This window comes from Salmo trutta, chromosome 35 (assembly GCF_901001165.1).
Source record: "Salmo trutta chromosome 35, fSalTru1.1, whole genome shotgun sequence".
In the NCBI taxonomy this organism is placed as follows: Eukaryota; Metazoa; Chordata; class Actinopteri; order Salmoniformes; family Salmonidae; genus Salmo; species Salmo trutta.
In genome coordinates this window covers 30,555,006-30,627,094 of record NC_042991.1, presented here as the reverse complement: position 1 = coordinate 30,627,094, position 72,089 = coordinate 30,555,006, and the positions used below count along the sequence as shown (strand labels likewise).

At 43.2% G+C, this 72,089-nt stretch overlaps 1 protein-coding gene across 2 annotated transcripts; it reads left to right on the top strand.

Annotated features, from left to right (window-relative positions):
- The first annotated feature begins 48,560 nt into the window (after nucleotides 1-48,560).
- Nucleotides 48,561-67,135, top strand: LOC115175058 (single-minded homolog 1-A-like). 2 transcript variants are annotated; one of them, XM_029734216.1, is made up of 12 exons: nucleotides 48,561-48,852; nucleotides 50,423-50,956; nucleotides 55,103-55,185; nucleotides 55,555-55,644; nucleotides 55,860-55,968; nucleotides 56,086-56,171; nucleotides 56,693-56,892; nucleotides 58,666-58,772; nucleotides 59,321-59,468; nucleotides 63,709-63,874; nucleotides 64,120-64,519; nucleotides 65,156-67,135. In XM_029734216.1, exons 2-12 carry the CDS (start codon nucleotides 50,782-50,784, stop codon nucleotides 65,950-65,952), a joined length of 2,361 nt encoding a protein of 786 aa, XP_029590076.1. In that variant the 5' UTR covers nucleotides 48,561-48,852; nucleotides 50,423-50,781; the 3' UTR covers nucleotides 65,953-67,135. The 2 variants fall into 2 exon arrangements, with proteins under 2 accessions (XP_029590076.1, XP_029590075.1); XM_029734215.1 differs by lacking the exon at nucleotides 48,561-48,852 and having other exon boundaries at nucleotides 50,379-50,956; nucleotides 55,860-56,171.
- Nucleotides 67,136-72,089: the final 4,954 nt, after the last annotated feature.

The following is a 72,089-nucleotide window of genomic DNA, read 5'->3' as shown; positions in this document are numbered from 1 at the left end:
AGAGTAGCACATGAATGCAGTATTTGACATTAGGGAACATAATGTTCCCTTATAGCAAAACACAGGGGTAAGCACTGAGAGGGAAAGATTTGTTCTGTTTGTTTTAAGTGAAAATGACACACAAATTTGTAAACAGACATGTGCACGCACGCACACACACACACATACACTCTCTCTCTCTCTCTCTCTCTCTCTCTCTCTCTCTCTCTCTCTCTAACCCCTGTAACAGGAGATCTCTATCTTCTCCTCTAACCCCTGTAACAGATCTCTCTCTCTCCCCCACTGTAACAGATCTCTCTCTCTCCCCCACTGTAACAGATCTCTCTCTCTCCCCCACTGTAACAGATCTCTCTCTCTCCTCTAACCCCTGTAACAGGAGATCTCTATCGCTCTCCTCTAACCCCTGTAACAGGAGATCTCTATCGCTCTCCTCTAACCCCTGTAACAGATCTCTCTCTCTCCTCTAACCCCTGTAACAGATCTCTCTCTCTCCTCTAACCCCTGTAACAGGAGATCTCTATCGCTCTCCTCTAACCCCTGTAACAGGAGATCTCTATCGCTCCTCTAACCCCTGTAACAGATCTCTCTCTCTCTCCCCCACTGTAACAGATCTCTCTCTCTCTCTTCTTTCCTCTAACCCTTGTAAAAGGAGATCTCTCTCTCTCTCTCTCTCTTTCCTCTAACCCCTGTAACAGGAGATCTCTCTTTCCTCTAACCCCTGTAACAGATCTCTCTCTCTCTCTCTCTCTCTCTCTTCCTCTAACCCCTGTAACAGGAGATCTCTTTCCTCTAACCCCTGTAACAGATCTCTCTCCCTCTCTCTGTCTCTCAATTCAATTCAATTCAATTCAATTCGCTTTATTGGCATGACGTAACAATGTACATATTGCCAAGCTTACTTTGGATATTTACAATATAAAAAATAAATAAAAATGAGAATCAAAAATTGTCAACCGGGACAACAGTAACAACACTAACCAACGGTCAATATAACCATACATTCAACAATAACAATGATCATACAGTTGAGGACATGTGCAGGTTTATTGGTCTGTCAGACACTGTCCCTCAACTTATGGCAGGCAGCAATGTAGTGCGCTGCCAACCCACAGTCTCTGCGTCCTCCCCCACAGGATGGGTAGCCTATCCTCATCAGATGAGGTCTTTGAAACCTTGAATAAGGGTTTCAAAATTTTGGGGGGAAAATTACACTCTCCTAATGTTTTTATATTTTGACATTTTGTCAGGAAATGCAGCTCCGTCTCAGGTCTGCTGTTGTGCAGTGTTGCACAGCCTTTCCTCTACAGGGAGCAGGTGTTACTGTGTTCTACCCTTCTCAATGCAAGGCTGTGCTAACGAGCCTGTTACTTTGTCAAGGTTTTTCTAAGGTTTTTGATCATGTAACCATGGTCAAATATTTAGCCATAGTGTACTGTCGATTTAGGGCCAGATAGCACTGCATTTTGCTTTGTGTTTGTGCTTGTGTTTCCCAATAAGCAATGTAGTTTTGTTTTGACTGTGTTGTAATTTGGTTATTCTGATTGATTGGATGTTCTGGTCCTGAGGCTTCAGTGTGTTAGTAGAACAGGTTTGTGAACTCAGCCCAGGACCAGCTGGATGAGGGGACTCTTTTCTTTGCTCAGCTCTTGGCATTGCAGGGCTTGGTAATGATATGAGAGGGGGTCACTGTATTTTAGATGTTTCCAAAACTTAATTGCTCTTTTTTGAGTTTTTTTATTAGTGGATATTGGCCTAATTCTGCCCTGCATTCATTGTTTGTAGTTTTACTCTGGACACAGGAGAATCTTACATAACTCTGCATGTAGGGTTTCAATGGGTGTTTGTCCCATTTGATGAAATCTTGTTTTGCAAGTGGACCCCACACCTCGCTGCCATAAAGTGCAATTGGTTCAATGACATATTCAATTAGTTTTAGCCAAATTTTAATAGGTATTTCAATTTGAATTTGCTTTTTAATGGCGTAGAATGCCCTGCGTGCTTTCTCTCTCAGTTCATTCACTGCCTCATTAAGGTGTCCAGTTGAGCTTATTTTAAACCTAAGTAATTGTAGTGTGTACAGTACTCTATATATTTTGTACCAATTGAGAACTTTGGTCTAATTCCCTGAGATCTGGATCTTCTCTGGAAAATCATTATTTTAGTATTTTTGTGGTTTACTGCCAGGGCCCAGGTCTGGCAGTACTGCTCTAGCAGGTCCAGGCTCTGTGTAGGCCAGGTGCTGTGGGTGACAGCAGGCATAGGTCATCTGCGAAGAGTAGGCATTTAACTTCTGAATTGTGGAGACTAACACCAGGGGCTGAGGATTTTTCTAGAATAGTGGCCAATTCGTTAATGTAAATATTGAAGAGTGCAGGGCTCAGATTGCAACCCTGACGAAGGCCCCGCCCCTGGTTAAAGAATTCTGTTCTTTTCTTACCAATTTTAATGCTGCACGTATTGCCAGTATACATTGATTTAATTATGTCATATGTTTTACCCCCTACACCACTTTCAATAACTTTGTAGAACAGTCCTCTATGCCAAATAGAATCAAATGCTTTTGGAAGTCGATAAAGCAAGTGTATATTTTGGTATTATTTTGGTGGACATGTTTATCTATCAGGGTGTGTAAGGTGTAAATATGATCAGTTGTGCGATGTTTGGTATAAATCCAATTTGGCTTTTACTCAAGACATTGTGCTTATTAAGGAAGTTTAGAACTTACATTGATGATACTACAGAAAACCTTCCCCAGGTTACTGTTCACACAAATGCCTCTGTAATTGTTAGGGTCAAATTTGTCTCCATTCTTAAAGATTGGGGTTATGAGTCCTTGATTCCAGATGTCAGGGAAATAACCTACTCAGGATCAAATGAAACAGTTTTAATATAGCCAATTGAAATTTTGCACTACTGAGTTTGAGCATCTCATTTAGGATGCCATCAGGTCCGCAGGCTTTTTTAAATTTGAGAGCCTGAAGTTTCTTATAGAGCTCCTGGTCAGTAATTGGGGAGTCCAATGGGTTTGATTGTCCTTTATAGCTTTTTCTAATCCATTCAACTTCTCATGGATTTGGCGTTGTTCTGCGTTTGTGTCAATTTGAACGGTGTTGTAGAGTGTTTTGAAATGGGTTGTCCATATGTCACCATTTTGTATCGCTAATTCCTCTTGTTTAGATTTTTTCGTTTTTTTTCCAATTTTGCCAAAAGTTGTTTGTGTTTATGGACTCCTCAATTCGTGTCAGCTGCTTGCTGTTGTACTGTGCTTTTTTGGTTCTGAGTGTACGTTTATAGAGTTTTAAAGTCTCACAGTAATGAAGGCGTAATTCACCATTATTTGGGTCTCTGTACTTTTGGTTGGATAGTGTTCTAAGTTTTTTCCTTATAATTTTACAATCTGCATCAAACCAGTTGTCATCTGTGATTTTTTTAGTTTTGTTTTTTATCAATTTCAATTGTGCTTCTTTTGCCGTTTGCCTGAATATATTGATGTTCGTACTGCTAGATTGATGCCTTCTTTACTGTGAGTGAATGTGGTATCCAGAAAGTTATCTAAGAGTGTTTGGATATTTGGTTCCAGGTTGCTTTCTGGTATTCTCTGTGCTTTTGGGCCCATCTGTATGAATTTCTGATGTTGTACAGCTTACTGGGCTGTGAATGTGTGGTTGTTTCCAGGTCTGTTCTTTGAGAAAAACGTAATTTGGCTGTGATCAGACAGAGGTGTTAGTGGCTTGACAGTGAATGAGCTGAGAGAGAAAGGGTCCATGTCTGTGATCATATAGTCTACTGTACTGTGGCCGAGAGGTGAGCAGTAGGTGAATCTCCCCAAAGAGTCCCCCGTAACCTACCATTGACAAAGTACAGACCCAGGCTTCTACAGAGCTGTAAAAGATCCCTTCTGTTTTTGTTGACGGTGCTGTCACTGTTGTTTCTATGGGGGAGATTAAGACAGTTAGAAACAGTATGGCCTGTAATAAAGCTGTCCCCTCATGTGCTCGTTAGATCAGGTAGTGTTCCTGTGCGCGCATTTGTGTCCCCACAGATGAGCACATTTCCCTGGGCCTGGAAATGGCAGTCTCTTCCTCGAGGGTGGGGAAGATCTCCTCTGAGTAATATGGGGATTCTGAGGGGGGGATATATACTGCGCAAAGGAACACATCTTTTTCTGTCAGTACAAGTTCTTTTTTTAGTTTTAACCAAATGTGGTATTTGCCAATTTTGAGGGGATCAATTAGATTTTGTAGTTCGGATTTGTACCAAATGATCAATCCTCCAGAGTCTCAGCCTCTATTGACAGAGCTGTGTTTCTGTGATGGCACAATGACCTCTCTGTAGCCTGTGGGACAGTGAGTGACAACGTCAGCCTTACACCATGTCTCCTGCAGAATGATGACGTCAACATCTTTCAGATTTTTGTTGAACTCCAGTGCTAAACTCTTCAGACCAAAGGTTGATGAGTTTAGACCCTGAATGTTCCACATGCTAACTGATAGTGATTTCATGTTGCAAAAAGAAAGAATAGCAGTCAGAATACAGTAACGATTAACTAATAAGTTGTTAAGAGTGAGATAAACAGGATATCAGCTAACATTTATTCTGTTAAATATTCCTATTCATTGAACAAGTAAATTCTAGTACAATAGGTGTGTGTGTGTGTGTGTGGTGTGTGTGTATGCGTCCGTGTGTGTTTAGTGCAGTTTAGTGCAGATGTATTGGAGGAGCTGTTTAATCTCACTTAATCCTACAGGGTTCTCCTGTCCTCTGACGACCTCCGCGTAGCTGCGCTGGTCCTGCTGTTGGGCCCTGTGAGGTGGAGGGGGGCCAGGTCTGGGCCGTGGGACTTCCTCTCTGGTCTGGTAGGGGTGGTGGTCTGGTGCGGGATAATAGGCTGGGCCGGTCTGGTCTGGCTAAGCCGATGGAAGTGGTGATGCTCTGGGGGTGGGTGGGGCCTGTGGGGTGCACTGGGTCTGGTGTGGCGTTGAAGGGGCCTGGGGCTCCTTGGTGGTGCAGTTGTCTGGCAGGGGTCTCTGGGTGCTCCTCTGTCCAGTACAGCATGGGGTGTTTGTCTACCAAGTGCTACATCCTTTAGGGACTTGGCAAACAACTTCTCTCTCTCTCTCTTTCCTCTAACCCCTGTAACAGATCTCTCTCTCTCTCTCTCTCTCTCTCTCTCTCTCTCTCTCTCTCTCTCTCTCCTCTAACCCCTGTAACAGGAGATCTCTCTCTTTCTCTCTCTCTTTCCTCTAACCCTTGTAAAAGGAGATCTCTCACTCTCTGCTTGGCCGCAATATTGCATTGTCAGAGGTGTTCTATTATATATCCTAATGTCACTGTGGCGACCATGATGGATGGAATTCCTTAATGATGCCGCTGTGTTCTATCTCTGACTCCGGCTCGACCGGAGAACTTGGCACACGGCAGACAGCCCATTTAATGAGTTCTGGAAGCAACCTGTAACCCTGGACAACCAAGCGTTCCTCAATGACCTCTTTGGCTAAACCGATCGGATGAATATGCAAACTGCCAAGGAGGGCTGTCGACGTATCTATGTGGACGTCCCAAATGGCACCCTTCCCTATACAGTGCACTGCGTTTTGACCAGAGCCCATAGGGGTCTGTAAGGAATAGGGTGCCATTCGGGACTCAACCCAGCTCTTGCTCATTAACCCAATGAGACGAGGTTGGATATGAAGAAGTACCAGTAATTAAAATGTGGGGGATTTCTTGAATGAACATGTTAATTTAAAAAATCATGGACGTTAATGTGGAGTTGGTCCCCCCTTTGCTGCTATAACAGACTTCACTCTTCTGGGAGTTCGATGGGGTTGAGGTCAGGGATTTGTGCAGGTTAATCAAGTTCTTCCACACTGATCTTGACAGATAATTTCTGTATGGACCTCGCTTTGTGCATGGAGGCATTGTCATGCTGAAACAGGAAAGGGCCTTCCCCAAACTGTTGCCACAAAGTTGGAAGCACTGTCATGACGTTGGCCTGTGGGTAAGGTTTATGACCCCCCATAAATACCTTTCTCCCTTCCCTCTCTCTCTGACCCTACTGAAGGACTCTTGAATAGCCTTTGTTAAACATAGAGAGTCTGGGAACATCAAACAAGTTGGGGGAAAGGAACCATATTTCGGTAATAGAACCAGTTGGAAATATGCGTTGGAACTTAATGAGTATGGATGCCAGTTCGGTTGTCATCTGAGACATTATGACTGATGACAGGACGACATAAACTGTACCTGGGAAAGTATACACATTCTAGTTATCAAATTCACATGGAATTGTTGTGCAATTTAAATGTTTGATATTGAAACTGTTTGTTAGCAGATTAAATGTAATTTTAGCACCCAAATGAGAGAATTGGGTTTTCATAAGGAAAGTGCCCTGCTTGATCAGTGGCCCGCCCCTGTGAAGAGACAGGGGTTATAAACGATGAAACACACCCTTCTCCCCTCGCCACTATATAAGACAATGACACAATGTAACCAGCAGTTCCGGGTACGTGAGGTCTGTAGCCTCTGCGTTAAAAGGACACACATGTCAAGTACAGAACTAAGCCAACCTCAGCGTGAGCTTTGGTTGTGAATGGTATGAACTTTGAACTTATTCACTACAGAAGTGATACTTCCTAGCCGTTGAGTTAGCAGCGGCCGCCGTAGACGTGGGCTAGGAAAGGACGGACGGCGTAGCCAGGCTAACACACGACGAGATACTACAACGTATCCCGTTTACCACCAGAGACATTCTTCCGAGGACAGGAAGATCTCTGTTGGCCAACCCGGCCAGCATCTACGACCAACCTACCGAAGCGCAGCTCAGAGAAATATATATTGCATTTTCCTTTTCCAAATGGCCGGTGATTTAGAATGCATACGATAATGTATTTACGATGGCAGAGCTGCAGTTTCTGTGTTCCTCAGTCTTCCCGCTCTTTCATTCAAGCCCAACACCCTTTTCTTTGTGTAAGAAGCCTCCATGCCGGTTTAGCCCACCAGGGCACATTCTTCTATCATTTCCTTGTAACCATATCTGTTTGTTTTGCATTTCTGTGAATTATTTAGTTAGTAAATAAATAAACCCAATTTTGTATTGCGGATTCAACTTGTTAGCCAGGGTTCGTGCAGATAACCAGCAATTTACGACGTTTGGAATGAGACTGACGTGAGGTAAACTAACATATCATTAATCAGAGGACTCATGGATCAGATATTATAATATCTGAAAGTTATATTAGGAAAATTATAACTTTGTAATCTGAATATTTTCCTTGGTGCCCCGACCTCCTAGTTAATTACAGTTACACGATTAATCAGTTTAATCACGTAATAATAATTACAGAAAGTTATTTGATAAACATGTCTTCAGTTTAATGATGCCAAAGACACAACACACAGAATCATCATTGTATGCTGTGGCATTGAGTTCCCTTCATTGGAACTAAGGGGCCTAACAACCCCAGACCATTATTCCTCCACCAAATGTTATAGTTGGCACTATGCAATGGGGCAGGTAGCATTCTCCTGGCCTCCACCAAACCCAGATTCATCTGCCAGATGGTTCAGTGTGATTCATCACTCCAGTGAACACATTTCCACTGCTCCAGAGTCCAATGGCAGCGAGCTTTACAGCACTCCAGCCTACACTTGGCAGGATGCTCAGCCATGAAACCCAATTCATGAAGCTCCAGACAAACAGTTATTGTGCAGATGTTGCTTCCAGAGGCAGTTTGGAATTTGGTTGTAAGTGTTGCAACCAAGGACAGGCAATTATTACACACTTCAGCAGTCCCATTCTGTGAACTTACATTTTAGTCATTTAGCAGACACTCTTATCCAGAGCAACTTACAGTATTGAATGCATACATTTCATTTCATGCATTTTTTTGTTCTGGCCCCCCCACGGGAACTGAACCCACAACCCTATCATTGCACCCACCATGCTGGCATTGCAAACACCATGCTCTACCAACTGAGCCACAGGGAAGACCTTGTGTGGCCTACCACTTTGCGGCTGAGCCGTTGTTGCTCCTAGATTTTTCCACACAATAACAGCACTTACAGTGGACCGGGGCAGCTCTCGCAAGGCAGAAATTTTACGAACTGACTGTTCAGAACTGTCCGTCCTATGATGGTGCCACGTTGAAAGTCACTGAGCTCTTCAGTAAGGCCATTATACTGACAATGTTTGTCTATGGAGATTGAATGGCTGTGTGCTCGATTTTATACATCTGTCAGCAACGAGTGTGGCTGAAATAGCCGAATCAACTCATTTGAAGGGGTGTCCAAATACTTTTGTATATATACTGTATAGTGAATGTGAAGTACAGTGTGTATATAATGCATGTATTCAATGATAGTTTACACCCTCTTGCACATGCACACATGTGCTGATACACACTCATGCACATGCTCCCACGCACACGCCCACTCACGCACACACGCACTCACTCACGCATGCTCTCACTCCCTCACTCAGTGTGAATGTGCCAGGGTTTATCACTGGCTCTATGGGATGAAAGGAGCACATGAAAGAGTGATGATTAAAAACTGTAATTATATGACACTCTTTCTGGGTCCAGAGTGAGTCTGACTGGACTATCATCTTATCAAGACACTTATTCACTAATTCACCCCTACAGTACCTCTCTCTCTTCCTCTCTCTCTCTTCCTCGCTCTCTCTCTCTCCGCTCTGTCTTACCCCACCCTCCCCATATACACACACACACATACACATACACACACACACACATACACACACGTATTTGCATGCACGCACACTGATAAGAAACTGATGTTATTTTAGACCCTAACCTCTCAGTAAATACTTTATAGATGTCAAAGTGTTTGCAAAAAAAATAAGATGCTTTCATTCAAAGCAGCTACCTTTTTGTATGTATGTGTAATCCCTAAAAGGGAATTGAACCCACGACTTAGCCACAACTGAGCCACACAGCACCACACCACCTTGTTAAAAGTGTTATCTTTCCTAGCATCTTGGCATGTTGCCTTTCTGTGATCAGCAACACTAGCATGAATCTGAAGAGACATCTAGTGGTTAAAATATATGTGCAAGTTGCATCAAAGCACCACCGGGTGGCGTTAGAGCACTACTGGTGATCTAGCCATAATGACAGCTCTCTGCTTTAGCCATAATGACAGCTCTCTGCTTTAGCCATAATGACAGCTCTCTGCTTGACCAAGTATCTCTTACTGGATCAGAATACATTTTTGGTTTATGTCATCTAACAGTTGTATTGCCTAAAAAACAAATATTGCTTGGGAGCATTAGGGACAGCTTAATCAACAGTACATTATTTTACCTTTATTTAACTAGGCAAGTCAGTTAAGAACAAATTCTTATTTTCAATGACAGCAGAGTTTTACCTTGTCAGCTCAGGGATTTGAACTTGCAACCTTTTCAGTTACTAGTTCAATGCTCTAACCACTAGGCTACGCTGCCGCCCCAATAGACCTATCATATTATAAAATGGGAGTGGTAGACTTAAAATGTATGCACGCTTGGCTGTAAGTCACTCGGGATTTAAACATCTGCTAAATGGCATATTATACCATATTATTATATGTCTTGATTGTTGCTATTTAGTTTAATGAACACCTCATATTTACAACTTCGGCTGAAATAGTGCGACGGGTATAGATGGCTTATTTCAATTCCAGGGACGTCTGTAGCTCAATAGACAGCCTTTCGTAGTCACTGTATTCCTCATTTCTGGTCTATAACAATAAAGGAAGAACAAGAGAACCAAGGCTGCCATGAGGCACAGGAAGGATGGACTACTCTCCAGTTCACATCATATAACCTTTCCACTCCATTGTGTCTTGTCCTTTTCAGCACGGGTACAGCAACTACGGTGGATGAGTAACCAAAGCCAGCCCAGTACGGCTCGGCTCCGTAGTGTGGAAAGATAGAATATATCTCCATGGGGAACATGACTCTATGTACACACACACGTCCTGTCCAACCGGTCATCTCTGCTTCTTTATTGTTCATCTCCGATGTGCGGCAGCATGCGTCGGAGAATGTCTCCACGCTGACGCATGATTGGCTGAGGCCCCCTGCTGCATCGCCTCGCTCCAGGAAGTGAATATATCTCCACCCGGGCTCCCATCTTCCTATGTGACCTCTCAGTCAAACATGTGCATATTTATGGGAGGGGAGAGCAGGCGAGATACACTTTAAATTCAGACTCAGTTTTAGTCCCTAATGACTACATTGGAGGGACGGGTATGTCCGCTGATTTCTGCTCAATCGCATTAGCGAAACATGGAGGCTTTGTGGCTTTGTGGGAGCAGGCAGGATATAGAAGGGAAATAAAGTTGCGAGAAGAAGCAACACTAGTATTCCAAATGATATCAAGTTATTTTTTCTTTTACTTCGAATGTGACAGTCAGCCTTCCTAGCCCAATGGGTCACCTGATTGGTTGGGTCACGTTCAATAGGCACAAAACAGAAGAAAAAGGGGAGGTACTATCTGAACTCATCCAATAAGAAGCACTTGTTTTCTTCTTCCTAATGAACACGACCCTGCTGTACGTTGGTGACTGAGCATTCTTTTGATTGATTGGTCAAAGTGAGGAATGGCGAGGATAGACACACCGGCTGATTATAGTAGTGTAAATCAATGGCTTTTCCTCATTGACGGGGAGTGGTGATACCCAACAGGCCTCCTCTGCCCTCTGGAGAGAACATATGATCCCACCACCACTGTGAACAGTTGTCCTACAGCAGGCTATACCATCTTAGCAAGTCAAGAGAATGGTGACATTCCAGGTTGTCATTTTGTAATCGTGCTGCACAAATTATCTGAGGCCCTATATGTATCAAGTGTCTCAGAGTACGAAAGGAAATGGAAAGGGGGATACCTAGTCAGTTGTACAATTAAATGCATTCATCTGAAATGTGTCTTCCACATTTAACCCAAGCCCTCTGAATGCTGATCTACACTCAACATAGAGTTTTACAACATAGTGTTTCAATTGGATGTCACTTTTTACTAACACCGTAACTACTTGAATATTGTTTGATTTAGTTTGCCCGGTACAATGGAACCAATGGAATAGTCCCAAAGGTGCAAACGTCAAGATTCATTTCGTTCTTGCTTTATTGAGAATGCACCATCATTTTCGTTTGAGCCAAATTGTATTCGTTTGACAAATGTATTTAACTCTGACCTGTTATGATGTAAAAAGGCCTTTATAAATACATTTGATTGATTTGATTGATTAGGCCTAATTTCTTCAGTACTGTATCAGTGCCTATACTAAGAGTTGTACCTCATATTCCTTTCCCATGACAACGTGATGCTCTGGGAAAACCCCACCAGGTCCACAGACAGACCACCCTCCCATCTCTCCCTCTTCCTCCTTTCCATCCCTCCCTCCCTCCGTCTTCCTCTTTTTTCCATCCCCATCCCTCACTTGGGGGTAAAGAGGAGGAATGGAAAAGGGGCCTGAGTCGCTGGAGAAAGGAGGATAAATATTGGTTTTGTGGGCTCTCCTCGGAGGCCCAGACCTCTTTTTGCCTCTTAAGAAAACGTTCCTCCCACTCGAGAGCAACCAAAGCAAATAGCCCTGTGTCGGTGCTGTCTGACTCACCGCCGCCACTCGTGTGTTTGTTTACACAGAAGCCGGAGGATGGCCGCTATGACAGACGGAGAACAGCGGAGAGCGAGAGAGAGAGGGGAGGGGGAGATGGGCAAGAGAGAGAGAGAGAGAGAGAGAGGAGGGGGAGATGGGCAAGAGAGAGAGAGAGAGAGAGGAGAGGGGGAGATGGGCAAGAGAGAGAGAGAGAGGAGAGGGGGAGATGGGCAAGAGAGGAGAGAGAGGAGAGGGGAGATGGGCAAGAGAGAGAGAGAGGAGAGAGAGAGGGGGAGATGGGCAAGAGAGAGAGAGAGAGGAGAGGGGGAGATGGGCAAGAGAGAGAGAGAGAGGAGAGGGGGAGATGGGCAAGAGAGAGAGAGAGATACATTTATTTTCCCTTTTGTACTTTAACTATTTGCACATCGTTATACACTGTATATAGACATAATATGACATTTGAAATGTCTTTATTCTTTTGGAACTTTTGTGATCGTAATGTTTACTGTTAATTTTTTACTGTTTATTTCACTTTTGTTTATTATCTATTTCACTTGCTTTGACATGTTTCCCATGCCAATAAAGCCCCCTTAAATTGAAAATTGAAATTCAATTGAAATTGAATTGAGAGAGAGGGGGGGAGAAAGAGGGAGAGAGAGAGAGAGAGAGAGATAGAGAGAAGATAGAAAGATAGGAAACAGGGGGATGATGGTGGAGGAGAGCGGTCTGTTCCATGACATAGATGCTCTCCACACACACACAACAACACACACACACACACACACACCCACACACACACACACACACAATACACAAACATGTCTTTAAGCATCTTGGGATGTCTGGGAGGATGATTTCTGAAATGACCAGTGCTCACAAGTGACCACAGAAAATGTTTCCGAAAAATGTACACAATCCCTACGTTGTTAGGGTACATGTCCATTCTGCTTGTGTCTGTGTAGTTCAGGGTGCTACACAAAAAGATACTGGGGACATATTTCTGATGCATCCTGCTTCTGTCCTTCTAACCACTAGGCTGCGTTGCCGCTAGGGCGGCAGGGTAGCCTAGTGGTTAGAGCATTGGACTAGTAGCTGAAAGGTTGCAAGTTTGAATCCCCGAGCTGACAAGGTACAAATCTGTCGTTCTGCCCTGAACAAGGCAGTTAACCCACTGTTCCTAGGCTGTCATTGTAAATAAGAATTTGTTCTTAACTGACTTGCCTAGTTAAATAAAGGTAAAATAAAATAAAATATCCATGTGTCTCTCCACCTCTCTCTGTCCCAATCTGTCTCTCCAATTCTCCACCTCTCTCTGTCCCAATCTGTCTATCCATGTGTCTCTCCATTTCTCCACCTCTCTCTGTCCCAATCTGTCTCACCATTTCTCCACCTCTCTCTGTCTCAATCTGTCTATCCATGTGTCTCTCCATTTTCCACCTCTCTCTGTCTCAATCTGTCTATCCATGTGTCTCTCCATTTCTCCACCTCTCTCTGTCTCAATCTGTCTATCCATGTGTCTCTCCATTTCTCCACCTCTCTCTGTCTCAGTCTGTCTATCCATTTCTCCACCTCTCTCTGTCCCAATCTGTCTATCCATGTGTCTCTCCATTTCTCCACCTCTCTCTGACCCAATCTGTCTATCCATGTCTCTCCATTTCTCCACCTCTCTCTGTCTCAATCTGTCTATCCATGTGTCTCTCCATTTCTCCACCTCTCTCTGTCTCAATCTGTCTATCCATGTGTCTCTCCATTTCTCCACCTCTCTCTGTCCCAATCTGTCTATCCATGTGTCTCTCCATTCTCCACCTCTCTCTGTCTCAGTCTGTCTATCCACGTGTCTCTCCATTCTCCACCTCTCTCTGTCCCAATCTGTCTCACCATTTCTCCACCTCTCTCTGTCTCAATCTGTCTATCCATGTGTCTCTCCATTTCTCCACCTCTCTCTGTCTCAATCTGTCTATCCATGTGTCTCTCCATTTCTCCACCTCTCTGTCTCAATCTGTCTATCCATGTGTCTCTCCATTTCTCCACCTCTCTGTCTCAGTCTGTCTCTCCATTTCTCCATCTCTCTGTCCCAATCTGTCTATCCATGTGTCTCTCCATTTCTCCACCTCTCTCTGACCCAATCTGTCTATCCATGTCTCTCCATTTCTCCACCTCTCTCTGTCTCAATCTGTCTATCCATGTGTCTCTCCATTTCTCCACCTCTCTCTCTCAATCTGTCTATCCATGTGTCTCTCCATTTCTCCACCTCTCTGTCTCAATCTGTCTATCCATGTGTCTCTCCATTCTCCACCTCTCTCTGTCTCAGTCTGTCTATCCACGTGTCTCTCCATTCTCCACCTCTCTCTGTCTCAATCTGTCTATCCATGTGTCTCTCCATTCTCCACCTCTCTCTGTCTCAGTCTGTCTATCCATGTGTCTCTCCATTTCTCCACCTCTCTCTGTCTCAATCTGTCTATCCACGTGTCTCTCCATTTCTCCACCTCTCTCTGACCCAATCTGTCTATCCATGTTGTCCTCTCCATTTCTCCACCTCTGTCTCAGTCCTGTCTATCCATGTGTCTCTCCATTTCTTCCACCTCTGTCTCAGTCTGGTCTATCCATGTGTCTCTCCATTCTCCACCTCTCCTCTGTCTCAATCTGTCTATCCATGTGTCTCTTCCATTTCTCCACCTCTCTCTGACCCAATCTGTCCAATCTGTCTGTCAGTGATTGCCCCCCCCCCCCCCAGCTCTGGTGTTTGTTTGTGCAGGGGGGGATAAGTGTCTTGAAGGAGCGAATCAGAGGATGCTGGATCACAGGGTCTGTGTCCAAATGGCCACCCATTTTCCCTGTGTACTACACTACCACCACAGGCCCTGGTCAAAAAGTAGTGCACTGCTTAGAGAATAGGGTACCATGGGCCCTGGTCCAAAAGTAGTGCACTGCTTAGAGAATAGGGTACCATGGGCCATGGTCAAAAGTAAATGCACTGCTTTGGGAATAGGGTACCAAGGGCCCTGGTCAAAAGTAGTGCACTACTTAGGGAATAGGGTACCATTTAGGGCACATGACAGGGTATTGGGAGTGAGATTAAGTTTCACACACAGGAGAAGAACCGACCAAGCAACCAACCAAGGAACCGACCAAGCAACCGACCAAGCAACCGACCAAGCAACCGACCTGGGAGACTGGGAGTAATACCATAGGAGGGACAGATGGGGAGAGCCATTGGCCTGCTGACCTGTATCACAATCTGATAGCTCATGCTAACGCACACACACACAAGCAACAAGGTATGCACGTCCGCACACATGTGCTCAACACACACACACACACACAAGAAGGCATGCATGCGCTTGCGTATACATTCAAAGGGCAGACGCGTATACGTCCACAAACACAGACACAGAAATACACACATACCAGGCTGCATATACACCCGCTCAAATACTCAATCTCACCCACACACACACACACACACATATACACATACACACACATACACACACACACATACACATACACATTCACACAGACACAAACACACAGAAACACTACACCCACACCACCCTCCTTTGTAGCCTGCCCTCATGGTGGTCGGTTGCACTTCTAAAGGCTCAATCTGTTCTGTCCCTCCTCTCTGGTTAGAGCACAAAGGCCCCTCTCGCCTGTCTCAAGACACAAAGCTGCTCACACACCTCTATACACATGTCCCATTCCAGCCCAGACAGACAGAGAACCGCACGTATCCCCTGGAGACCAGCCCCTCAGTACGTCGCTGGGGAGGGAAGTGCTAAGGGAGTGACAGGATACAATCCCAAATTGCAACCTCGCTTCCCTAGTGCACTACTTTTGACTAGGGCCCATAGGAGCGAAGGGATTAAACAGTGACAGAGGGTGTCTCAGAATGCACCCTATTCTATGTAGTGTGCTACTTTTAACCCAGGGCCCATAGCATTAGCACTATTAGCATAATGTTAGTATTTTCCCTTGCACTGTTAGCATTAGCATCCCAGCTAATCCAGTTGTTTGAAGACACTGGCTGTGTTTGAGCGAAGCTTTTCCTACTCGTGTACTACACAGTCCCTGCCAAGCTGCCTCCCACATCCCCGTAATCCACAAACAATTATCATATTTGCCTCTCTGGACAACTCACGCTTTGTTTACCTACGGCAAATGAACAATTTACACAGATGGGTATTTAGCAAGGATTCGCAAGCACCTTGCACAGGTCCATGCAGAATCAAAGCATAATTTTTATTTGGTACTATTAAAGTAGCCATGCACAAATAAATAATTGGGTTTGATGGACACAATTGTTGTTGCTGTTGGTTTGGAACAAATGTAGAGTGGCTAATGGAGAGAAAACCAGTGACTCAGACTTTCTATGTTCACATTTCTATGTCTAAACAATTACCAATGCATACTGTACAAACTATGACAGCAGTAAAGGGTGGGGTGGTAGCAACAAAACATTCCCACAACATCGAAACTGTGAAGTCCAAGAATGGAAACCTTGTGTGATGGAATGGGCCTACTTTTACTGTTTGGTATTCATGGGTAGTTGACCTTTTCCTCTTTCAGCTATTGAGCAATAATCACTTCCTTGTGTAAACTGCTTTACTGTGTTAAGTGAGGCATGGGGACACCCGTGATAAAACTGTCAGACCCCAGAGAGCTGCAGGCTGAAAGTTCGGGTAAATTTTAGACGGGCTGGTCCATCTTTAGCCCAGTTGGCCTGGCAATTATTACTTTTTTTTATTCAGTGTGATCATTATTTGGCTAAGAACGGGTGGCCTCAAGGGAAAAAAATTGTGGATGCTATTTTGTGAATTATCAGTGAAATAACTATGACAGATCATTGGGTAACACTTTATTTTACTGTTAACCTGGTCATCTAAACTGTGTGGTAAAACATTGCTGTTACCAAAATGTGTTGTTTAAATTAATCAAAAAGAAACAAGTAAGTCATTTCACCATTTATCATTTAATGTGTAAATACCTCGTAATTTATTTTACATACAATAAAGAGCTACCACTCATTCATGTGATGTAATTGAATGCCATTTGGTCATAATGGTAACACAAAATATGCCAAAGGCTAACCAGTTTCACTGCACCCCCCGACAAGACCTTTCAACTTGACAAATTACCGTAGAAAGGTACTAATACAAATAAAAGCTGATTGAGAGTTGGAATAACACTCTTCCTAACCAGCTGAGATTAATACAAATTTTAAAAACTATCTGGAAGTTAGCTCTATGTTGTTTATTTTCTAAAGAGACAAGCTTGCTGAGATAAAATGGGTGCTATAAATTATAGTTGGGAGAGGTGGATATAGGGGAAGGGAGGGCAGTAGATATTATGGCCGTAAGATGTAGACACGCTGATTGGCCTAGCTCATAAATCTAGAGTAGAGCTGTTTGGTCTGGGCCCCAGTGCTAACCAGCCAATCATTACCCTTCCTTTTAGATATGTACAAACACGCACTGCCCCTGCCTGCGCCCAGCCAGAGAGGGAGAAGGAGAGTGAGAGAAGGAGGAGGGGTGGAAAGAGAAGGGACATAGCAACAGGGAGTAATAATTACTCCCAGATGAGCCTCCTCATCCTTCTTTCCTCTTTCCCTCCATCCATACCTAAGATGATCACCTCCTCCAACAAACACATGCTACCACCCATGAGCATGGCAATACACGTGTTCCTACTTCCCAACCATATCTATATCTGTCTGCAGGCCTGCAGGCTAAAGTGAGCTACGACGGCTTTAGCCAGTTCTGCTTAGTAATGTTCCCCGAAGCTCCCACGTTCTCCTCATGTTGTTCTTGGCCAGTCTTAACGATCATCCACTTCTTTTTATCCTCCAAACCTTCCTTCATTTCTCCTCTCCTTTTCACTGACCACCCTCCTGATGAGTTGTCAGTTGAGTGCATGGGCTCTGTGTCCTCTCTACATTCACTCTGTCCATTTCATAAGTTGTGTAGTATTGTATTGTGTAATATAGCATAGTATAGTGCAACATAGTGTGGCATATGTAGCATAGTAGTATAGTGTAGTATATTTTGCACTGTATAATGTAGCATAGTGTGGTATAGTGTAGTATATGTAGCATAGTATAGGATATGTCATGTAGTACAGTAAAACAATGTTAACTTTATTTAACTAGGCAAGTCAGTTAAGAACAAATTCTTATTTTCAATGATGGCCTAGGGACAATGGGTTAACTACCTTGTTCAGGGGCAGAATTACAGATTTCTACCTTGTCAGCTGGGGATTTGATTTAGCAACCTTTCGGTTACTAGTCTAACACTCTAACACTCTAAGCACTAGGCTACCTGGCGCCGTATAGTGTAGCATATGTAGTATAGTTTAGAGCAGTATAGTATAGTGCAGTATAGTGTAGTAGTAATACAGTATTGTGTAGTATATCAAACGTAGTATAGTGTAGTATATGTAGTGCAGTATAGTGTAGTATAGTATAGTGTAGCAGTACAGTATAGTGTAGTGCATATAGTATAGTATAGCATAGTATACTGTAGTAGTATATAGTGTAGTAGTATACTATAGTGCAGTGTAGTATATGTAGTGTAGTTTAGTATAGCCTAGTATATTATAGTGAAGTATATGCAGTGTAGTATAGTATAGGATAGCGTAGTATATGTATTGAAGTATAGAGTATTATAGTATAGTGTAGTGGTATAGTGTAGTAGTATAGTGTAGTAGTATGGTATAGTGTAGTAGTATAGGATGGTGTAGTATATGTGGTGTAGTATGGTATAGTATAGCATAGTATAGTGTAGTATATTATAGTGTAGTAGCAGCATAGAATAGTGTAGTGTATGTAGTGTAGTATAGTATAGTACAGTATAGTATAGTGTAGTAGTGTAGTATAGTGTAGTAGTATAGGATAGGGTAGTATATGTAGCGTAATATAGTATAGGACAGTATGGTAGTATAGTATAGTGTAGTAGCGTAGGATAGAGTAGTATATGTAGTGTAGTATAGTGTGGTATAGTATAGTGTAGTATATGTAGTATAGTACAGTGTAGTATATGTAGTATAGTACAGTGTAGTATATGTAGCGTAGTATAGTATAGGATAGTGTAGTGGTATAATATAGGATAGTGTAGTATATGTAGCGTAGTATAGTGTAGAATATGTAGTATAGTATAGTGTAGTATATGTAGCGTAGTATAGTATAGGATAGTGTAGTGGTATATATAGGATAGTGTAGTATATGTAGTATAGTACAGTGTAGAATATGTAGCGTAGTATAGTATAGGATAGTGTAGTGGTAATATAGGATAGTGTAGTATATGTAGTATAGTACAGTGTAGAATATGTAGTAGTATAGTGTAGTATATGTAGCATAGTATAGGATAGTGTAGTGGTATAATATGGATAGTGTAGTATAGTATTCATAGGTTGCACTTGCCTCAATTCGTTGGGGCATTCCAGATGCTGGCCCGTGTTGACTCCAATGCTTCCCACAGTTGTGTTAAGTTGGCTGGATGTCCTTTGGGTGGTGGATCATTCTTGATACACACGGGAAACTGTTGTGTGTGAAAAACCCAGCAGCGTTGCAGATCTTGATACAACCGGTGCGCCTGGCACCTACTACCATACCTTATTCAAAGGCACTTAAATATTTTGTCATGCCCATTCACCCTCTAAACGGCACACAAACACAATCCACGTCTCAGTTGTCTCAAGGCTTAAAAATCCTTCTTTAACCTGTCTACCTCTTCATCTACACTGATTTAACAGGTGTCTTCAATAAGAGGTCATAGCTTTCACCTGGATTCACCTGGCTCTGTCTATGTCATGGAAAGAGCAGGTGTTCCTAATGTTTTACGGCAAATGTGTTTCTATTTGTTTCATACACTTTCTCTGATGCTAAGGTTTGTCCATCTGGCATGACACAGTCAGACCTGGTTTGCTCCAGTCTGTCTGGAGTGCCAGGTTTACGGGGTTTACACTTTTTAGTCCTTTTTTATTGGTTCCATTGCAACAGTCAAGCTGAAGATCTCAAATACTATTTGAAACCAGGTCTGGAGACAGTATGGTCCCTCGTCATCATACTGTGTCAACCTTCATTTTTTTCAGATGCCTACTAAAGTTGCAGAGAAACAACCTGGGCTTGAGATCAAGGAGGGGGTTGTTTTTCTGTTATGTCTTCCAGCATGCCTTTGGATTATTTCAAGATGTCAGCAAATCTGTCCAAGGAGCAAATATTTTTACAGCAAAATATCACTACACGCATTCAACAAGCTGGCTGCCAAAAAGGAAGCAAACTGTCTGCTTTAGGCATAGAGACGCCGAAGAAGATGTTTTACTCCTCTGTAGATAAAATCCAACCCCTATTGGTGCGGTGTCATGCGGCTAGTAGATGGGGATGTAGGACCATCTTCAGTGTACTGACATGAAGTGGTTGTTTTTACCAAGGAATGACTCAGTGCAGTGGTGACTTGGTCCAAATGGAGCATGGTCAGTAACCATAACAACCCTTACCCTCCCCTGGGGACCTTTGGCCCCATAGGCAAGCCTCCAGACCCTGTGTGTTCACAGTGAGAGAGACTCACTGCATCATCCTATTCCATGAGTTCCATCCAACTCTGACATGGGCTTTTGTGCTTTTGGCAGAGGTTGCACAGTCAAGACTGGAAGATTGATTATGGAAGGCTGTTGGGTTGTTTTGTGTAAATATATCGTCTTCTTTGCTGCCAGTTTCAACCCCAAACTGAAGAATCGCTTGTTCCAAGAGGACAGTCTGTCATTTGTGTCCCAATTGAAGGGTTACGTGCTTTTTACCCATTGCATTGTGGGATGAAAGGAGGTGAAACTGACATACACATGTCCCTTGCTGTCTATCACTTTCTCTTCATTTGGAGCATGTAACCAGGGACCAGACTGTCTATTTTTTCCCAGTCAACCCAAGAACTTTATATTTTTATACAAGTTCTTGCATGTAATTGTCCAAAAATGTATATCCCGTTACCCACAAAGGATAACGGGATAGGGCCAGCTTCAAGTTACTCAGCGTATACATCACTGACAATCTGAAATGGTCCACCCACACAGACAGTATGGTGAAGAAGGCGCAACAGCACATCTTAAACCTCAGGAGGCTGAAGAAATTTGGCTTGCACCTAAAACACTCACAAACTTTAACAGATGCCAATTGAGAGCATCCTGTAGCTGTATCACCTCCTGGTACAATAACTGCACCACCCGCAACTACAGGGCTCCCAGAGTGTGGTGATCTGCTCAACGCATCACCGGGGGCAACTACCTGCCCTCCAGGACCTACAGCACACGATGTCACAGGAAGGCTAAAAGATCATCAAGGACAACAACCTCCCGAGCCACGCTTGTTCACCCCGCTATCATCCAGAAGGCGAGGTCAGTACAGGTGCATCAAAGCTGGGACCGAGAGACTAAAAACCCGCTTCTATCTCAGGCCAACAGACTCTTAAATATCCATCACTAGGTGGCTTCCACCCGGTTACGCAACCCTGCACCTTAGAGGCTGCTGCCCCTTATACATACAGTGCCTTGCAAAAGTTTTCATCCTCCTTGGCATTTTTCCTATTTTGTTGCAATACAACCTGTAATTTAAATAGATTTTTATTTGGATTTCATGTAATGGACATACACAAAATAGTCCAAATTGAAGTGAAAAATAAATTATGTTTCCAAAAATAAAAAAATCTCAAACTTAAGTGGTGCGTGCATATGTATTCACCCCTTTTGCTATGAAGCCCCTAAATAAGATCTGATGCAACCAATTACCTTCAGAAGTCACATAATTAGTTAAATAACGTCCACCTGTGTGCAACCTGTGTGCAAGCTAAGTGTCACATGATCTGTCACATGATCTCAGATCTCAGATCTCACATGATCTCTGTTCTGAAAGGCCCCAGAGTCTGCAACACCACTAAGCAAGGGGCACCACCAAGCAAGCGGCACCATGAAGACCAAGGAGCTCTCCAAACAGGTCAGGGACAAAGTTGTGGAGAAGTACAGATCAGGGTTGGGTTCTAAAAAATATCTGAAACTTTGAACATCCCACGGAGCACAATTTAAATCCATTATTAAAACATGGAAAGAATATGGCACCACAACAAACCTGCCAAGAGAGGGCCGCCCACCAAAACTCACAGACCGGCCAAGGAGAGGCAAAAAAAGACCAAAGATAACCCTGAAGGACCTGCAAAGCTCCACAGCGGAGATTGGAGTTTCTGTCCATAGGACACTTAAAGCCATACACTCCACAGAGCTGGGCTTTACGGAAGAATGGCCAGAAAAAACCATTGCTTAAAGAAAAAAATAAGCAAACACATTTGGTGTTTGCCAAAAGGCATGTGGGAGACTCCCCAAACATATGGAAGAAGGTACTTTGGTCAGATGAGACTAAAATTGAGCTTTTTGTCCATCGCTATGTCTGGCGCAAACCCAACACCGCTCATCACCCCGAGAATACCATCCTGTGGGGATGTTTTTCATCGGCAGGGACTGGGAAATTGGTCAGAATTTAAGGAATGATGGATGGCCCTAAATACAGGGAAATTCTTGAGGGAAACCTGTTTCAGTCTTCCAGATATTTGAGACTGGGACGACATCGACGGGGCGATTGTGTGATAAATCTCCTGGTAGACGCTGCACTTCCCAGGAGTCACGTGTATCCCCTCTCACCGGAGACTGAGGCTATGGAAACATATGTCTCCGAATCCCTGCGTCAGGGGTACATTTGGTCCTCCACTTCACCTGCCTCCTCGAGTTTCTTTTTTTGTGAAGAAGAAGGAGGGGGTCTGCGCCCGTGTATTTACTATCGGGGTCTGAACCAGATCACTGTGAGGTATAGTTACCCGCTACCACTCATAGCCACAGTGATTGAGTCAATGCACGGGGCGCGCTTCTTCACCAAACTAGATCTCAGGAGCGCTTACAACCTGGTGGGTACCCGAGAGGGAGACGAGTGGAAGACGGCTTTCAGTACCACCCCAGGGCACTATGAGTACCTCGTCATGCCGTACGGGTTGGTGAATGCGCCATCAGTCTTCCAAACCTTTGTAGACGAGATTTCCAGGGACCTGCACGGCAGGGTGTGGTGGTGTATATTGATGACGTTCTGATATACTCCGCTACACGCGCTGAGCATGTGTCCCTGGTGCGCAGGGTGCTTGGTCGCCTGTTGGAGCATGACCTGTATGTCAAGGCTGAGAAATGTCTGTTCTTCCAGCAGTCCGTCTCCTTCCTAGGGTATCGCATTTCCACCTCAGGGGTGGAGATGGAGAGTGACCAGTTGGTCCCTCTCCTTGTTTCGGCGGCATTTGGCGGTCGACATCGCCGACCTTCTAGCCACCGCTTTTCATTTTTCATTGGTTTTGTCTTGTCTTCCATCACACCTGGTTCCAATTCCATCAATTACATGTTGTGTATTTAACCCTCTGTTCCCCCCCATGTCCTTGTCCGTAATTGTTTCTTGTAGTGCTTGTGCACGGTATGCTGGTATTTACCGGGTTTTGTTTGACCCATTTCATGTATTGTTCTGTTGACGGTGGTTTTATGTTTATTAAAACGACACCAATGTAAATCAGTTTTCGCTCTCCTGCGCCTGACTTCTCTGCCGCCAGTACGCACCTCATTACAACACCAGCGGAACCCATCCTACTTGAAATGGCTGGAGCAGTTTTGCCTTGAAGAATGGGAAAAAATCCAAGTGGCTAGATGTACCAAGCTTATAGAGAGATACCCCAAGAGACTTGCAGCTGTAATTGCTGCAAAAGGTGGCTCTACAAAGTATTGACTTTGGAGGGGTGAATAGTTATGCACACTCAAGTTTTCAGTTTTTTTGTCTTATTTCTTGTTTGTTTCACAATAAAAAAACATTTTGCATCTTCAAAGTGGTAGGCATGTTGTGTAAATGAAATGATACAAACCCCCCCAAAAATCTATTTTAATTCCAGGTTGTAAGGCAACAAAATAGGAAAAATGCCAAAGGATGTGAATACTTTCGCAAGCCACTGTAGACTTCAGATGCTTTACTCATCTCATGTATTTCATGTATTATATTCTACTGTGTTTTAATCTATGCCACTCCGACATTGCTTGCCTAGATAAATAAAGGTTAAATAAAATAAAAATAAATAAAATAAATTGCTCACCCTAATATTTATATATTCCTTAATTCCATTATTTTACTTTTGTTGTGTGTATTGTGTGTATTGGTGTAAATTGTTAGATATTACTGCACCGTTGGAGCTAGAAACACAAGCATTTCGCTACACCCGCAATAACATCTGCTAAACATGTGTGTGACAAATAAAATGTGATTTGATTTGGATAGGATTGAGTGATTAATTTCAGTATGCTCCTCAGTAGTTTATGACCCGGACAACAAGCCCTTACCATCACAACACTACCACTGCTAGATTGAGAAACATTGTATAAAAATAGAACATTGCTGTTGTTGAACCTTGTTAGAGTCAATCTCAGGAGCATTGAGTTGTCTTCCTGTCTTGGTGTCAGCAACCTATTTATCCCTCATGCCACAGAGCGGCTTGGAGGAGATGAGATACTGTATATATGGGATGGGTCATTCTTTACAAGCCTGAGACAAACAACTTCATTTACACCCAAGGCAGACACCATTTAAAAAGGGATTCCTGGCAGAATGTTGTCTTTCTAATGTGTGTGGTTTAGCTAGCTACAACACATGTAATCCTACAAGACATTCTAATGCTACTATTAGAGACCTCCAGCAGCAAACTCATTCCATGGAGGTCATAGTGTTTGCTGAGTTAGAATTTTAAATTTTTAATTGAGACCTTGAAAACCAGGTGAAGGGAATTCATTACTAATCAGTGACCTTAATACATCAATCAAGTACAAGGGAGAAGCGAAAACTCGGTTGGCACGTGTCTCGGTTGGCACGTGTCTTACAATACTATGTGTTGGGTAGAACTTTGCTGAGGCTCACTTTCTTGTAAATCCCTTTCAGTCACTGTTGATGTAATAAATTAAAAAAAAACACTCACAAATAATGTACACAATCTTCAAAATGCTGGTATAGCCTACTACGTTACTGTCACGACTTCCACAGAAGGTAGCTCCTCTCCCTGTTCGGGCGGCGCTCGGCGGTCGTCGTCGCCGGCCTACTAGCTGCCACCGATCAATTTTTCCTTTTCGTTTGTGCCTGTCTGTTTTGTTTTACACCTGTATCCTATTAGTTAATTTCGGTGGGTTTATTAACCCCCACTGCCTGCTATTCTTTGTGGGGGATTATTTGCTGATGTTGCTACGATAGGGCTGCGGGTTTACGCCACAGGGTTTTTTTCTCACGGTCGTGTTGTACCGTTGTAGTTGATTTAGGAGTAGAGGTTTCTCCTCCGTGTGTTACGTTTATTTCCCTGTGTGTGGCGACTTCGTTGGGTGTGTTTCCCCACCTGTGGTTGTCGTGTTTGGGACGTTCTAATAAACGTTTGTGCTTCTGGAAATCCTTGCTCTCCTGCTCCTGACTCTTGCACCTACCTCTCTTGGGAGGCACGTAACAGTTACCAGTAGAATAAACAGTACGTCAGACACTGTATAAGTGATATAACTGCTGTAGCAAGCCACCTTAGATTTTTGTCACAGTGTTCGCTACAAATTCGAGGCAAGATTGGATGGGTGTAGCCTGTTATGCAAGCTAGCTAGGTGAGAAAGACTTAATTGTGTTTATTAGCGGTAGTGAGCAAGTGTGTTAACTATAACTATGTTGGCAAACAGGCTTGGATTAATGTGTTTTCTGTAGCAGGAAGCTATAGTTTTTAAGGTCTTTCATGCTTTGCTTGGCAAACTAACATCTAGCATGCAGGCTAAGTTAAAATCCAAGAGTAAAACAATCTACTAAATTGTGTTGTAGTGGGCAGACAAAGCTAAGATGAGTGTGAGTAATATGGTGTGGTAGAGGCTAAACTTGGTCTGTTAGCGAGTGTTAGCCATAGCCTGTATTGTTAGCCACAGCCTGTATTGTAAGCCATAACCTGTACGTGTTATCCATAGCCTGTGTGTGTTAGCCATAGCCTGTATGTGCTACCATAGCCTGTCCATATACTACCGTTGCACCATCAGATCATTTCTGAATGGATGCATCTCACAGCCTGGTACGGGAATGCTCTGTCCAAGACTGCAAGGCCCTCCAGCGGGTGGTTGAAGACGGCCCAGTACACCACTGGGACCGTGTTCCCACCCACCCAGGACACCTCATCTAAATGGTGCCTGAGGCAGGCCCGCAGCATCATCAAGGACCTCACACACCCCAGCCACTAGTTCACTCCCTTACCATCAGGCAGACGATATTGGAGCATGAAGTCTGACACCAACAGGCTCAGAGACAGTTTCTATCTACAACCCATCAGACTGCTGAACACTTGAACTAGACTGACCACCTGATCTGATTCTCCACACCTTAGCACACATGTACACACATACACACATACACATACACATACACACACACACATACCACACACACATATATATATATATATATATAAAATACCAGTCAAATGTTTGGGCACACCTACTCATTCAAGGGTTTTTCTTTATTTTTACTATATTTTACTATATTACTTTGTGACATTGGCTGATGTAAAAAGGGCTTTATAAATACATTTGATTGATTGATTGATGGTGTCGTTCCCACATGAAGCATGGAGGAGGAGGTGTGATGGTGTGGGGGTGCTTTGCTGGTGACCACTGTCAGTGATTTATTTAGAATTCAAGGCATACCTTAACCAGCATGGCTACCACAGCATTCTGCAGCGATACGCCATCCCATCTGATTTGCGCTTAGTGGGACTATCATTTGTTTTTCAACAGGACAATGACACGAAACACACCTCCAGGCTGTGTAAGGGCTATTTGACAAGGGGAGTTATAGAGTGCTGCATCAGATGACTGGCCTCCACAATCACCTGACCTCAACCAAATTGAGATGGTTTGGCATGAGATGGACCACAAAGTGAAGGAAAAGTAGCCAACAAGGTGCTCAGCATATGTGGTAACTCCTTCAAGACTGTTGGAAAAGCATTCCTCATGAAACTGGTTGAGAGAATGCCAATCTGGAAAGCTGTCATCAAGGCAAAGTGTGGGCTACTTTGAGAATCTCAAATGTAAAATATATTTTGCTTGTTTAAGACTTTCTTGGTTATTAAATGATTTCCATATTTGTTTTTTCATTGTGTTGATGTCTTTACTATTATTCTATAATGTAGAAAATAGTAAAAATAAAGGAAACTCTTGAATGAGTAGGTGTGTCCAAACTTTTGATGGGTACTGTATTCATGCTACACACACATCACAACTGCTGCTACCAGTCCCTTATTAGGATTGCTAAATTACTGCACAATTTAAACACTTGTATCCCAATCCCATCTTACCCAAACATGTGTAAATATTGTACTATAAATTGTGCCGTCCTTTATATACTGATGCTTAAATGTTTATTCTATTCTACTGAGCCATTTACTCTATGTTGGTAATCTTATCTTCTATTATTTGCTATTGTTGTTGCATTTTTGAGAGGGAACCTGCAAGTAAGCATTTCGTTGGACGGTGTATACCATGTGTATCCTGTACATACAACTAATAAAACTTGGGAACTTGTATATGTTAGCCATAGCCTGTGTGTGTTAGCCATATCAGGTGCGCTAAGCTGGCCTGTGTGTTTAAGTCGTAGCCTTGCAGACATGCTCATGCCAAGATGCACTGTGTGTGTTAGCCGTAGCAGGCTTGAGAAGTTGAGCTGTGTTAGCTGTAGCAGGTATATGCTAAGCTGAGCTTTGCAGTATGTGTTAGCCGAAAAAGGCATGCTATGCCCATCCTTAGCCAAGCAGACCGTGGCCAAGGTTAGCCGTGGCCATAGCCCAAGCGGGTGTGCTAAGCTAGACCGTCTGTGTTAGCCGTAGCATAACGGCCAAGCTAAGCTGGGCTGTGTGTGTTCCAGTGATTTACTTTGTCTCCCCTGCCGTGTCTCTGCTGAATGCCGTGTAGTGGCTGGAGTCCCTGCTGCTGGAATGACAGGTCTCCAATGTGAGCTGCCAGAAACACAGCGGGAGCGCACCACCTCCCCTGCCACAACCCCCTCTCATTCTGTCGGTCTATATTACTGTGTCTCTATCTCTCTCTTTTTCTCAAATGTAGTCTTCTTCACTGTCAGTTTCATGGTGCTCTGTCTGTCTGTCTTACACAGGGATACACATGTGCGAACATATGTACTATGCACAATCACACACACCGACACACTTTAAATACAACACTTTCAATTAACCAATCAAATTTCCAATTAAAATGATCAAAATATTTCATACGGTCCCTGTATGCATGCACTCAAAAGCACAGAAAGCACCTCCTTCTCCATAACACACACCACACACACACACCCACCCCACCCCACACACATCCAAACCCACTACACACACACCACACACCACACACCCACACACACACAATGAAACACACCACATCCACACCACACCCACACCACAACCACACCACCCACCCCACACACACCAAGCACCGCACATCACATACACCACACCACACACACACACCATTACACACACAACCAAAACACACCACACACATAACACACACCAAACCTCCACACACCCACACACACACCACACCACACAAACGACACACACAACACTCCAAACCACACACCACTCCAAACAGAGCACACCAAACACACCACACCACACACACACACCATACACCCCACCAGACACACCACACCAACCACACACACCACATACACACACACCCACACACACCACACCAAACCACACATACCACTCCAAACAGAGCACACCAAACACATCACACCACACACACACACCATACACTCCACCAGACACACCACACCACACACCCCACACCACACCACACAAACCACATATACCACACACCCCACACCACACCACACACACCAAACCACAACACACCACACACATACATCATACTACACTAAACACCACACTAAACACCACATATTCATAGGTCCTGTATGCATTGCACTCAAAAGCACAGAAAGCACCTACCTCCAAACCACACACCACAACCACACACACCATACACACATTCACACCAACACCACCACCCCACACAATCAAACCACACCACACACACCACACCACACACTACACACACAATCAAACACACCACATCACACATCACACCACACACCACCACAACACACCACACACACCACAACACACCACACAACACACCACACACACCACACCACACACACCACAACACACCACACACACACCACACACACACAACCACAGCACCCCACACCACATACACCACACACCACCACACCAAACCACACCACCACAACACCAACCAACCAAACACACACCACACACACACCATACACACAACACACACCACACACACCACACCACACCACACGACACCACACACCACACATACCACACCACACACACCACAGACACCCCACCACACACACGACACACACCACACCACACACACACACCACACACCACACCACACACACCCATACACATCACCACACACCACACCACACAAACGACACATACCACACACACACACACCACACAACACACACCACACCACACTAACACACCACACCACACACACAACACACACTACACACACCACACACACCACAAACACACACACACACCACACACACCACTCCACACACACACACACCACAAACACACCACACACACACACACCACACACACCACACACACAAAAGAGACAAAAAACAACATGTTTCAAGCAGACCACCATAGTCCCTGTGCCCAAGAAAGCGAAGGTAACCTGCCTAAATGACTACCGCCCTGTAGCACTCACGTCGGTAGCCATGAAGTTCTTTGAAAGGCTAGTAAAGGCTCACATCATCATCCTGGAAAGCCTAGACCCAGTCCAATTCACATAGCGCCCCAACAGATCCACAGAGGACGCAATGTCAATTGCACTCCACACCACCCTTTCTCACCTAGACGAAGGAATACCTATGTGAGAATGCTGTTCATTGACTACAGCTCAGCGTTCAACACCATAGGCGGTAGGCCTGATCACCAACAATGAGACAGCCTATAGGGAGGAGGTCAGAGACATGTCAGTGTGGTACCAGGACAACAACCTCTCCCTCAATGTGAGCAAGACAAAGGAGATGATTGCTGACTACAGGAAAGGAGGGCCGAAAATGCCCCCAATCACATCGACAGGGCTGTAGTGGAACGGGACGAGAGTTTCAAGTTCCTTGGTGTCCACATCACCAACAAACTATCATGGTCCAAACACACCAAGAAAGTTGTGATGAGGGCATGACAATGCCTTTTCCCCGTCAGGAGACTGAAAAGATTTGGCATGGGTCCCCAGATCCTCAGGTATGGCAATTGCTCGGCATCCGACCGTAAGGAGCTACAGAGGGTAGTGCGTACAGCCCAGTACATCACTGCCATCCAGGACCTACAGCTGAAGTCGGATGTTTACATACACCTTAGCCAAATACATTTAAACTCAGTTTTTTACAATTCCTGACATTTAAACCTAGTAAAAATGCATTGTCTTAGATCAGTTAGGATCACCACTTTATTTAAAGAATGTGAAATGTCAGAATAATAGTAGAGTGAATGATTTATTTCAGCTTTTATTTCTTTCATCACATTCCCAGTGATGTGATGAAATTTGGTAGCATTGCCTTTAAATTGTTTAACTTGGGTCAAACATGTTGGGTAGCTTCCCACAGTAAGTTGGGTGAATTTTGGCCCATTCCTCCTGACAGAGCTGGTGTAACTGAGTCAGGTTTGTAGGCCTCCTTGCTCGCACACGCTTTTTCAGTTCTGCCCACAAATGTTCTATACAAATGTTCTATACCTCATCATGTCATCTATTTTGTGAAGTTCACCAGTCCCTTTTTGTTTCATCAGACCAGAGGGCATTTCTCCAAAAAGTACGATCTTTGTCCCCATGTGCAGTAGCAAACCGTAGTCTGGCTTTTTTATGGCGATTTTGGAGCAGTGGCTTCTTCCTTGCTGAGCAGCCTTTCAGGTTATGTCGATATAGGACTCGTTTTACTGTGGATATAGATACTTTTGTACCTGTTTCCTCCAGCATCTTCACAAGGTCCTTTGCTGTTGTTCTGGGATTGATTTGCACTTTTTGCACCAAAGTACATTTATCTCTAGGAGACAGAACGTGTCTCCTTCCTGAGCGGTATGATGGCTGCGTGGTTCCATGGTGTTTATACTTGCGTACTATTGTTTGTACAGATGAACGTGGTACCTTCAGGTGTTTGGAAATTGCTCCCAAGGATGAACCAGACTTGTGGAGGTCTACAATTTGTTTTCCGAGGGCTTGGCTGAGTTCTTTTGATTTTCCCATGATGTCAAGCAAAGAGGCACTGAGTTTGAAGGTAGGCCTTGAAATATATCCACAGGTACACCTCCAATTGACTCAAATGATGTCAATTAGCCTATCAGAAGCTTCTAAAGCCATGATATCATTTTCTGGAATTTTCCAAGCTGTTTAAAGGCACAGTGGAATTGTGATACAGTGAATTATAAGTGAAATAATCTGTCTGTAAACAATTGTTGAAAAAAATTACTTGTGTTTTGCACAAAGTAGATGTCCTAACCGACTTGCCAAGACTATAGTTTGTTAACAAGAAATTTGTGGAGTGGTTGAAAAACGAGTTTTAATGACTTCAACCTAAGTGTATGTAAACTTCCGACTTCAACTGTATATGCAAGGTAGTGTCAGAGGAAGGACCAAAAAATTGTCAAAGACTCCAGCCACAGACTGTTCTCTCTGCTACCGCACGACATGCGGTACCGGAGCACCAAGTCTAGGTCCAAAAGGCTCCTTAATTAACAGCTTCTATCCTCAAGCCATAAGACTGCTGAACAATTTATCAAATGGCCACCAAGACAATTTGCATTGACACCCCCCCACCCCCTCCCCGCCTACTCGCTGTTTATTACCTATGCACAGTCACTTTACAACTTACCTCAAATAACCTGTACCCCCCCACATTGACTCGGTACCGGTACACCCTGTACTTGGCCTCGTTATTGTTATTTTATTGTGTTACTTTTTGTAACTTTAGTTTATTTAGTATTTTCTTAAAACTGGTTGTTGGTTGGTAAGCATTTCACGGTAAGATATTGTTGTATTTGGTGCATGTGACTAATACAGTTTGATTTGATTTGAAGACACAAGACACAAGACACCACACACACACGCACCACACACACACACACACACACACACACACACACAAACACACACGCACACGCACACACACGACACATACACATGTTGGCTTGATAAAACATTCAAGATGAGTGTCCCCACTGGCCATCAAATAAACTCAGCAAAAAAAGAAATGTCATCTCTCTGTCAACTGCGTTTATTTTCAGCAAACTTAACGTGTAAATATTTGTATGAACATAACAAGATTGAACAACTAAGACATAAACTGAACAAGTTCCACAGACATGTGACTAACAGAAATTGAATAATGTGTCCCTAAACAAAGGGGGTTCAAAATCAAAAGTAACAGTTAGTATCTGGTGTGGCCAGATCTCCTCCTCATGGACTGCACCAGATTTCCCAGTTCTTGCTGTGAGATGTTACCACCACTCTTCCACCAAGGCACCTTCAAGTTCCCAGACATTTCTGGGGGGAATGGCCCTAGCCCTCACCCTCCGATCCAACAGGTCTCAGACGTGCTCAATGGGATTGAGATCCGGGCTCTTCGCTGGCCATGGCAGAACACTGACATTCCTGTCTTGCAGGAAATCACGCACAGAACGAGCAGTATGGCTGGTGGCATTGTCATGCTGGAGGGTCATGTCAGGATGAGCCTGCAGTAAGGGTACCACATGAGGGAGGAGGATGTCTTCCCTGTAATGCACAGCGTTGAGATTGCCTGCAATGACAACAAGCTCAGTCCGATGATGCTGTGACACATCACCCCAGACCATGACAGACCCTCCACCTCCAAATCGAGTGGAGGCATCGGTGTAATTCCATCGGTGTCATTCCTTCGACGATAAACGCGAATTCGACCATCAGCCCTGGTGAGACAAGCCGCGACTCGTCAGTGAAGAGCACTTTTTGCCAGCCCTGTCTGGTCCAGCGACGATGGGTTTGTGCCCATAGGCGACGTTGTTGCCGGTGATGTCTGGTGAGGACCTGCCTTACAACAAGCCTACAAGCCCTCAGTCCAGCCTCTCTCAGCCTATTGTGGACAGTCTGAGCACTGATGGAGGGATTGTGCGTTCCTGGTGTAACTCGTTGTTGTTGTTGCCATCCTGTACCTGTCCTGCAGGTGTGATGTTAGGATGTACCGATCCTTTGCAGGTGTTGTTACATGTTGTCTGCCACTGCGAGGACGATCAGCTGTCCATCCTGTCTCCCTGTAGCTCTGTCTTAGGCGTCTTACAGTACGGACATTGCAATTTATTGCCCTGGCCACATCTGCAGTCATCATGCCTCCTTGCAGCATGCCTAAGGCATGTTCACGCAGATGAGCAGGGACCCTGAGCATCTTTATTTTGGTGTTTTTCAGAGTTAGTAGAAAGGCCTCTTCAGTGTCCTAAGTTTTCATAACTGTGACCTTAATTGCCCACTGTCTGTAAGCTGTTAGTGTCTTAATGACCGTTCCACAGGTGCATGTTCATTAATTGTTCATGGTTCATTGAACAAGTATAGGAAACAGTGTTTAAACCCTTTACAATGAAGATCTGTGAAGTTATTTGGATTTTTACGAATTATCTTTGAAAGACAGGGTCCTGAAAAATGGACGTTTCTTTTTTTGCTGAGTTTCTAAACACTCTTCAATGTATAAATCCAATCATCTTGTTTTTACCATGAAAAGGTTCACTCTAGTGCTTGCCTGTTCATATCTTTAGTCTGAACATTCTATTCTCATTTGACTGATAGCCCCATGCCCCTCCTCTTTCTGTCCTCCCAACCAACCATCACTCTGAAAATATATAAATCAAACGTGGCCATATGTGGTGATGTCATGCCCTCGGGGAGAAGGGAAGGGTCCTGATAGGCCCATCTGTTTTGGCTAGTGGAACATTCCAAAACTCTTCCATTTGCATGGCTGTCAGGCGGACATTTAAGAGTTCATCTCCGTCTGTCCTGGAGGAGCGGACACCAACACCTTTATTCAAGAGCCATACATTTAGAGCTACACAGCTCTGTTCTATTCCATTCAATAATGGAATAGAATTCAATATAAGAGAGAGGGCAAATTTTATAGACCCACTATCGAATCATAGGCTGCAGAGATGTCTCAGAGGGCCTGAGATTGGACAACACTTTTAATTGGACTCCTACTGATATAAAGACTGTATGACCCCAAATACTATGAACGTGAAACTTAAATACTACGCCTATAAAGTTAGAAAATAAAAAGGAAATGTTTGAAAACACTTACAAACCGTTAATTTGATGAACGGTCATTTAGTCGTGGTGCAAATCCTGACCAGTGATTTTCTCTCTCCCAGACTGTGAAGATTTTAAAGGAGTGTTGATGACCATTTCCTTAGGGCTACAGAGGGCACAGACTGACCTTTCACACTGACTCCAGTAACACATATGCCTGCACACACACACACACACACACGCAGGCACGCATGCACGCACGCACACACACACACACACACACACACATACACATGCCACAGACACACACACACACAGAGAGACACACACACACACGCAACCTCTCTCACACACACATGCCACACAAACACACACACACACACACACACACACACACACACACACACACACACACACACACACACACACACACCACACACACACACACACACACACACACACAGGCCTCCAGGGATGCTTCATGCGACTCTCAGAGCTCAGAGCAACAGCAGTCAAACGCCTCCCCTCCTGCTACACGTGCCATGAAGCAATTACCACCATTAAACTACTCGCCACCTGTTAACTGCTATGTACATTTTCATTCCTAGCAGGCACAGGGTTTTTAACTACCACACTGCATGGAAAGCACTGGCCCAATAAATCAAGGCTGTGACAAGTCAATGGTGAACGACACAAAAGGTTAGTGAGCTCATGAAATGTAAATAGCTATGATACAGCAGGAAAACATGCAAAGGAGGAGGGAGGAGGGTGGGTTTGGAGGGTGGAATTATTCCAGCAGAAACATTAGCATAAAATATGCTTACTCTTCGTGAAATTGGCTATTGCATATGGTTTGGAGTTGAACCTCCCTTTGGGTGGCAGTTCAGTAAGGATACAAAACCAACCAAGTTTATGACTCTGGGAGGGAGTACAGCTTTTCTGCAGTTGTATGCCGTTCATGTGGAAGTGGTTAGACAATGCGTATGGAAGCCATCTTTGCTGCAGCAGTGTCTTGCCTCTGTAAGTACATGAGACGGCGGTCTGGGAGCCATTTTGTGATAACATTTAGCGAGCCTGGCTACAAGAGGTTTTAAAGCATTACCATAATGAAGGACCCCCAGTGACTCAGCAGTTTGCCAACAGTTTGGAACAATAGCATTGATAAGCTACTTCCTATCCCATATGGCCCAGTCATTTCATTTCTTGAACTTTGGAGTCTTCATTGATGAAGTCTGCTTAGATACATCTCAGCTTGTTCATAGCTTGTGTCTTATAAAGAGTTTATGAAGGCTTCGGTAAGCCTTAAAATTAGTTTTGTTCAAAGTGGGAATGGTTATTTGTAATAATCAATTAGTATTTCTGACTTTTGGTAGTAAAAATCTTCAACGTTCACTGGTTCACTTCAACATTCAATAGTCGCTGGACACCTCAAGAACCACCTTAATGCATGTTTTTTTTCAGCTTTTCTGAATGTGTTGGACACAGATATAAAATGGTTCCCTCACCATCATTCCTTCCTCTGCAATAGAGAGAAATGTAAAACAATCTTCTTGCCACCTCTTATCAAGACATTGATGCTGTATTGCGTTGTGGTAATCTATCCCTTTGTTATAAAAGCAGTCCTCCGTACTCTGGGTGCTACTGTATAGCTGGCTGTCTAGACACCAGGACACCCTACACTTGTTGCATGTGTCTATGTCTACCCCTACTGACACCCCCAGTCCACTGATCTCAGTTTAAATGATACCCTATTTCCTTTATAGTGCACTACTTTTGACCACGGCCCATGCGGCTCTGATCAAAAGTAGGGCACTATCAAGGAAATAGGGTTTCATTTGGTACGCACTCCCAGTTCAGCCAAGTGCGATTCGATGAGGGCCGGAATTAACGATCCGTAACCAAACAGTGTTCAGCATGTTGTTTGTAAATCAATATTACATTTAAAGGTGCCTGTTTTATGTCCCACAACTTCCCGGCTCCTATTTTACGGCCAATGTGCTAGCCTGGAATACAAACTGATATGCTCCGTTTCACCATCGATCAGTGGTTGGGTACCAGTATAGGTTAGAGTTAGGCTGCCACTGCTCCAAAGCTGATGTCCTCATAAATTAAAAGTAGGGGATCTTATCGTGGCTACAGCTGCTCCTGCCATCTACCCTACACCACCACAGTGGAATTTTCCAGACTTTATTCAGTATCGAGAAATGTGATATTGCCGATTAGTGATGACATCAGCTCAGACAGCTCAGACATACAGTGACTGTGTAAAGCCTAATTCACATGCAATGCAAGAACACAATTAGCTACTCTAAAAAGCAGAACCTGCGTGTTTGCGTCGAGTTATGAATTGTGAGGCTGTACACAATTGTGCATTTTTGCTTAGCTAACGGTAGCTCTTACATTGCGTACTATTGCATACGTTATACATTAAGCTTACGTCTACTGACTCTGTTCACTTCTTTCCCAAACAACACACTCGTCAAGGCCCTATCCTTTGTTTGCACCCTGTTGCTTAAGAAAATGGCAACTGTGAACGTGAATGAGACTGGAATCGTCAATTGCGTATAAATGGAGCTTATAGTTTAGATCTCTTTATCCGTCATAAAGTATGTTTTCCATGACATGCTATCAAGATTGTTCCACATTTCTCCCGGTCTGTCTGGATAATGATGACATAAGAACCCTCTCCATCCTCTGCCTGTTCAGGGAAGAGAACACATATGTGTCCCAAATGGCACCCTATTCCCTATGTAGTGCACACTATTCCCTATATAGTGCACCCTATTCCCTATATAGTGCACCCTATTCCCTATATAGTGCACCCTATTCCCTATATAGTGCACCCTATTCCCTATATAGTGCACCCTATTCCCTATATAGTGCACCCTATTCCCTATATAGTGCACCCTATTCCCTATATAGTGCACCCCATTCCCTATATAGGCAGTGGTGTAAAGTACTACTTAAGTCGTTTTTTTTTGTGTATCTGTAGTGTACTAAAATACTATATGTATTTTTGACAACTTTTACTTTTACTTCACTACAGTACATTCCTAAAGAAAATAATGTACTTTTTACTCCGTACATTTTCCCTGACACCCAAAAGTACTGGTTACATATTGAATGCAGGACAGGAAAATGGTCCAATTCACACACTTATCAAGAAAACATCTCTGGTCATCCATACTGCCTTTGATCTGGCAGACTCACTAAACACAAATGCTTAGTTTGTAAACGATTTCATAAGTGTTGGAGTTTGCCCCTGGCTATCCGTAAAAAAAAATTAAAAAAAATGCCATCTGGTTTGCTTAATATGAGGAATTTGAAAGGATTTAAACTTTTACTTTTACTTTTGATACGTAAGTATATTTAAAAACAAATACATTAAATGTTTATTGAGTGACTTTCACTTGAGTCATTTTCTATTAAGATATCTTTACTTTTACTCAAGTACGACAATTGGGTACTTTTTCCCACCACTCTCATAGGGCTCTGGTCAAAAGTAGTGCACTTTTATTAGTGCACTATTTAGGGAATAGGATGCCAGTTGGGACGTAACCCACATCTGTCTCAGGTCGTTATTTACACATGCTCTTCATAAGCTACAGTATACAACTATGACAAATCACACACACACACACACACACATGACACATGCACCACCAACCCCGCCAACCTACACCCCCTACCCACACACTCTGCTGTCTTATCCCACGCCTTATTCAGACCTGCCTCCTTCATGAGTCCCCTGACAGATCCCTGCCGAGTCGGCTCAACACATGCACACAGGCATTCAATCACTGGTTAGAGGACGCTGGGCCCTGGTATGAATCCATCCAGTAAAACAGCTCCCAGACCGTTTCCAATGCGAATGAGATGTCCTGAAGCCTGGGATGCTTCCCAAATAGCACCCTATTTCCTTCATAATGCACTACTTTTGACCAGGGCCCACAGGGAAAAGGGTGCACTCGCTGGTTCCGGCTACGGAGAACAACATCTATGCCCCTGTGAAAGTTAGGGGTGAATTACAGATGTCGGATGATAACTTGATCACTCTTTTGTCGCAGATGATTCTTCTGCTACATCAGAATATTCAAATGAGCCTAGTGAGTCCCTGAAAAAGAGTAGTTCTCTTTCTCTCCATGCAGGGTCAGTCGAGTCATTGGGATCAGGGGCTCGCTATCAAAATAATATTCTCTCTCGCTCGCTATCAAAATAATATTCTCTCTCGCTCACTAAAACGCTAGGCCTAGGTTCTATTACTGCAACATTCAAATATACCAAAAAATGCCATACACATCAACAACTGTCGTTTCATAAAGATTAATAACACAAGGTAGATATTGATCTCCCCTAGGCTACGACAAGTGTCAAGTGTATTCTAAGGTCAAAATGTTGTCAGATCACGGCCTGGGGTGTTCTAGTTGTTAGGACTGCTGCCTTCAGGGCACAGACCAACCATGTCAGTGGGGGTTTGTTTCAAGGCCGATGTCCTTCTGGCACAAAGATCGAAATACTAGATGTATTGACACCCCCAGATCTTGATAAGAAAGGACCATACCAGACACTGTTGGATAACATCAATAGTAAAATAATTAAAGAATAACAGTAGGCTACACCAACATTAGTTTCCATTCAGACATTGTGTCAAATAAATTGCCACAGTAAATTTGCCTTGGTAGAAGAGGAAATACTAGGTTGTTCCGATTACAGTACCAACCAGAGGGCGAACATATCTCGAAAGACTTCAGTTGCAAGCAGGACTAAGGGTAACACCGACATCATCTTTTAACGAGCGTTATTGATGTGACGATTAATGGTTGCAATTGAGATCAGCTGCGCTGGTGAATTTAGAGCGTATTGATGGTTTAACGAGACTGGCGATCATCTGATGCCATCGATGGTTGCAATAGGCCCCTTGTTATTTGATTCCATTCCAATAGACTACATTCTGCAGGCTACCCATTAGCCTATCCATTGTGACATAATGACAGGTGTGGAACCACATAATGGGCTACTGTTTGTTTTAGCCCTGTAACCACGCCGAATTAACACATCAAAAAAAGACATTCATCCATGAGTCAAAGGGCAGAGGGACGGTTTTAACGGCTGGACCACACGGGCATTGAGGAAACCAATCATTTATTCTGCCTTTTGGTTGTCTTCAACATATAGTACAACAATTGACCTAAAAAAACTGATTTTCCCCTGACGTAAAATGCATCTACATCTACTATAAATATGCCCATTTATTATAATCCACAAAATAATTCACGAGTTGTGCTGTGGCCTACATAAGATACTGCACTGTACACGAAAACACCGCTTTCAGCTGCCCCCTGGCGGCCATTCTAAATATTTCTTCAGATATTCAAATCCTGCTGCTGCAGGATTATTTTTCCTCCTGCGAAGAAAGGGGTCAAATTAAGATCCGGCATCTCCATGAGGCTTGTGATGTCACTCACTAGTGGACGGGCTGAAACAGAGTCTTGTAATTTGCTGTGAATCCTGAAGTGTAGATATCTTGTTTTTCCATTTTGTGAAGTGCCCTTTGCTGTTTTGAACTGTTTTCTCTTGCTTGTGAACTCTGAAACATGCCCGGTTCACCCTCGTTTATGTTTTGTTTTTTTTTTACGTGGAGAATAGCTCTATCCTTTCTTCGCCCTGTCTGGTCTCCGTGCCTGTTCTCAAGGATGGCTGGTTAGCCCGTGCGCAGACACCCATGGCTACCCATCCACCAGCCCAGGTGACAGAGGGGCCGCGTCTACCCCACTTGGGCATCACTGTAGGGGGACAGCGGGTCTCTCTGCTCTGTCTCTTTATGGAAGTGTCTGGGTCAGTATGTGTGTGCAGGAATAAACCACAAGAGCAGCATATATCTCTTTACTATCCAGTATGCTAGGTACAGATCCAGGATCAGCTTCCCCACCCCCAATCCTAACCAGCTCTCTGCCATCCCTCTACTACTGCAGGCTGCCCCTCTGTGACCTCGCTGACCTCTGGGCTGAAGGCTGGGGTGACCTCTGGGCTGAAGGCTGGGGTGTTAATGGTCGCTCCCCTGGCAGGGTCAGCGAGAGTGTGTTTACTTTAAGGACTTGGGAGAGGGGATCCCAGAGGAGAACCCCCCGCATAACAAGGAGAAGGGGAGGAGGTATGGAGATGGGAAGGGCAGATGACATGGATGGCCTCTGCTGTACTGTTCTCCTGGTTTCTATATGGAAAATGCAATAGTGCTGAACATTGTATGAACATGATGGACTAATGAGTGTCATAATAGACTAAAACATATCAGCAGAAACAATGAATGCTAATACTAGGTTCACAGGATTCCCTGTATCTCACTAAAGCACACCTGCAGCCTTATATTTTAACACATTTACATTTTTGTGTGAGCATGTGTACATGTGTATGTGCCTGCATGCATGCCAGTGTGTGTTTGTTCCTGTCACGTGCCTCACACACACGCACGCATGCACGCACACACACACACGCACACACACACACACATCTCCTGGCACACACAGGAGAGAATCTGAATCCCTGAATCGTGGACCCCCATTTCCAATTCCGCTCAATTTCTCCGGGAATCTTGGTAATCCCGCTGAAGGGCTGCCTCTCTTCAGCAGTGACATCCCATAATGGCACTAACGCCCGAGTGTCGGGCGCCCCGGTTACGGCTTCAGCTCCTCGGATCAGCAGATGTTCCCAACCTGTCTGTATGCAAACAGAGACCCCGTCTTCAGTCACAGGGGAACACTGATCTGACAGCACTTTACTGAGCCCTGTGTAGACATATTTAATGCCTCAATAACCACTGCTTAAGACTGAGTGATGAACGAAGCCACACCAGGGGCTTGTGTATGAGTAGCCTATGAGCGTGTGCATGTGTGTTAGATGTGTCAATGGCCCAGTATATGATGTGTATGTTCTGGTAAGAAAAATATAAGAATATTCCTACTAAAGAGACAACGAAATTAAAGGGATACCATTAACGTCCTCCTGGCACGTCCTACTGTTACCCACAATGCACTGCTTTCCATGTGACTCTCAGCAGCTGGAAGGAGGTGTCAGAGAAGCAGCTGAGAGTAGGATATGTACAGTCAGAACTGTGCCACAGCATCAGGGCTTAATACACACCTGTACTAAGAGTCTTGTGTGTGTGTGTGTGTGTGTGTGTGTGTGTGTGTGTGTGTGTGTGTGTGTGTGTGTGTGTGTGTGTGTGTGTGTGTGTGTGTGTGTGTGTGTGTGTGTGTGTGTGTGTGTGTGTGAGTGAGAGAGAGAGAGAGAGAGAGAGAGAGAGAGAGAGAGAGAGAGAGAGAGAGAGAGAGAGAGAGAGAGAGAGAAAGAGAGAGAGAGAGAAGGAAAAGGAGAGGAGTGCCGTCGAGCCCGGTGGAGGGATAAATTTGCCCACCGGGCACGGAAACTGTGAAATGTTAATCACAACTTTAATTTGGACTACATTAGCATTTTGATGAACTTGCGGTGGCAGGCTGGCGCACTCGAGGCAGCTTCAGATGCGGCTAGCGCAGAGGAAATGACTGTGTAATTAATTAGGACTCGCACACAGCAGATGGGTGCCATGAAGGGCCTGAGGGAGGTGGTGGGGGGGGGGTGGAGAGAGAGAGAGAGAGAGAGAGAGAGAGAGAGAGAGAGAGAGAGAGAGAGAGAGAGAGCGATAGAGAGAGAGAGAAAGCCAATGGAGGGAGCGAGAGAGGGGGGAGAGCATATGTGGCAAAGAGAGAGGAAACATGGAGGATCTGGAAAGAGAGAGGAAACAGGGAGAGATCTGGATAGAGAGAGGAAACAGGGAGAGATCTGGATAGAGAGAGGAAACAGGGAGAGATCTGGAAAGAGAGAGGAAACAGGGAGGGATCTGGAAAAAGAGAGGAAACAGGGAGAGATCTGGAAAGAGAGAGGAAACAGGGTGAGATCTGGAAAGAGAGAGGAAACAGGGAGATATCTGGATAGAGAGAGGAAACAGGGAGAGATCTGGATAGAGAGAGGAAACAGGGAGAGTCCTGGAAAGAGAGAGGAAATGGGGAGATATCTGGAAAGAGAGAGGAAACAGAGGGAGATGGAAAGAGAGAGGAAACGGGGATATATCTGGAAAGAGAGAGGAAACAGGAAGATATCTGGAAAGAGAAAGGAGATTGTTGCTCAGAAGAAATGTGGTCCAAACACACACACACACACACACACACACACGGTCACGTAATGGTCCATAGTGATACCTACACACAGAGTAAACTCAATGGGGAGGGAGGAGAGCTTCTCTAAGGCCAGAAACAAACAGCTAATCCACACACATCATGTGTCATCGTTGGCTTACACGCCCAACCATTTCAATTATACAGCACAGAATGTCAGTGAAATCATACACTCTCCTGCATCATTCTCTTCTCACTCTCCCAATCTGAACATATTTCCTTTACTATCAGTTTACTATGACTTCCTTCCTTCCCTCTCTCTCCCTCTCTCTATCCCTCTCCCTCTCCCTCTATCCCTCTTTCTCTATCCCTTTCTCTCTCTCTCCCTCTCTTTTTCTCTCCCTCTCTCTCTATCCATCTCTCTCTCTATCCCTCTCTCGCTCGTGCTTTCTCTCTCTCTCCCTCTCTCTCTATCCCTCTCCCTCTTCCTCTATCCCTCTTTCTCTATCCCTTTCTCTCTCTCCCTCTCTTTTTCTCTCCCTCTCTCTCTATCCCTCTCCCTCTTCCTCTATCCCTCTTTCTCTATCCCTTTCTCTCTCTCCCTCTCTTTTTCTCTCCCTCTCTCTCTATCCCTCTCCCTCTCCCTCTATCCCTCTTTCTCTATCCCTTTCTCTCTCTCTCCCTCTCTTTTTCTCTCCCTCTCTCTCTATCCATCTCTCTCTATCCCTCTCTCTCTCTTTCTCTCTCTCTCCCCCGCTCTCTTTATCTCTCTCTCACTCTCTCTCCCTGTCTGCCCCTCTCTCCCTGTCTCTCCCTCTATCTCTTTCCTTCTCTCTCTCTCTTTCTCTCTCTCCCTCCCTCTCTCTCCCTCACTCACTCTCTCTCCCGTTCTCTCTCCCTGTCTCTCACTGTCTCTCCCTGTCTCTCCTTCTCTCTCACACACACACACACCTCCCTTCTCCAGCCTTGTTTACTTCCCCTCTTTCTCCCCTCAGATGAGGTGCAGCCAATCAAGTTATCAGGATCCTGCCTGATAGTCCATTACTCTCAAAGTGGTATTGATGAGAGAAAAGGGGAAGCCGAATAGGACTGGAGGGAATGAGGAAATGAAAGAGAGAAAATAAACGACAGAGGTGAATTTCCCTCAATGAACCTGGCATTTCCACTTCACTGAAATGAAATCTTACATCTAAACCCCAAACTTAAATGAAGGAAGATGGTTTGGTGAAAGAGAGGTGTTTTTTAGTGAACCAAGCTCACAAGTTCAAAAAGCTTTGCCTGGCATCTGAAGATTTGTGTTATCTCCCAAGCTAATGCTTAGACTTTAGCTCCAAGGGCTAACACAGACTTATGACATGCAGGAGACCCAGGGTTTGAATCCCAGGCAGTGAAATGGGTTCAGGACGCATAATGTTTACAGACATAACCTGGTAACATTCCATTATGATAATGCCACTGTTATTTTTATCAACGTGAATGTTTCCTAGATGATCCTGCTCCGTGTTTACATTTCTAGCCCACAGCTGATTGGACCAGCCACTCCTGCTGTGTGAAATCTGTTGTGTTATTTCACCTCCCACGAGGAGAGAAGATTTCACCGACTTTAGCAAAAACTCCTGCCAACACTATTAGCATTGCATGATGGGACGTGGTCAGACCCGGGTTTCGGCACCGTCGGCTTGTATCAGTTCTTTAAATAACCTTCACCCGTTTCATTCCCTTTCTTTTTATTTCCGTGCTGTGGAGAATTTCAGGCCTGGCTTCCCACGGTGAAGCCTGATTTGTAAAAACACAATAAAAATGGAAAGAGCGGTGAGGGTCGGGGGGGGCATGGGGGAGGGACATGGGAGGCATGGCTTCCCTGTTGTGACAGCCTGCGCCGGAGCATTAGCAGGATGTCCGGGGCGGGACGAAACCCCACGACCACTCAGGGGCTGAAGTCATAGGCTCATGGCTCATACACACAGACCATTTCCTGTTCCTATTGGCCTGACAGGCTGTATATCAATCACTGTACAGGAAGAAGAAAACCTTTCAACAGGAAGTTATCTTAAAATACTGGTCTCTGTAGATTAGCCACTAGTCAATCTGGGTTTTTTCTGAACATCAGACTTTTTGTCATGGTGATGTTTACCCAGATGTATTTTAATCGGATTTCTTTTACGAAGAAGCATTTTTTAATAAACTTGAATATATTGTGTCCGAATTTGTTGAACGTTAGGCAACCATCTTTTCAAGCACTGTAAACCGATGACCGAAACTCCTATTTAATTGGTGAATGTAATATTCTGACATGTGCATACATTTTAATCTCAGAAGAAAGCTGAAAGGGCTAACAACTGTCGATAGACAAGTTTAGAATGGAAATGAGTGAGTGAGTGAGTCACAGAGAGGGATAGGCTCCTCTGAGATATGACTACTACTTAGAATAAGGCCTGGTCAGGCTTCAAAGGGCATAATGTAGTGTTAGAAGGTGCGGTCAAATAGAAACAAATCACATTTTATTGGTCACATACAAATAATTAGCAGATTTTTGGGGGGTGTAGCGAAGTGCTTGTGTTCCTAGCTCCAACAGTGCAGTAGTATAACTATTCACAACAATACACACAAAAAATATATATTGTTAAATGTTCTCTGGGTGAGGGTGTGGTCAATCACCTCCCTAGTAGATGTATGTGTTGTCACATACTCAGGGAGATCACACCATCTAACTGAGGTGACTGGATCTGTACTGACAGGCTGCCAGATGTGTTTGTTTGTGTGTTTGAATAGTCCTCATAAGTAGCTATCTAAGTTATAGGGTAGAATGTAAGGAACACATTGCATTTGTCTAATAAGCTCTCATTCAGACTTCATGGAGGGGAAAAAATGGTCCCATTTATTTTTCCATGGGGTGCTAAATCCCAATGTAAGGTCTCACTCTCTCTTTCACACACACACGCGCAAGCGCGCACACACACGCACGCACGCACACACACAATCTGTTGTTGCAGTGGGGTGGAGAGCTGCTCTTGGGCATCTCCAGAATCCCCAATTATCGCAGGATGCAGCAGCAATTTAAGTGGTAATTGTGTGCGTAATGAGAGGGACTGGCTCGCAGCCGGGCGGTGCGTCCGCGCCCCTATCACCGCACCGGCTGAACCAGCCTCCCGGAGCGCCGGCCGCTAATTAAATAAGTGCATGCGCCGCGGCGTTCTCATCTGATTTACACGATGGAGATTAATCCTCGGATAAATATGTTTGACTGATACCGGGACATTTTGCTATTTCAATGGCTGACGCGCAGCTTTCTCTCTGTTCCATAGTGTGTTTCACACTGTCTCTCTGCTGCCTTTTTTGTGTGTTGTTCACTGTCTTGAAACCTGGTGAGCTTTGCATCACCTCACTATAGAGATGGGGGTGAGAGGGAGTTCATGTCTTAATACGCAACACGTGAACTCACATGGTCAGAAAAGAAAGTGGTAAGAAATGTGCAATGTGAGAGAACACAAGCCAATGGGCACACACTGGTTCAATCAACGTTATTTCCACGTCGTTTCAATGAAATGATGTTGAACCAACGTGGAATAGACGTTGAATTGACGTCTGTGCCATGGGTGTAGGCCACGGAAGCTTCAATAGGAAAATAGCTCTTGAGCCAGGCATTTTTATTCTCCGAATCAGATGAACTAATGTGTCATTTGTGTTTACTGATATTTGATATTTACTGTGAAAGATTATTCGATATTCACTGTAGGTCGTACAACGCAGACGGACTATGTCTACAGGTCAGTAGGGTGAAAACACAATTACCGAAATATAGCTTTAGCCTCCGAATAGGTTCAGCCTATGCAAGTAAAACCAATGGATTATATCAGCGGTTACTATACCGAATCAAATTATACTTTACTGACTTTATTGTCCTAATGGGAATATTTGTTGCAGTATTATTTAGGCCTACACGTTTAAAAATATAATTATTTAAATATATATGGTATATATTTGTATGTCTTAAATGTTGACCTGCTGTGCACAATCGTTTCTTTCTGATGTAGACTATATAGACCTATAGTAGGCCTAGTTGATTGTGTGGTGTATAGGAAGTAGAATACATGAGCAAATCGACTTGCTGTAGCCTAATTGAGTGCCAATATGTTTTCTAGAAATAGCTGGTCACCTGCATCCGCCCACAGAATATGGGTTGTTCAATCATTTTGGACATTTTCAACTTGTCAACACATTTGACTAAAAGCTACTAAAATGGTAACACTATTAAGGCTACAAGTCTCAAAATGCATTATAGATGTATCATATGATGTGTTGTTACATAATGCATTATATGTGGGCCTAATATAAAGTGTCACCAAAGTGTTTTGCTGATGTGAAACATAGCTGGTGAAATTAATTCCTAATCGGCAAAACTCCCGGGCTCCCGAGTGGAGCAGCGGTCTAAGGCACTGCATATCAGTGCAGGAGGCGTCACTACAGTCCCTGGTTCGAGTCCAGGCTGTTTTACATCCGGTCGTGATTGGGAGTACCATAGGGCGTCGTCGGGGAAGGACGTCATTGTAAATACGAATGTGTTCTTAACTGACTTGCCTAGTTCAATAAAGGTAAAACAATAGGCCTAGACCTGTTCCATAACAGACATGGCGTTTCCTCTATCGATATTCGTCTCTCAAATGGGCTTGAAGACGTGGAGTATGGCCTATATTCAATTATTTTATTCTCCACTTAAACCGTTTAATCAGCAGCACATTTCTTATTTATCGGAAGGTTACCTGCGTCATTTGGCTATTTCGTATGCAACGTGCACCTGGGATGATTTTCTATGCCTCAGTCACCGCAGGTGGATTTCGCATTAACAACTGGACACCCGTAACCAAAGCCATGAGATATGTCAATCCAGGATGAGGATAACATAGAAAGATATAGGCGGTCAGAATTCATTTGGGCCTCAAATGTGTGTGTGTGTGTGTGTGTGTGTGTGTGTGTGTGTGTGTGTGTGTGTGTGTGTGTGTGTGTGTGTGTGTGTGTGTGTGTGTGTGTGTGTGTGTGTGTTTGAGAGAGAGAGAGAGAGAGAGAGAGAGAGAGAGAGAGCATGAATGGATATAACTAAAAAATCATATGTTCAGAATAATTTGCTGCTATTTTTTCTCAATCGCCACTATCTTGATTATAAGCAAAAATATACAACTCGACTTTCCTATTATTACATTTAAGTAATTTAGCAAACGCTTTTATCCAGAGCGACTTACAGTAAGTGCATTCATCTTAAGGCTGTATGACAGCCATAACAGTCATAGTCCATTATTGCTTGCAATACTGAACATGTGGACTGCTGTTAACAGCAGAAGTCCGGAGCTGTAGCCTATTTCAAGACCAAGACATCGATTGCATAGTATAATAAAAAACGATCACGTTTCGCCATAAATAAACACACTGATGCTTTGTGATCCAAATGAAACTAATCACTGCGGTGACAGTCAGGTTTTTGAATTGTATTAAAAGCCGACATCACCGATATAGAGTCCCAAATGAACGAAACAATATACATACATGTGAATTTATTAACCAATAATATGATTACTGTAGGCTACACTGTAAAACTACAACAACATAATAGGGACCATGTAACAAAACGTTTTAAATGTGATTTTAGGTCTGAAACATAAACATAGGCCTATAGGCCTATTGAAATATAACTTCTGAACGAACAATAAAAACGTTAATTTATACCCATATTATTTAATTCAAGTGAACTAAATCTTAAATGTGTGTAATAGGCTAAGTAATAACTTCAGATAAAACATGCAACAAGATCGGCATTATATCGCTCCATGCAATCAAAGAAAAACAAATCCCCCAAAAATTACAACAGAAAATGTTAGTGGTAGCCAAAGCAATTGTAAAAATATCGCGTCAGTAATGTCTTGGTTATTGGCGTGTAATTGATGTATTATATTAAACTCGTTGGGCATAGCACAGCTTGATACAACAACAAAAAACGCAATATGCGGGGAAAGGAGAGAAATAGATTTATTCGAGTAATTATAACCAGATCTCGAACGAAGCAGGCAGTCCACTCTAAAAAAAAAAAAAAGACTGTAGGCCTGCCTATATGTGCATTGGTGCGGTTCAGAGCGGATCATGGTTGATTTAGCTATGTAAAACTGACTGCATGTAGCCTATCATTCCCCCTGGATAGCCCATTACGTTGAGCTGTGTGATGAGCGCATATGCTACAGCTATCGCCAGACAAAACAGTGACGTCCGTCCACCGTTTCCTCCAGGTTGAGCTCTCTCTGGGTCAGAAGTGAACGTCTCACACAAATCCTGCTTTCACTACGGTCTCGTGTGTGTTTCTTTCAACAATGTCCAATGAGAAAGTCGGCCTCGATGTCTTGCTACCCAATAAGAACGCCAGTGGCAGTGGGCTGGTCCTGAGCAGCTCGAGAGCGAGATTGAGATAGTTTGGAGACGAGGTCTGGACATGAATTCCACTCCTCCAGCGTCCCTAATTTAGAGAAGTGTATGCAGTGAGGGGTCTGCGCGCCTTTCCACGTGGAATTCCGATAGGAGCTGGGACTGAACTAACTGGCTCGAGTGGTGAACTCGGTTCAGGACAGGTGGAATCCCCTGCGGGCATCGCGAACGTAGTGAAGGTTATGAGATCTTTTCATTCTCTGAGGTAAGTAGAAAACATCGAAGAAATGCAGGCTATATATTTCCATATGCTATGGGCTTGGTCATTATAGTAGTATTCTCATTCGTTTGTTTATGGTTTATTATTATATATTATTTGTTTTCGATTATTGTTATTATTAGGCTATTATTATTATGATTATTATTATTTGTTGTTGTTATTATTATTAAAATATACACTGTAAAAAGTAGGCTAATTAGTTCCGTTAAAAAAAAGGTTTTGCGGGAACCCGTTGCCTAGAGCCATTCGAGTAACCCAACTCAAAGTATGTCAGTGCTTAAAGTAATAAAGTGACATCAGCACCCATATGGTGATCTTTTAAAGTTGTAAATACTGTTTTGTATTTTATGATCTTTTCGACACTAAATTGAATGATGTATTCTGAACTATAACAATTGAAGTTAATTGAACATGAATATTTGTTGTTGTGAACAGAAAAATGTAGGGTCCCTTTTACTTCAGCTATTAACCTTCCTTCCAGTTTTCTGTTCTAGTGTAAGTAGTAAGTAGTTCAGATTATTAATATCAGTGGTCGTGTCTTAAGGTTCAACATTGTTTTATGTACTTGACGATTTGTCATTTTAACCCACCGTAAGCAGACATTGTTGAGCACGGTGCTCACTCCTCTATAACTGGAGGTAGAACTGTAAACATAACAGAATTATGCATTAGCCTCTGTCATTATGAGTGGTGCACAACCTGACCTTGTTGATGGTGGGAAAGGCTTGTCTCATTATTGAACATCAATTTTCCTGACTGTTTTGATATCCATTCATCATGATCAATTACACTTTATAGCACAACAAACTGCTTAATACTCTTTTAGAAACATACTATTCTTTGTTCAAACATGCATACAACATTGTGTAAAAGTATCATGAAGTCTAAAAACGTTGAATTACCCACAATCCTCTAAAAACAGAGCCACATGGCACTATTACCTATGCATAACTTAATCCTTCGATATCAGCACAACACATAGAAATCAAGTGTCTGACTACTACTTTATTATGTTAAGTAAAGACGTAAAACATTATAGAATCAAGTAAGAACAACTTATTTAATACATGTTAGATATACTTTAAAATATGAAGTCATCTAACTTGTAAAAACTCAATATTTTTAGATTAGCAGAACACAAATAAATAAAGTTATATTTACTCAATAATCACCTTTTTGTTAACAGTACTCAACACCTTATTAAGTGATACGAGATCTTATTGCCCTGTGAGTTAGTACCACTTTTATGATTTGAGTTCTACTGATCATTGGAGATGTTTGAGTAGCCACTACTCAATTTATGTAATGAGTTAGTCAGTTACTTTTTACAGTGTGTGAGCAAACAACCACATTAAAGCCATAATAAAGCCACGTTGTCACATGCATAACGCATAATTAAATCCACATATTCATTTGACTATGATAGCCTAAACGTTTTTGTTTGAAACTTAAGGTATGCGTTTTGGGATGAAAATGCATTTTTACTTGTCGATTAACAAGATATTGGTAGGCCTACAATGATATTATGGCGTGTGTTATGCCCTTTGTTTTTCAGGGCATGGAGGAATGCCAGTCTTGGCAGTTTACACCGTGGACAGGCCTCTTCCCATTCTAAGTGAGAATTAATGGCGTGTGCGTTCAAGAAATTCTCCATTTACACAAGACTAACACGGGATATCAAATTATCCATTCGGCGCTTGGTTCGGTGAAGGAATTCGGGAATTTTCTGAAGGTCATTGGATTCAGTTTGTAACTGAGAAGTGTCGCATGTTTTAGTTGAAAAATAAAAGCCAAAACCATGACAAATAAACAAAACGGAAATCTGTAATCGTTTTTTGATGGACCGATATGTGAGTAAAGGAATGATATAGCCTAACATTTAACAAAAGGAGGGAGAGAGAGAGAGAACACACAATGAAGGAGAAATCCAAAACTGCCGCAAGGACTAGACGGGAAAAGGAGAACAGCGAATTTTATGAACTGGCCAAAATGTTGCCTTTACCCTCGGCTATCACGTCTCAGCTGGACAAAGCGTCTATCATACGACTGACAACAAGTTATCTGAAGATGCGAATTGTCTTTCCTCAGGGTATGTATATTTTCAGATTCAACAATTCACACTTCTTTTATATGCAATTTGCCATTCATAGGCTAGGCTATAGGCCTATATGTATTTGTATTTATCCTTATAGCCTATCTCTTATCTGGATTCTTTGTTTTGTTTTTATTTATTCACCTGCATTGACATACTGATTACGGTATTATACTTGTATAGCCTAATTTGTTTATTATGCATAGGCATATGCACATTAACATAGCGTTATAGCCTATTACAGCTGATAATAACGTTCTGTAATAATAATAGATACATCTATTTTGATGACACCTGGTAGCTGCTTCCTTAATTGACTGGTGCAGTCATTGCTGATGTTGTTATCTTATTAGCCTATCCCATGTCTTTTGAGCTATAGTTATTGCTACAATACCGCTACAGAATAGGCTAGTGTGTAATTTCATACTTGCGTGCGTGTGCCGTGTGCGTGTCGTGTGCGGGCGCGTGCGAATGATAATCGTGCATGCCTGTCTCGGCGCGCACACGTTTACGCCATTTTCGGGGTCAGAGAATCGAAAGGAGTAGGTAAGGAAGGCGATTAGCCACAATCTTCCCCCGGTTTCAACAGGCTGCTTTGCTGCGTGACAGAGAACAAGCCGCACCAATCACATAAAACGCCCACTGGCCGACCTCAGGCGAGAAACAGAGCCCTGTGATTGAGCGGGAGTAATTCATCCACTCAAGCCGCTTTTGCTTTTTCCGGATAAAGAATGGAATATATGAACTCCGGAAAATTGCTGAAGATATAGGGTGTGGTAAAGAATAGCATATAGGCTACACATGTGGATCTATTGGCTATTTAGGCCTGCACTGCAGGTTTTATCTTTACCATACAGTTTCTCACTTTTGGGTTTAGGTAAACTCATGACAAATTCAAGGAATTACGATTTTTCAATAAGCAGGCCTATAGTTTAGGCCTATTGCGTCAGCCATATCATGATGTGACAGCTGTTATGACAGTGTTATGACAGGTCACCTAAACTGAACGGACACTTCACGTAGACAATCACAGGTGCACGTTGCAAGAAATCACAAAGTAGGCTACTTAGACTTGATGATAAACAGTAGCAGATATGACTGATTACTTAAAAAAACAACTATGCCAGCAGTTTAAGACGTAGACATGCAAGAATTTCAGGATCGGTGGGTCCCCTGTGGGAGGGTTGAGCTAACTTACGCTAATGCGATTAGCATGAGGTTGTAAGTAACAAGAACATTTCCCAGGACATAGACATATCTGATATTGGCAGAAAGCTGAAATTCTTGTTAACCGAACTGCACTGTCCAATTTACAGTAGCTATTACAGTGAAATAATACCATGCTATTGTTTGAAGAGAGTGCACAGTTTTGAACATGAAACGTTATTAATAAACAAATTAAGCACATTTGGGCAGACTTGATACAACCTTTTTAACAGAAATGCAATGGTTAATTGGATCAGTCTAAAACTTTGCACATACCCTGCTGCCATCTAGTGGCCAAAATCTAAATGGGCTGGAATAATACATTATGACCTTTCTCTTGCATTTCAAAGATGATGGTGCAGCAACAACAAAAAATCAACAAAACGTTTGGTTTTTTCTTTGTATTATCTTTCACCAGATCTAATGTGTTATATTCTACTACATTCCTTTCACATTTCCACTAAATTCAAAGTGTTTCCTTTCAGCTGGTACCAAGAATATGGATATCCTTGCTTCAGGGACTGAGCTACAGGCAGTTAGATTTGGGTATGCCATTCTAGAGGTTTTAACTTGTGAATAGCACTTTTTATAATGCTAGTACATTTGATGACATATAGCCTTGGCTACTGATACAAAAACCAACGCCCTAATTTGGAATGCTTTCTCTGGGCTATTGGAAACAATATGAAAGTTTGTGTTTGCATTAACCTATCAGCCATTATGTTTTATAAATCACTGATGCTTGCTCATTAGAATAATCATTAATAGGTTTTATTTTGATTGTGCCCAAGTAGACCTAATTGTGCACATCATAATCAATTATTGTTCATATTGTCTATACCAGACACATGCCATTGAAATGGACAGATTTAGCCTATAGCCTATTCGATCATCATTTGTTACTATATTTGACCACCATTACGAAAATATATTTTTTCTGCAGTTTGATCGAAGTTATCAATTTCTTGTAGCAAACGTAAGCCTATACGCAATGTAGATAAAACAGCAGCAAGAAAATGTATTTCGCACTATGATTTACATCAATAAATACGCATTTTAAAAAGTCCTGTATTGAAATGGAAATGTTTTGCTATTGACACTAGGCGTCCGTTATTTATTTATTTATTTATTATTTCACCTTTATTTAACCAGGTAGGCCAGTTGAGAACAAGTTCTCATTTACAACTGCGAATTATGAAGAGAAAAAAATACAATATGCCTAAATAAAAAAGTCTAACATTAGTCTAAAACATAATAAAGGAAAAAAAACCCGTTGTCGGCTCGAACTAATAGCCAACGGTCAACAAAGGCAATGGCCTATTTGTGTATGCCGACTTGCAGCCACTGTTGGGCTAATGTGTTAACAATTTGTAATGGGTAGGCTATTGTAATTGGAAAAACCGTCCAAGTACAGTTTGTCTGAAACCTCGTAAGCATCTGAAAAATACCCTAGAGCAGAGACGAGAGATGTTAAGTTTAGCCGTCACATCGCCTATACGCTATTTGTTTGGGGCACTTGACGTCAGTTAGACAGTACTTCAAACGCCGGGTGCATCTATTCTTTGCCTATTATATTATAAGACACGTAGACCTGATGATTCACATTGAATCCGGCTTCGCTTCTTGAATACATCAGACAAATTAGTTTAAGCTGCACTCATTGTGACCCCTGTGGTAGGTGAGTTGAAGTGTGAGCAAAGCACAGCTCGAGCCATGATTGCAGCGGATAGTTGAACATGGCGCGCGTCTCACAGAAAAGACAGCCAGACAGGCCTACTCAACAGCATGTAATATCTTATATAAGCATATATAGATTTATGTGTTAACATAAGCATACAATATTAATATTACATGTAAATGTTTTAACAGTTTCAAAAGTTGATAACATGGAATGAATCACAATCGATTTACCATTGATGCAGGTGTTTGCCGTCATTGTGCATTTTCGAATATCTGTCCACGCAGCATGCCTACTTTCGATTGGTCAAGTATGGAGGTGAAATTAACAATAAATGACCAGTCTAAAAAGAGAAGTTCTTGCAAAAATATTGTAATTGCGAAAATATCAAATACGTATTGTTTAATATATAAATGAAATACATATAACAGGTTATACTCTTCTTGTCCATTAGGCTACTATGCATGTCTACGTCAAGCTCAATGTAAACCAACGCTGCATGCTGTTGGCAGAGGATGAGGTTGTTTGCATGCTTGCAGAATGTAAAATCATTTCTCCATAGCAGCTGGGCTCATTTGACTACTAAACAAATAAGGAGATGAACCGTTCAAGAAGCTATTTCAAATGTTGACCAAATAATTTGTGTATTTTTTTGTTGAGCTGTGTAAACGCAAATTAATCGTTTGGACAATATTGAAATGTGAAATGGTGATGGATTATTCGAGTTTTTACTCAGACCCTGATTGATTTTGTAGGCTATGATTAGCATTATTTTTCTATAGCCAAGAAGAGCCGCTTCGAGCTATGTTGGTTCCCTCGAGGTTGTCATGTTCAATGGATTTGCAGTTTTAATATTTGGCTATTTGCGTAATTTCGATCGATTTTTGCAGCATTTTCTTAATCGTACTTTTACACAAATAGCTATGTATTATTAATAATATGATTAATATATCAAGCATACTGCCACAATACATGTCATAATAAAGATGCATTGTCACATGCGTTACGTGTATTATTGCACGACTATGGTTTACCTAGGGAAAAGTAGCCTAGCTGATAGGCTTTGTTGGCGGCAGGTAGCCAAAGTGGTTAAGAGTGTTGGGCCAGTAACAGTAAAGGTCGCTGGTTTGAATCTCCGAGCGGACTAGGTGAAACATGTGCCGTTGAGCAAGGCACTTAACCCAAATTGCTCCTGTAAATCGCTCTGGATAAGAGCTAAATGACTCAAATGTAAATGTTGGCGTTGTGCTTTGTTTCAGGTTTGGGTGAGGCTTGGGGTCACACGAGTCGAACGAGATCTTTGGACAATGTAGGACGTGAGCTGGGATCCCACCTTCTCCAGGTAATTTGGAAAGTTTAGCCTATTTATTTATTGGCAAAATCACTGCAAAATATAATGATTTAAATAGCCTACTGATAATGAAAAAAAGACTTCTTAAGATGTAGACATGTTACATTTGAGTTGATTTGATAGGTGGGACATACTGCAGGTCATTTAGAAAGCTAAGGCTACTAATATCATTTTATAAAATCATAGACAATTATATACACTATTACATATTATACTAAAAATGAAAATAATAATTCTTAAGCTTTATAGGCCTGCCTAGCCATCTTATGTTACATTTCATATTTGAAATAAAATGCGGTGAGTGCTTTTGAATTAATATTACAGTTGATCTGTGCATTAATTCATTCCTTTTTTCTGCAGACACTGGATGGCTTCATCTTTGTTGTGGCGCCGGATGGAAAGATCATGTACATCTCCGAGACTGCATCAGTCCATTTGGGACTCTCTCAGGTCTGCACCTGGTCCTATTCATCATAACTTATTTAGTGTTTTTGTTTTTTCAAGTTTTAGGGAGTGAAGTCTTTTAGGCTAGTATTTTTGCCTAAACCATTTGCGCTAAGAGCGCGTGATATGTTAAAAACGTTATTCGTGTAAGATATTATGGATTCATGTTTGAATTGTTTGAGTGATTAATAACATTAAATTACCGAGGTAATTCTTAACAGGTAGAGCTGACCGGGAACAGTATTTACGAATATGTCCACCCTGCCGACCACGACGAAATGACTGCGGTCCTGACACCGCATCAGCCGTACCACTCGCACTTCGTTCAAGGTAGGCTAGGCCTATATGAACACAGTAGGCCCAATTCGGAGAGAATGAAACCACATATCGAATTCATTTTTGTACGTTGGATAAATAGACTAGTATATTTTCTGCCCTCTCTCCCAGAATACGAGATGGAGCGCTCTTTCTTCTTGAGGATGAAATGCGTGCTGGCGAAGAGAAACGCTGGCCTCACCAGCGGTGGATATAAGGTAGACAATTAATATATGGAAGTAGGCCTATATATTGTTGTCTGAAAAATGATATCGAAGTTGCATAAAAATGCTATTGATTTAATAGACAATTGACGTCAAATTGATTTGCGCGTTTTTACGCGTAACGCTAGGACTACGGATAGGTTATGGAAATGTTGAAATATTTACAGTATTAATAGCTTCGGACACACCGAGAGTGAAATTGCATTTTGGTACACCAGAACTATGTTCATCCCCAATGCTGCAGCATTACGTTGTAGAGGCAGTTGCAGTGCGTTGGGTATGGTGCATGCGTTGGATTTATCGAACGTATGCGTCAAACTGTATGCGTAGACGGCTTGACAGATATGGTAGCAGAACGTGAATGTTGAACTTTTGATCCATTTCGCGCAAAAACACTGTTGGTGTGTTCGAAGCGAAAGCATAAGCGCATGCAATTAAAAAGACAGCGGACCATTTTTTCAACAACAATGTTATGAGTAGCAAGGGTTGTCTAATTTCCCTATCAACCACATCAGGTAATTCACTGCAGCGGTTACCTGAAGATCCGTCAGTACAGCCTGGACATGTCGCCTTTCGACGGCTGCTACCAGAACGTGGGCCTTGTGGCGGTGGGACACTCTTTGCCTCCCAGCGCTGTGACGGAGATTAAGCTGCACAGCAACATGTTCATGTTCAGAGCCAGCCTCGACATGAAACTAATCTTCCTTGACTCGAGGTAGGCCTACAGCAAAACATACACATAAAACAGGGGATTAAGCCTATGATAGATATGGAGGAGAATCATTTAATTACATAGGCCTACAGCAGCTGTTTTGATGAGCCAGCCATTGCATAAAAGGGCTCAAGTTTCTTTAAATTTAGTTTTTTTTTCTTTTCCGCTAGTTCTTTGACAGTTGTTAAATTCGTATTAAGTCCACAACTTATTGGTATAAAAACAGTATCAAATTCACTAACATGAAATGCCACAATATATTACATTATGATTTGTTTTACAATGTCTTATTGAATCTAAAAACTGAAATGTTGTATTGTCTTAAAATGGAGTGCTGGACCACAAGCAACTGTGGTCCAATTTAGAGAATGTTCTGTTCCTTAGCATGAAAACAAGTTTGGATCAAATAGAACTCTAAGCATATATTGATACAGGGAGGGAGAACAGTGTATATATTGATGTGTGGATGGAGAACAGTGTATATATTGATACAGGGAGGGAGAACAGTGTATATATTGATGTGTGGAGGGAGAACAGTGTATATATTGATGTGTGGATGGAGAACAGTGTATATATTGATACAGGGAGGGAGAACAGTGTATATATTGATACAGGGAGGGAGAACAGTGTATATATTGATACAGGGAGGGAGAACAGTGTATATATTGATGTGTGGAGGGAGAACAGTGTATATATTGATGTGTGGATGGAGAACAGTGTATATATTGATGTGTGGATGGAGAACAGTGTATATATTGATACAGGGAGGGAGAACAGTGTATATATTGATGTGTGGAGGGAGAACAGTGTATATATTGATGTGTGGATGGAGAACAGTGTATATATTGATGTGTGGATGGAGAACAGTGTATATATTGATGTGTGGACGGAGAACAGTGTATATATTGATGTGTGGACGGAGAACAGTGTATATATTGATGTGTGGATGGAGAACAGTGTATATATTGATACAGGGAGGGAGAACAGTGTATATATTGATGTGTGGAGGGAGAACAGTGTATATATTGATGTGTGGATGGAGAACAGTGTATATATTGATGTGTGGAGGGAGAACAGTGTATATATTGATGTGTGGATGGAGAACAGTGTATATATTGATGTGTGGACGGAGAACAGTGTATATATTGATGTGTGGAGGGAGAACAGTGTATATATTGATGTGTGGAGGGAGAACAGTGTATATATTGATGTGTGGAGGGAGAACAGTGTATATATTGATGTGTGGAGGGAGAACAGTGTATATATTGATGTGTGGATGGAGAACAGTGTATATATTGATGTGTGGAGGGAGAACAGTGTATATATTGATGTGTGGACGGAGAACAGTGTATATATTGATACGTGGAGGGAGAACAGTGTATATATTGATGTGTGGAGGGAGAACAGTGTATATATTGATGTGTGGATGGAGAACAGTGTATATATTGATACAGGGAGGGAGAACAGTGTATATATTGATGTGTGGATGGAGAACAGTGTATATATTGATACAGGGAGGGAGAACAGTGTATATATTGATACAGGGAGGGAGAACAGTGTATATATTGATGTGTGGATGGAGAACAGTGTATATATTGATGTGTAGACGGAGAACAGTGTATATATTGATGTGTGGAGGGAGAACAGTGAGGCCTTTCATACATGACAGTCTCAGGAAAAATAAAGCAATGTTATTGCAGTGACTTCTGCCATGACTAAAAGAGAGAGAGACATTTTTTGTGTTGATGAGTCACTTTGTCCTCCCTCCCTCCCTAGGGTGGCAGAGCTGACAGGTTACGAGCCACAGGACCTCATTGAGAAGACCCTATACCACCACGTCCATAGCTGTGACACCTTCCACCTACGCTGTGCCCACCACTTGTGTAAGTTAGTTACAGTAGGTTTGGCCCTGCCTCGTCATACTCTACCTTTTACTTTACTGTACTTTAGGCTACTTTACTGTACTCTAGGCTGCTTTACTGTACTTTAGTAGTCAAATACATTTCTGAAATACATCAATTTTATCACAAAGATTTCAATGAGTGAACAAAGGATAAAACTACAAAATACACAAGATAGTAAATGTGATAAAACGCAGAATGTCTTGGCACTAGACATTGACCTCTACACACAGACCAGAACGATCGTTGGTAACCAAGTGTCTCAGACTAGAATAGCCGATGTCTGCTGTAAATGTTCAGATGTTTCTTCATGTTGAATCGGCTAAAACAGCCACCGCTCGTTGGCACACAGCATGTGGTCCTTATAACCCACCGCCACAACAGTAATCAATGGAACACCCCTACCGCACTCCTCCTACATTGTTATTGTGTGTCCTACTTTAGAATGACCCATTATAGGTCAAAACAATCTAAACTAAGATGTCTCTTCCTCTCCTCTCCTCTCCTCTCCTCTCCTTTGATCCTCACAGTGCTGGTGAAGGGCCAGGTGACCACTAAGTATTACCGTTTCCTGGCCAAACAGGGGGGCTGGGTGTGGGTGCAGAGCTACGCCACTATCGTCCACAACAGCCGCTCCTCCAGACCCCACTGCATCGTCAGCGTCAACTACGTCTTGACGTGAGACTCATTCAATTCAATTCAATTCTCTTTCTGAACTGCATCATAATCTGAACCTGGGGAAAAGCGACATTGAGATTCTGAACTTAATGAAAGGTGCTATATAAAGTAAATCTATTACTATTATTATTATGAGGATGATGGATTCATTATTATTATTATTATTATTATTTTTAATTCAATTCAATTCAATTTGACTATTACTATTATGATGACGATGATGATAATAACGATGATGATGATCATGATGATGATGATTATTATTAGTAATTCAATTCAATTCAATTTGACTATTACTATTATGATGATGATGATGATAATAACGATGATGATGATCATGATGATTATTATTAGTAATTCAATTCAATTCAATTCAATTTGACTTTATTAATCCCCTAGAGGCAATTAAGATGGCATTGTCAGAGCAGAAGTAACAAACAATTACATACATAAACATAAAAAAAACTCTACATACAAAACATGACCTTCTCGTGGACCAAGGTAATAGTGAAATACCAACAAACTTAGTTCATGACCCCAGCTACACTGATAGTGGGTAGGGCTGTGTGTCCCTCTCACATTCACAGTTCATGACCCCAGCTACACTGATAGTGGGTAGGGCTGTGTGTCCCTCTCACATTCACAGTTCTCACTACTGTAAGTCGCTCTGGATAAGAGTGTCTGCTAAATGACTAAAATGTAAAATGTAATGACCCCAGCTACACTGATAGTGGGTAGGGCTTGTGTACCTCTCACATTCACAGTTCATGACCCCAGCTACACTGATAGTGGGTAGGGCTGTGTGTACCTCTCACATTCACAGTTCATGACCCCAGCTACACTGATAGTGGGTAGGGCTGTGTGTACCTCTCACATTCACAGTTCATGACCCCAGCTACACTGATAGTGGGTAGGGCTGTGTGTACCTCTCACATTCACAGTTCATGACTACAGCTACACTGATAGTGGGTAGGGCTGTGTGTACCTCTCACATTCACAGTTCATGACCCCAGCTACACTGATAGTGGGTAGGACTTGTGTACCTCTCACATTCACAGTTCATGACCCCAGCTACACTGATAGTGGGTAGGGCTTGTGTACCTCTCACATTCACAGTTCATGACCCCAGCTACACTGATAGTGGGTAGGGCTGTGTGTACCTCTCACATTCACAGTTCATGACCCCAGCTACACTGATAGTGGGTAGGGCTGTGTGTACCTCTCACATTCACAGTTCATGACCCCAGCTACACTGATAGTGGGTAGGGCTGTGTGTACCTCTCACATTCACAGTTCATGACTACAGCTACACTGATAGTGGGTAGGGCTGTGTGTACCTCTCACATTCACAGTTCATGACCCCAGCTACACTGATAGTGGGTAGGACTTGTGTACCTCTCACATTCACAGTTCATGACCCCAGCTACACTGATAGTGGGTAGGGCTTGTGTACCTCTCACATTCACAGTTCATGACCCCAGCTACACTGATAGTGGGTAGGGCTGTGTGTACCTCTCACATTCACAGTTCATGACCACAGCTACACTGATAGTGGGTAGGACTTGTGTACCTCTCACATTCACAGTTCATGACCACAGCTACACTGATAGTGGGTAGGGCTGTGTGTACCTCTCACATTCACAGTTCATTACCACAGCTACACTGATAGTGGGTAGGGCTGTGTGTACCTCTCACATTCACAGTTCGTTCCCTTTATGGCCTATCTGCACTCCTACACCTTACTTTACACAGATATCGAACATTTGTATTTTTTTCAGGTAGTGTGTCAAGAGAGCCCAGATGCGATAAGACCTTTTGAGAACAGTAAGATAAACATTGGGGGTAAAAACCTACTTTCAGAATTGACCTGGTGTCTGAGGAAAGAAAATCTATACCACAGTGAACTGGAAATCAATAGCCATCTCATAGCTGCTGCCCATGTTGGATGTTCCTTGTTAGGTTTGGTTGATCCAGACATAGCCCGTTAATCTGTGTGTGTGTGTGTGTGTGTGTGTGTGTGTGTGTGTGTGTGTGTGTGTGTGTGTGTGTGTGTGTGTGTGTGTGTGTGTGTGTGTGTGTGTGTGTGTGTGTGTGTGTGTGTGTGTGTGTGTGTGTGTGTGTGTGTGTGTGTGTGCCTGTGTGTGTGTGTGCCTGTGTGCGTACGTGTTTAGGCCGTCTGCCGGTCCACTCTTGTGTATTTACTATTGTGTATTGACCTCAACCTCCAACACACTCACAAACACGACTCAATATGGAATCAGGTTTCTCTAGTGTGCTCATACTACATGTATAGCTTATAATCAGAAGTAAACATGTTTTGAATGAATTCCACTCTGTGAGATACAGTACATCCCCGGTAAATACACACCAAGTACTGTTCAAATACTGCTGAATTTGACAATACATACTAAAGAGCAGCTAAGCCATCCCGTCACCATAACCTAAGCATTTTAATCCATTAGCTTCCATCATGTCATTAATAAATCATGATTCGGAGGTGGAGAGCCACTGGCATATTTCAGATGGGAGTTAGTCTGACTTTGACCGACAGGTGGAAATCAGCTAACACAGCTGAGTTTGCACTAAAGCCTATAGCAGCGCTGGTGGCTCGAGCTCAAGTCACAGAGAGGACACATATAATGCAGAACAAGTCACCACTACTGTACCTGCAAGAGCCAATAACCATGTCTGTGGTCCAATTGTCACCCTCTTCTCTCTCTCTATATATATAGTGAACTACTTTTGAGTAGGGTGCATAGGTCTCTGATCAAAAGTAGTGCACTATATAGGGAATAGAGCGCATAGGGCTCTGGTCAAAAGTAGTGCACTATATAGGGAATAGAGTGTCATTTGGGACGCACTCTATGTCGCACAAAAAACACTGACTATCCAAATATTTCCTTTCAATCGTATGGTGTCACACACATAAAGAGCGGGTCATATTTAGAAACATGTTATAGTGACTGGTTGACTGAGGTCAGAGACAGGGCACAGGGGCTGATGTGGTAAGTTAAGAACAGGCCGGTATTTACAGAGCGTCTGACACAGCAACCGTTTCATGGTATTGACGTCTGATAGAGTTCAGGGAAAGGACAGTGGGTTAGAAGGATGAAGGTGGCGTATATATTATCTTATATGTACATAATGAATAGTCAATGTTGGGAGAAATGTATTCAATCTAGGGGGCTGTGTGTGTGTGTGTGTGTGTGTGTGTGTGTGTGTGTGTGTGTGTGTGTGTGTGTGTGTGTGTGTGTGTGTGTGTGTGTGTGTGTGGTGTGCATGAGGTGTGCATGTGGTGTGCGTGCGGTGTGTGTATGGTATGTGCGATGTGTGTATGGTGTGTGTGTGTGGTGTGTGTATGGTGTGTGTGCGGTGTGTGTGGTGTGCGTGCAGTGTGTGTATGGTATGTGCGGTGTGTGTATGGTGTGTGTGTGTGTGTGTGCGGTGTGTGTATGGTGTGTGTGCGGTGTGTGTGTGTGTGGTGTGCGTGCGGTGTGTGTATGGTATGTGTGCGGTGTGTGTATGGGTACACTTTGACTTCAAGAGAATGTAAACTGAGACAAAGGAGTAGATTAACGATAAGCATGGTGTTGACGTTATGGGAATGGTTGTAATTCTTGTGTGTGTGTGTGTGTGTGTGTGTGTGTGTGTGTGTGTGTGTGTGTGTGTGTGTGTGTGTGTGTGTGTGTGTGTGTGTGTGTGTGTGTGTGTGTGTGTGTGTGTGTGTGTGTGTGTGTGTGTGTGTGTGTGTGTGTGAGTGTTCTACCAATGTTTGTGCCATAGCATTGAATCATTAACTTTGCTTAAGGTGTCTGTTGTGTTTCTCATAGTGAAAAACAGGAGGGCTAATCTCCCAACCTAGTTTATTTTACATCATATTTTCATTTCTAACGGTCATCACATTTATGCATGAATCAATACTCAAAAGAAAGTGTTAGTGAATCATGTCTCACTCACTATCAAAAGTAAATATTGTCAGACTTTGGTGTTTCCATTGGAGTAATTACTTGTAGTACGTCATATTATATATTGCCATAACTTCTGTGAAATAAGATGTTTTAAATGTGCTCACTACATGTCAAGTCGTACCTCTCAGTGAAAGCCTGATGAAGGAAACATTGGTTGAAAAATCCATTCAATAGTTTGTGGAGCATTCAGGATTACTAGTGTGTTGGAGTTTCTTCTTTCTTCAAGTGTGCTCACTACAAAATGGTGCTCTTCTGTGTGTCTGTGTGTGTAGAGATACTGAATATAAGGGAATACAGCTGTCCTTGGACCAGATGACCCCTAGCAAGCCAGCGTTCTCCTACACCAGCCCTCCGAGCACTACAGACGAGAGGAAGGGCACCAAGCCCTGTGTAACACACACCAAGGCCAAAGTCAGAGTGTCCCCCTATCCACAGCAGGTAAGACACTTGGTACCTCTGTGGTGTACTTGTTCCCTAGCATAATAATAATAAGAGCATCTGTTTCTCTCTGCTGTAGACCCAAACTCCTATGTTCTCTTAGTCACACAGCCTCGTTGTGTTGTCTTGTAATCAATATAAAGTGTCTTTAAGCCAAACGTCACAGAATATTGAGATGTTGTAAAACCATCTTTTACTAATTTAATATATCATTTAAACGTAGAATATTTTCTCTTTTCCTACAGTTTTCAGCTTTTCACCCAGAGCGTTCCGAGTCCGACCAGGACAGCCAATGGGGAGGTAGCCCGCTGACAGACTCCGCCTCGCCTCAGCTGCTTGACCAAGGGGAGGGAGCGGAGGGCGGGGCCTGCGCCTACAGACTCTACCCCGACTCCGGCTCCCTGTGCTACGGCCTGGCCCTCTCCGAGGAGGACCTAACGCACACCCACACCCCGGCCCACCCTCACATCCCCGCCTGCGACCGTGGTGCCCGCTGCCAAGCTGGTCGCTACTTCCTGGGCGCTGCTCCCCAGTCTGGACGGGAGGCCTGGTGGGATGCCACGCGCTCTGTCCTCTCCCTGCCCAAGTCGTCTCTGGAGAACGGCGAGGGCTACGACCTCACTTCCTATCACAGCTTGGTCCAAGGTAAGGCGCTAGGGTGACGGCCGCCACCATCTGGAAATATGGGTTGTGTCCCAAATGATACCCTATTCCCTATGTGGTGAACTTTGGGCCCCATAGGGCCCCGGTCAAAAATAGTGCACTATATAGGGAATAGAGTACCATTTGGGACGCAACCATACAAATCCAACTTTTCCCTGGTAGCTTGTTTACCAAATGGACCGTGGACATTATGGTCCATGCGAAGTTGTTTCTTGCCAGTATGCCGATTGTTACCATCTGTTGTGCAATAATTGCCCACTGTTGAATCCAAGTTATTTCACATTTCATGTACTCAAACTGAAAGACAACTCCCAATGGTGCTGCTGCCAAGGAATGCACTGTCTATAAGGGATTTACAAGACATGATCAGTTCTATGCATATTATCAAATGTCATTTCATGTAGATGGATAAATAAATCTGTCTGTATATTACAAAATGCAATACTTCACTCCAGTCATATTTCAAGTTTGTTTTAATAGCCACATAGCGGTCATAGGCAATGACGTACATGGGTATCACATAAGTATGCAGTAAAATCATAGCGATATGTCCTTTTGGGTTTGGGGCTAGAATTATTACATCAATGTGGAGACTTGTGGTGCCATTTTGTGTAACAGGACGGGGCCACTGGGACGAGGAGAGCGTGGTCAGCTCGCCTGAAGGGGGCGGCGGCTCCACCAGCGACTCGGGTGAACGTTACCGCAGCAGCACTGGCGGCGACCATTTCCAGGCGAGCCCTCAGGAGCCCAGCAAGATGGAAACACTGATCCGCGTCACGCAGCAGATGATCAAGGAGGAGGAGAGCCGCCTGCAGCTGCACAAAGGGCCCCTGGACGCCCTGGGCCCAGTGGGGGGCCTCTCCAACAAGAGCCACAGACCCTGCTCCTTCACCCCCTCCTCCCTGCCCCTCCTCCAGACTGCCATGCCCGGCGTCGTGTGTCGTGGCCCGGGAGTCGCCGACGGCATCAACCTCACCCTCACCTCCGAGCGCCTCCATCACCGCAACGACGGCGGAAATGTTTTGGGTTCCCACGACAACGACGACAAAAACACAGCCAGCCCGGCCTCTCTGTCGCGCCTCAGCAGCCCCAGCTCCGACGGGATCCCCAGGTCGGGCCTGTCCGTCTCCAAAGACTACCTGCAGAGTCAGACAGATGTCTCGCCCCACCACCACCCTCCAGTGCAGCAGGGGAGCCCTCTGCTCTACCCTGCCCAGGAGAGGCAGCACCTGGACAGGCACGCGGCCTACGCCCTGACTGGCTACTCCCTGGACCACCTGTACGACGCGGAGAGCCTGAGGAGCTACTCTGGGCTGGCAGGAGCCCAGTACGGCATGCTGCCCCACATGAGGATGCAGGCTGACCAGATACAAGGACACAAGGGCACATCGGTGATCATCACCAATGGGAGCTGACCGTACATGACTGACATAAAGACAGACCAATCCTAGCATCTCATTGAAGGAGTAAATGTGGGACTTACAAACTTACTCCTCATACAATAGGGTCTGATCCGATTTTAGTGTCAAGATATTCCCCATAACACAGGTCTTCTCTGTCACACTTCACTGAGCCCAATAGAGTCCAATAGAGCCCAGACCCAGCAAGCAAAATAGTTGCAATAATGTCAGGCGGGCAGCTTTTGTTATGCCTTAGTCAGGTTGTATACTGATTATAAAAGAACATTGTTTCAATGTCTTTTTACTGACCAGAAAAATTCATCTTTAACTGGTTGTAATCTGGTTACCTGATGAAATAGCAAACAAAATATGACATCTTTCCCATATGTCTTGATGTTATTATCATAAAAAAGCAGGTTTAACTGTAATCTGCCATCGCTACAAAAATGTTTACAACCAGAAACTGACGTCATTATGACGTTCCATTCCAAATTTTGCCCTCTGGGTAATTTAATTCCTCCCCTTGCATTGAACTGAGATGCTGTGGAAAGGCTATTCAAGTTTTCAGTGAGTGTCCAGCTTGGTTAAAGATAAACCCAATGTTTTAGTCCCAACATAGTGTCACGCACCAGTAACTAGGCCTACCGAAATGATCATTTCCCAAGGTAGTAGACAATGTGCAATTCCATTACATGACCTCAAACCTGATAAAGCATTGTGTAACTTCCTCACAAAAACTTCAATGGAGGGTAAAAGTAGTTCTTTATAAAAATACTCATGTTTTTCTATATTTAATTGTCAACATGTTGAATATTTCTTTTCTTCTCAATTAAATGTCATGTTTAATGTCAAAGTAGAACATTTGGTGGCAGGGTTGCTTTAGTTTCAATGTTGGCATTATCTGTGCATCCCATTTGCCAAATTTCCCCTCTTAGTAGAAGTCTTAAGGTGTGACAACAACAACGTTTATCACTTTAAACTTCTGGTGCTTCATCATGTGTTTCAAATTGAAAAAATGATATTGTTATGCTCACTTTTCCTACCCCAAAAAATATGTAAAGTATCTCTTGTGTAACTTTATTTATGATGTAAATATGTTAAGAAATTGCTTTCTTTTTTGGACAACAGGTCGTAAGTGTATCTATTAACTGGGGATAAAAAATATTTTGATTCTAAATACAGGTGCAATCAAACCCTCTTTGATGTCTTGGTTTTATTCTGGTCTGTAATGTGTTGGGGGACTCGCTTTGATCAAACTGGGGTTGATACAAGAGGAAAAAAGAACCCTTTGAGAACACAAGCCATCACGCCATCACAATGCCGTTGTGACTCACTTTAACTTTAAAATGTTATTGCCTTTTTTCTGTCATGTAAGACAGTTCTAGCAGTATAAGTACTTGCATATGTAAACACTTTGACCTTACCTTAGCAGTAATAGTCCTGCCATGTTTTCTAATGTAGTTAAGTTATTCAGATGTAGTCGTCCACCAGCATGCCTGTCTGGAATGAAAGGCTCCCTGACTGGCGCCTGAGAGCGTAGCTCCCATCACTCACTGTTGACATGGGCATGTGATGGACCGCATGTGTTACCAGCCAGCCAGCACTGACGTTCCAGGAGGTAGAGCCATTACACAGCTCTGTTGTCACCTCCAGATGAAAGCATAAGAAAGAGAGTGTGTGTGTGTGTGTGTGCGTGCGTGCGTGCGTGTGTGTGTGTGTGCGTGCATGTGTGCATGTGTGTGTGTGTGCGTGCATGTGCGTGTGTGTGTGTGTGTGTGCATGTGTGTGTGAACTTACAGAGTAGCTTGTTTTCTAATGTATCTAAAGGGGGGTTAGGGCTGCAGTCCACTGGCCCTTTGCCTGATGTGCCCTTGAGGCTTTCACATGCAGAGCAACCAAATACTGGGCCCATCGCCCAGAACCAACAGTCTCCATAATAACCCAACCACACCCCCAACAGCCACCCCCTCCTCCACACTTCCTTGACATAGTCAAACAGCCTATCAAATTCATCGGAGCCAAATGACTCCTGGAATCCTGGCACTTACACAGAGGGCAAAACTGGTTGCAATGATGTCAGGATGACAACTTTTGTGAGGTTATGGTCAGTTTGTAATACTGATTGTAAAAGTATGTTTTTTTATGTCTTAATAGTAACTAGAAAAAGTATTCTTTATCTGGTTATAATTGGTTATCTGTTGTCGCAACCAGATAACAACCAGATAACAACCAAAATATGACATTTCTAAGCTTCTTGATGTCGTCCTGAAAATATATATATTTCACTGGTGGTATACAGTTATCTAACGTCACTTCAACCAGAAAACCAAAGTTCATCAAGAACAGGACATCCTGCCTGATTAGACCACATGAAACCACATGGAAACGTGTCTCTTCTTGCATTCTCACACATCTCATTGGAATATAGATAATAACCACAACCACAACACTGCTAAATGAAATCATTCACAATTCATATCAAACAAAAGCATTGCTGTGAATTAAAACCCTGCGGTGTTTACATCAACTTTTAGTAGCACCAAGAGGGGTACAATTGTATGTGCCCAGCTAATGTTAGCAAGGCGGCTAAGTGTGACATGTTTTCCTATGGGAAATGCTAACAGCTGCTAAATATTTAACTCAAGCTTTGAACCCAGAGACATAACTGCATAGCATGCAACGTGGTAAATACGGCCCCAGCCTTTCTGCCATTAAGTGTTCTATGGAAAACTAAGTTCAAACCACAGCAGAGACACAGTCGACTTCTACCCTTGAACTGGAGGTTGGGCTCAAGATGAGGAGAAAGGAATAACCACCACGGGGTGAGGGAGGGCACAGCTCACTGTCCAGCCCAGACAAACCCAACTGTCCACTTGATTGATTTCAGGTTGGGGATAAAAGCACCATCGCATATTCATACGTCAATTAAAGGGTTGCTGCAGTGTTTTCTCCATACTTCAACCTGGCGTCTGGTAAAGCAGTATGCTTATCACACACCTTTATACAGGGCCGGTTCCAGGCGTAAGCGACATAAGCGGTCACTTAGGGCCCCCGGACCTAAACATTTTTATTATTATTGTTATTCTAGGAACTCAGTCGGGGTCTCAACCTACTATTGAGAGTAGTACACTCTTTGAAAAAGTGTTCCATTAAGGTTATTCAGCTGTCCCCATAGGATAACCCTTTTTGGTAGCAGATAAAAGCCTTTTCTATTCCAATTAGAACCATTTTGGGTTACATGTAGAACCTTCTGTGGAAAGGGTTCTACATGGAACCCAAAATGGATCTACTTGGAACCAAAAAGGTTCTACATGGAACTAACAACGGTTCTTCAAAGAGTTCTCCTATGGGGACAGCCGAAGAATCCTTTGAGGTTCTAGATAGCACCTTTTTTTCAAAGAGTGTACAATACACCAGGTGCAATATAGAAATGTGGTTGTGCCTCAGCAGTTTTTCTCTTGTTATGTCAGTCACTGACAGTCACTCAATTAGCTCATGTCAGCATTAAAAAATGTGATTGGTAGTTAGTCCAGCTATGAAAACTTGTATTAATCCAGGCCGTGTCGAGGGGCCCTGACCCTCAGGGGGCCCCCATTGATTTTGTTAGTTATTCTCACTCAGATATCATATTAACATGGCATAAGTCATTAAAACATTTGTAGAATTGCAGGAAATTACCTTTAAAAGTGCAAAAATGTATCTCCAGGAACTATCACTATTCTCGAAGGGAGGAAGAAGAGGAGGAGAAAGGCCACTGTCATTGCCGAGCCTGGGCAGTGAGGTCTCTGTCTGGACTGGGAGGCTGCTAGTACTAGCTGCTGCATCAGTAGGGCTACTAGTTTTTACCTGCCATGGTGTTTCATTAACCATGGACAAGGTAGTAGCTTTGCTGATGTGGTTATCTTTGGTCATTTGGCATGAGCTTGATCAGATAAAGATCAGATAAAGCTTTTTTTGCAGCGTTTTTTTGTGCACCACCTTGCCTTCTGTTTACCCATCTTGAACAACGCACTCACTCTCCATCCGAGTTCGACCTGATTCACCTAACTGTTACGTGAGGATGCCTGAGGCAGGCTTCCGCTGGCGATGCTGAGAAATAGGCTAATTAGATGCATGACAACTATATTGTCTGTCTGACTCACCTACTACCCACCCTTGGACAACACAAACACCTTGATTTATACATGTGGAACTGTCAAAATTATTTAGAATGTTCTATTTTAACCTAATTTGTCATGACATCCAATTGGTAGTTACGATCGTCTCATCGCTGCAACTCCCCAACAGAACTGAAGAACAAAACATTTTTTTTATTTTTTTTTATTTCACCATTATTGAACCAGGTAGGCCAGTTGAGAACTAGTTTTGATTTACAACTGCGATCTGGCCAAGATGAAGCAAAGCAGCGCAACAAAAACAACAACAGAGTTACACATAAACAAACGTACAGTCAATAACACAAAAGAAAAATAGAAAAATCGATGTACAGTGTGTGCAAATGTAGAAGAGTAGGGAGGTATAATTACAATTTAGCATTAATACTGGAATGATAGATGTGCAGATGATGAAATGTAAGTAGAAATACTGGGGTGCAAAAGAGCAAGAGGGTAAGTAATAATATGGGGATGAGGTAGTTGGCTGTGCTATTTACAGATTGGCTGTGTACAGGTACAGTGATCGGTAAGCTGCTCTGACAGCTGATGCTTAAAGTTAGAGAGGGAGATATAAGACTCCAGCTTCAGCGATTTTTGCAATTTGTTCCAGTCATTGGCAGCAGAGAACTGGAAGGAAAGGCGGCCAAAAGAAGTGTTGGCTTTGGGATGACCAGTGCAATATACCTGCTGGAGTGTGTGCTACGGGTGGGTGTTCCTATGGTGACCAGTGAGCTGAGATAAGGCGAAGCTTTACCTAGCAAAGACTTATAGATGACCTGGAGCCAGTGGGTTTGGCGACGGATATGTAGTGAGGGCCAGACAACGAAAGCATACAGGTCGCAGTGGTGGGTAAAATATGGGGCTTTGGTGACAAAATGGATGGCACTGTGATAGACTACATCCAGTTTGCTGAGTAGAGTGTTGGGGGCTATTTTGTAAATGACATCACCGAAGTCAAGGATCGGTAGGATGGTCAGTTATACGAGGGTATATTTGGCAGCATGAGTGAAGGAGGCTTTGTTGCGAAGTAGGAAGCCAATTCTAGATATCATTTTGGATTGGAGATGCTTAATGTTTGTCTGGAAGGACAGTTTACAATCTAACCAGACACCTAGGTATTTGTAGTTGTCCACATATTCTAGATCAGAACCATCCAGAGGAGTGATGCTAGTCGGGCGGGCAGGTGCGGGCAGCAATCGGTTGAAGAGCATGCACTTGGTTTTGCTAGCATTTAAAAGCAGTTGAAGGCCACTGAAGTATGGCGTTGAAGCTTGTTTGGAGGTTTGTTAGCACAGTGTCCAAAGAAGGGCCAGAAGTATACAGAATGGTGTCGTCTGCATGGAGGTGGATCAGAGAATCACCAGCAGCAAGAGCGACATCATTGATATATACAGAGAAAAAAGTTGTCCCAAGAATTGAACCCTGTGGCACCCCCATAGAGACTGCCAGAGGTCCGGACAACAGGCCCTCCGATTTGACACACTGAACTCTATCTGAGAAGTACTTGGTGAACCAGGCAAGGTAGTCATTTGAGAAACCAAGGCTATTGAGTCTGCCGATAAGAATGTAGTGATTGACAGAGTCGAAAGCCTTGGCCAGGTCGATGAAGACGGCTGCACAGTACTGTCCTTCCGAAACATGCGTACTCCGAAATATGAGCCACCAAAGTCACGCTGCTTGCTTAACCCGGAAGCCAGCTGCTCCAATGTGTCAGAGGAAACATCGTTCGACTGAAGTCAGCTTGCAGGTACCTGGCCCGCCACAAGGAGTTGCTAGAGCACGATGATCCAAGGAAAGCCCCCCCCCAGCCAAACCCTCTCCTAACTGCCAATTGTGCGCCACCCTATGAGGCTTCCGGTCACGTCCATGACATAGTGGTCACGTCCCAGGCTGTAGTGGCGCCTCAGCACTGTGATGCAGTGCCTAAGACCGCTGCACCACTCAGGAGGTAATTTATGAAAAATAAAACATTTAGACGTAGGTGTGAGATGAATGACG

Bases quoted from the DNA above. Each gene is read 5' to 3' on its own strand.
- LOC115175058 (XM_029734215.1), top strand. From the start codon at position 50,782: ATGAAGGAGAAATCCAAAACTGCCGCAAGGACTAGACGGGAAAAGGAG. The intron at 56,893-58,665 runs GTAGGCCTACAG...CTCCCTCCCTAG, and splicing joins CTAATCTTCCTTGACTCGAG to GGTGGCAGAGCTGACAGGTT. The intron at 64,520-65,155 runs GTAAGGCGCTAG...TTTGTGTAACAG, and splicing joins CTATCACAGCTTGGTCCAAG to GACGGGGCCACTGGGACGAG.